Source organism: Electrona antarctica, assembly GCF_951216825.1.
Source record: "Electrona antarctica genome assembly, chromosome: 8".
Taxonomy (NCBI): Eukaryota; Metazoa; Chordata; class Actinopteri; order Myctophiformes; family Myctophidae; genus Electrona; species Electrona antarctica.
Window position 1 is genome coordinate 51,525,453 of NC_136789.1, and position 72,089 is coordinate 51,597,541.

At 43.8% G+C, this 72,089-nt stretch overlaps 1 protein-coding gene across 2 annotated transcripts; it reads right to left on the reverse strand.

Moving 5' to 3' along the window:
• Positions 1–4,948: 4,948 nt before the first annotated feature.
• On the reverse strand, positions 4,949–49,132 carry kif20a (kinesin family member 20A). Of its 2 annotated transcripts, none has more exons than XM_079507147.1 (19): positions 48,851–49,132; positions 46,489–46,650; positions 45,880–46,008; positions 44,863–44,982; positions 43,243–43,381; positions 42,523–42,698; positions 38,161–38,260; positions 35,013–35,219; positions 33,608–33,719; positions 32,607–32,681; positions 30,338–30,481; positions 27,427–27,595; positions 25,201–25,365; positions 23,416–23,555; positions 21,673–21,775; positions 20,024–20,291; positions 16,680–16,771; positions 16,028–16,165; positions 4,949–5,725 (listed from the first exon to the last, which is right to left on the reverse strand). In XM_079507147.1, exons 2-19 carry the CDS (start codon positions 46,639–46,641, stop codon positions 5,342–5,344), a joined length of 2,814 nt encoding a protein of 937 aa, XP_079363273.1. In that variant the 5' UTR covers positions 46,642–46,650; positions 48,851–49,132; the 3' UTR covers positions 4,949–5,341. The 2 variants fall into 2 exon arrangements, with proteins under 2 accessions (XP_079363273.1, XP_079363274.1); XM_079507148.1 differs by having other exon boundaries at positions 46,489–46,653.
• Positions 49,133–72,089: the final 22,957 nt, after the last annotated feature.

Below are 72,089 nucleotides of genomic sequence, written 5' to 3' on the forward strand. Positions count from 1 at the left end.
GGCTTAGCAGCCACTACTTATTGAAATGACCAGTTGACATCACACCATCATATATGGCCGTCAGTCCCTCATGCCTAGTGACACATCACGTCACCATATATGGCCATCAGTCCATCACGCCTTATGACACGATCCATATATAGACGAATTCAGAAACGGGTCTCATGGTCGCAGCTTACGTATTTCCTGTAGGCGGACTCAACATAGCTGCGGGGTTTAAACCCTCACCAGGCGCACCTCTTCTACTACAGTGAACGGTAGAGTGACTGATGTTAGTCTGCCTCAAGTCAAACGTTACTCTCTTACCTGCTTTTTACTAACACTAACATTACAAAGATGCAGAACATCGAGATGAACCTGTTTAGTTTATGGCTGGTCCAACAGTAGTGGCAACATTCCCCCAAAAAAACGTAATGTCAAAATATCCACCGCGGGGTCTGAGACCAGAGCCATCGAGTAATGGTTGAGACGAAGCAGTGAAAGGTCCTGAAAGATACATAACGTCAGTCTTACCCAATACCCAATCTTTCTGTTTTATGATCACATGGCTGCTGTACTTTATACCTCATACTAAGCATTTAAAGTAAAGAAAAAGAAGAGGTGCGCCTGGTGAGGGTTTAAACCCCGCAGCTATGTCGAGTCCGCCTACAGGAAATACGTAAGCTGCGACCATGAGACCCGTTTCTGAATTTGTCTATAGCCGTCTCCATATATGAAGATCAGGACACTGACCTCATCAAACCCTGGATAGCCATACATGGATAAGACTGGATCATCACCTATATCTGCATATATGGAGCTTCAAAACTGGAGCTGACCTGTTCTGACATTCCATATGTTGATCCTTCCCTACCCTTCCTCTTCGATGTCTCCCTTTTGACCGATACCTGTCCAAGTGTCCATTCAAACTCTAGACGGGCCTGCCGCAAAGTTATTGCCCAGCAGCCGGCAAAAACTAGAGTTCTCAACAGGCCTGAAAATTAAGGCGCTCCATATATGGCCAGTACAGAATTTATTCCATATGTTGATCTGACCCCCCATGCCCAGCAATCTGAAATTCATAGTAATTTGGGCTCCTAACTGATATGACATATGACATCTCTTATTCTTATAGCTATGCTGATTTTAGACTGGATGCGGGGGCCACCAGCACAAATGGCTGTGCTGGAACGTGTGTACGGACCTGCAAGCTTTCAGACTGCTCCTGCCTTGCCAACAAATTAAAGTGCACAGAAATGTGCAAGCTGCCTACAAACCTGTAGCAATCAGAAGGAAGAGGAGGAAGATTAAATTAAACTGATCGATTATGTGATGATAATGATGAAGATGATGAATACTGAATAATTGATCTTGATATGACAGTGATGGTTATGATGATGTTCATTGATTAAATTGAATGAAAGACAGATAATTCTTCATTTTTCCCTCTGTATGACGTGTTTTATTCAAAAAACAGTTAGGCGATTTTTCATTCTGTGAATCTATGGTTGGTGCCTTTGAAGGCTGATAACTGCAACTAAGCTACCACTTAGGAACTTCTATCATGTTGAAATATTATCTAGGGATATAGACCCTTTAAAAAAAAACATAGCATTTGCCACCTTGAATGTCCCTCATTAGTGAAGATTCTGGTCTGGGCCCATGGACTATTTGTGATGACGGCTACGGGCATTTTTAGGCAAACTTTATACCTAACTAATTTTGTAGATCTTATGTGCCTTATGACTGGCCCTATGGACGGTCCTACTGCTTAGTACAGTGGACACCACCCTGCCCACATTTTATTTTGTGGGGTCCTCAGATGATTAGCTTGATGTGCAACATTGTTTTCTCACTCAACAGTAAACAAACCAAAATACAGTATATAGTGTGTAAACTAAGGGGCTGCCTTCACGAGGACGTCGCGGGCTGTTCCCCGCCTAAGTTTTGTGAACGATATAAAACTTACTGCGTCTACATTGCGGTTATGTTAATTATGTACGACGTCCACTCGAGACCGGTAAACTGCTTCGTTTTCAAGATAAAGATGCAGTACACATGGCTGGCCTGCAGATGGCCACAAAAAAAAAGAAAAAGCTTATTCTAAAGGCTATATGAAAGCGTTGGTATTTCACACAGGTGTTGCCAAATAACTAATTATCTTGATCAGATGCGCATATGCGTCATATCAATTTAATGAGCAGAGCAGTGCTGCTTCTCTCTCTGAGTCTGCACACACTGACTGACCAGCTAAAGTGTATGCCATTGCCTACTAAACCATAATATATGACAAACCTTGGATTAATTCTTCTGAAAACAGCAGCAAGCACAAAGTAAGTGTGAGAGAGAGAGAGAGAGTGTGAGAGAGAGAGAGAGAGAGAGAGAGAGAGAGCGCGCGCCTTCTATTTTTTAACACGCAGCATCTCTCTCTCTCTCTCTCTCTCTGTGACTGTGACTGCGACGCGGTCAATAATATATATCATAAATAATAGGCCAAATATAACACTTTCCCTCTATCTGTGATCAGCTCCTCACACACAACTCCTCTCTCGTGCATGCCTGCTCAATCTCAACAACGGTTTGCATGCGTGCGGGCTGCATATCGGCTATTTTTGGAGAAGAGATTTATAGACATTATGTGCAAATATAAAATAGCTGTGATACTTATATGTAAGTGGTTATGGTGAAATAAACCATTAACACTGGTTAGTTTGGAGGGGCGAGGGGACTATGACATCACCGTTTCAGCAAATTAGGCGGCATTCGCTGTACACACGGAGACGTGAAAGTCGCGTCTCCAAACTTTCCCACTCTGGAAGGTAGTTTCAAAATTAGCCGTTAAAGTCCCCCAAAACGCCGTCTCCGTGTGACAAAAAGGGTAGATCGGCTAATTACTTGCCCCAGAAACACCGAATACGTCCTCGTCTGTACAGGCCCTAAGTATAAACTAAAATGTAATGCCCCAACTCATACAATTCCAAGTGCGTGTCAGGGTGGGGGTCTCCCCCAGTTCAAATTATTATTTTGGTGGCCATGGCCTGAAATGTTTGGGAACCTTTAGTAGTAGATACTAAACAATTGTAAATTGTAACAGTAAGGCTAAAAAAAAAATAGTATGTGGTACATTAAGGCACATTCAGTCTGGATTTTAGGTGGTGCAGGTGACCACCGAACTACAACATGACGTCACGGAGCTGCGGTGAAGAGCAAACCACCGCCACCGCCCCAACCCTTCTCTCCGTTTTTACTCACCACCGCTCAACGTTATTTCAGCTCCGGTGGTCACCTCACCACCGAAAATCCAGACTATGAACGAGCCTTTAGTACGAGGTTTGGGACACAACTGATCTTAAAGGGGAATACCACTCATTTTCAACATTTTACCATGTCATTAATATACCTTAGAGGTGTTGTGTGGAAACAATAAAAAAGTCCCCCCCATTCTGTGTTTCCTAGAAAAATCATTAACAAAAAAAATCATTAAAATGGTGAATCACATCTTGATGATGTCATCAAGATGTGATTCACCATGTTAATAATTTTTTTCAGACCTCCAGTTCTAGGAAACACAGAATAGGGGGACTTTTTCTTTTATTATTTCTACATAACAGCTGTAAGGTATATTAATGTAGTAAAATGTTGAAAATGAGTGGAATGCCCCTTTAAGCTCAGCCTCAACTCAGGACCAACCAGCAGAAGGCATCCCTGAAGAAGGCCTCTTCTGCCCAAACATTGGTCATTTTAAAATAAAGAATTTGCATCGTGACTACGAGTTGTGCGACCTCTCCTCGTTTATGATCAAAGAATCATGTCTTAACTAGAAAAAGTGCCCTTCTGGGCACAGGTCTCCACCAGGAGGATAGGACTGTGTGAGATGTTTGGCAAAATGTTTAGTAGTAATATAAACATGTTTGCCTTGTATGGCAATTGGATGATTTGAGGCATTTTGTTCCAATCAACCTGTTTTGCAAAAATCAACGTGTTGGTGGCGCTATAACAGGCCAATGTGAAAAGGGTGGGATATATTCCTCAGCCTAGTAAGAAAATGTGTGAAAGATTTCGCGTAAATTGCATGCTGTGTTCATGATTTGAGGCTTTTGTTCAAAACGGGGCAATCTTGCAAAGTGTGAAAGGCAATTATAGCCAATTAGGGTGGAATATGAAATATGGGACAGATCCGACTTGAGCACATGACCATAGAGATACTGTGTAACGATTTGTGAGATTTTTGGACAGAATCTGGAGGAGTAATATCAAAAAATGTGTTTTACAAAAGTCGGCCTCCTGGTGGCGCTATAAAAGGCAGATGCGGAAAATGCAGGTCAAAGGTTTGTCCTTGGCCTCTAGGGAGTGTGCATGCAACGTTTCACGCAGATCGGTGCAGTTTTAGGTAACAAATGTGAAAAGCTGCCTCATGGTGGCGCTATAACAGGCCGTTCTGGAAAATGCGGGGCAGAGGTTCATCGTTGGCATCTAGGGAGTGTGTGTGCAAAGTTTGGCATCGACCGGGTTAACGGTGCCGGAGATTAGCTGGTAACGGACGGACGGAAGGACACACGGACGGACACACACACACACGGACGGACACACACACGGACGGAGTGCAAAACATACTCTCTCACCATGCCTTCGGCCTGGTGGAGACAATAATAATAATCAGTTAAATGTTTACCAAAAATAATTGTAAAACATACACAACCAGTGCAGGGAGGGTGAGGGGGAAAAAATGGGCATTAATGTTCTCTTCTCATTACTTAAAAGGTGTCGCAGCAGCATCATTCTAGCCAGTATTATATTTATTAACTTTTATGCGGTTAGAGCTCAGGATATAATCTCAGTAGAAACTGAATTTAAAACAATCTTACATTATTTCCATTATGAATAGTCAATTAAAGGTAGGCTACCTCAAAATGAATCCTGAAGAAACTCTGCCATTAAGTGAGATGAACGACGAACAGGAAGTTCCGTATTTGAATCCCAATGTTTATTATGCAAAGAAATGATGCAATAACTACACGATTAACAACGGAACTAACCTTTAATCATGCATAGAAAATATAAAAGAGATAAAAAATTTTTTTTACAAAGTACAACACGTGCAAAAGCACCCAAGTTTCCCAATCAAATCAGAGCCGTTGGTTGGTAGTGGAGATTTGAACCAAACAATGCCTTAATCTCCACAGTTTAAAGCCTAGTATTGTTTTTGGTTTTTTTAAGCCATTTGTAGAATAACAGCAGAAACATTGTGCAATGATACTTGCACGTAACGTTACATACATGCAAATATATATATATGTATGTACATTCTCAGCAAAGGCAAGACACAACAAACAGTATGTGATCCAAGGCTGCATTAACAGAGTCAGTACTTGCGGCCGTGCGGGGTTGTGAAGGCAGGGCTGTTTACCATCGGGGACTGTTGGCGGGAACGCAAAATGCGCGAGGACGGCGTGTGGTTGGCGCAGTCGTCGTCGTCGGTGTGGCGAGCGTGCGCGGGGTTGCATTTGCGTGTGGGCGTGCGCAGACTCTGAGGCAGGAGGCCGTGGAGGAAAGGCTTCTTCTCCGCCCCCGGTGGCTGGTTCTCCGCGTTGGCGCCGCAGACCCTCTTCTTGCAGGAGCGGCCGCCTCCGGCCAGGTGGTCCGAGGAGGCGGCGGAGGACTGCATGTGGGCCAGGCTGTCGGCCTGGCGCCTCAGGTCAGCCTTCACCAGCTGCAGGCTGTTCTGGAGCTCCACGAGGATCTGGTCCTGGGAAGGAGGAGCCGGCCCACACGGTTAGTTAGCAAATCAGTGCTGGGAGAGGAGGGGACAGTGGGTAAGATGGAGGGGACAGGAGAGGAGGGGACAGTGGGTAAGATGGAGGGGACGGGAGGGAGGAGGGGACAGTGGGTAAGATGGAGGGGACGGGAGAGGAGGGGACAGTGGGTAAGATGGAGGGGACGGGAGGGAGGGAGGAGGGGACAGTGGGTAAGATGGAGGGGACGGGAGAGGAGGGGACAGTGGGTAATATGGAGGGGACGGGAGAGGAGGGGACAGTGGGTAAGATGGAGGGGACAGGAGAGGAGGGGACAGTGGGTAAGATGGAGGGGACGGGAGGGAGGAGGGGACAGTGGGTAAGATGGAGGGGACAGGAGAGGAGGGGACAGTGGATAAGATGGAGGGGACAGGGAGGGAGGGAGGAGGGGACAGTGGATAAGATGGACAGGACAGGGAGGGAGGAGGGGACAGTGGATAAGATGGAGGGGACGGGAGGGAGGAGGGGACAGTGGATAAGATGGAGGGGACGGGAAAGGAGGGGACAGTGGGTAAGATGGAGGGGACGGGAGGGAGGAGGGGACAGTGGATAAGATGGAGGGGACAGGGAGGGAGGGAGGAGGGGACAGTGGATAAGATGGACAGGACAGGGAGGGAGGGAGGAGGGGACAGTGGATAAGATGGACAGGACAGGGAGGGAGGGAGGAGGGGACAGTGGATAAGATGGACAGGACAGGGAGGGAGAGAGGAGGGGACAGTGGATAAGATGGACAGGACAGGGAGGGAGAGAGGAGGGGACAGTGGATAAGATGGACAGGACAGGGAGGGAGGGAGGAGGGGACAGTGGATAAGATGGACAGGACAGGGAGGGAGGGAGGAGGGGACAGTGGATAAGATGGACAGGACAGGGAGGGAGGGAGGAGGGGACAGTGGATAAGATGGACAGGACAGGGAGGGAGGGAGGAGGGGACAGTGGATAAGATGGACAGGACAGGGAGGGAGGGAGGAGGGGACAGTGGATAGGATGGACAGGACAGGGAGGGAGGGAGGAGGGGACAGTGGATAAGATGGACAGGACAGGGAGGGAGGGAGGAGGGGACAGTGGATAAGATGGACAGGACAGGGAGGGAGGGAGGAGGGGACAGTGGATAAGATGGACAGGACAGGGAGGGAGGGAGGAGGGGACAGTGGATAAGATGGACAGGACAGGGAGGAGGGGACAGTGGATAGGATGGACAGGACAGGGAGGGAGGGAGGAGGGGACAGTGGATAGGATGGACAGGACAGGGAGGGGTGAAGGTCTATTCATACTCCAGTTTTAGGTGATAAGGTGACCACCGAAAACTACAACTTGACGTCACGGTGGTAAGCGACTCACCGCTCACCCAAACACATCTGTTTTTTACTAATCACCGTTTCGGTGGTCACCTTATCACCTAAAACTGAAGTATGAATAGGTGGTGAATTAGAGCCCAGCTGATATTTTGAGTCCAATAATGCCGCCAAGTCCCGGACCTAGACTGAGTACCGATGTTCCAGCGATATATGGTCAGAAAGTGCAAAATGTTTGAATCAATTTGAAAAACAAAGATTTGATTCAATTTCTCTTTGTGAACATTTAACTTCTAAGCAAAAAATAAATTGAGATATAAAAAACTATTTACAACTTAAGTCCTATTAAAAAAAAAGGCACAGATAGACAGTATACAAGCACAAAATTGCAACCCATTATGAGCTTATTGATCTGCTGTTGAATTCTTTGAATATGTTCGCCTGACATCATGTCCGAAATTGAGACACCAGACTGAAAGTGGGTAGAAGAAATTCGGGACGTCGGCTGCCGATACGTAGAACTGATGTCGTCAACAAAGTCAAATAATGGCCGATATATCTCAAGTCTGGCTCTGGAGTGGAAGTCAGTGATTGGTTGAAAGGAGGAGTGAAATGGAAGTGCATGATTGGCTGAAAGGAGGAGTGAAATGGAAGTGAATGATTGGCTGAAAGGAGGAGTGAAATGGAAGCGAAGGATTGGTTGAAATGGAGGCAGAGCTATAGCGAGCTTGGGGGAGGAGGGGTTCAGATGCAGCTGGCCCCGTCCATCGACGCGGAAGCATCCGGATTCAGAGTTAAAACCCGACACAGAGCGGAGGAGATGAACAGAGAGGCAGACTGAGCCATGAGGGGGGGAGAGAGAGGGAGGGAGTTGGGGAGAGAGAGAGAAGGTCAAAAGCAATGGCTTGTTCACGGGTTCTATCAATGTACTGGAATATAACGTTGCATAGATATTGCTTCTAGAACACCCAGAGGGTGCCCAGTTAAATTTGTTAATATAGCATCACAATTATTTTACCAATGCATCCATATTTTATACATTGGCTATTTGCAAATGAGTAGATGTAACTGCTGCTATTAAAATGCTTACTTTAAAAGGACTAAAATACAACAATTCATGGTCATAAGTTCATAAAGCATAATTCATAATAATTTCATGATGCATACAATAAATATGTGGTTCATAATTGATTTCATATGAGGTTAAGAATGTAAACATGATGTGATGATAACTTTGAGGCAGAACCAAGTTCCCTGTCTGTCAGTAGCAACACTGGACCATGTTTGATTGACTGATTGATGCATGATTGCCTGGCATTGCAGGCAGGTGGTACAAACTTTGTCTCACTCACTCGGACACTGGTCTGCATGAAGGAAGCAGCAGCACACTTGCAGTTTAGTGTGTCACAAACTGTTAAAGTAAGAAAGACGTCTGAAGCCAAAGCAGACTGTCAAAGGACATTATAAGAACTTTAAGCAACTCAAGATTCAAGAACCTCTTTTCACAACAAGCGGCCAACGAGGTATTTTAGATTAGTCTTTGATGTTGTGTTGTATGTGACACGTTCACCTGCGCATCGCGCATTTCTACATGTTTGGTATTTTCATTTGTTTAATCAATATTATGTATTATGATGCACTTTGTTGATTGATTTATGTGTATTTTTGTGTGAACATAGTTCTCACGGCATGGATGGAACAACTGAGGGATGAGAAGAATGCCCGAAATAAATGCCCGTTTATAAAGAACCGACCTGTGTCGTCAATGTTGGGAGAAGAGCTACAGTGAGAACTCGACTGCTCAACGCGGGTAGGAGAGACGACAACTCGACTGCTCAACGCGGGTAGGAGAGACGACAACCTCCGCGGGTGACAACGCAAGAGGATCCAGACTTCAGATACGCAAAGCCCACAAAGTAGGTGTCGGCAACTCGGCATAGCCAGTGCAAAGCAACGGCGATAGACTGTGTTGAAAGAGCAACGTTTCGAGTGACAGCCAAGAAGTTCCCTACCACAATCCTCAAGTTAAAGGTGGTGTGGGAAGCGGTTAAACTTGGAAATTGCAACAAGGACTCAGATCTATTAACCTTGCATATTGAGCTTAGCCTACACGTTTTTGGGATCTTTCTAATGAGCTGGTATTTGCAGTTGTTACATTGCTGGATAGTATAAGAAGAATTTAAATAACTCACATAAGCAAGTGAACAGAGTTTAAAGGTTTATATAAAGGTGTTTGCATTAAGATTGCAATTTTGTGTTTTACCAAACTAAAGGGTTTAAAGGCATAATTAAGTCATTTTTGTATTTCATGATAAAGGGTTAAAATAATTAATTTTGTTTTCACAAAGGTTTAAGACGTTTAAAGGGTAACAAGCTCATTGTGTTTATTTAAGTAAATAGTTTAAAGGACAACTCATTTGGTTTTCAGCTAAACTAAGAAGGTTAAAGGAGAACTACATTGTTTTGTTTTTTATTTTTATTTTCTGTGAAAAAGATAACCAAGGTTAAAGGTTAACTCCACTGTTGAAAAATATTTTTGGTATTTAAAGAATAAGGGATTTAAAGTGTTTCTAAGCAGATTTCCTCTGCATTAAGGTTTATTTCTTATTTTTTGAAGTCAATTTGAAGTAGGTCTGTACATATACTTACACACACTAGACACAATTCAAACTCATTACTCTCACACCTTCTATAACACACACACATTTATTCAAAATGTCTGACCCAAGCACCACAACCGGCCAAGAAGATGCCAACCAACCTCCACAAACCCAAGTCACAGATACTGAAGATGCCAATGTATCTACTCTATCCGAGGCTACAGCCACTGAATCCGAAGAAGTGGAGAACCTACGGAAAGGTGCAAGAAAACGAACTTTGACCCCGAAGGGAAGAGAACTTCAAGAAGAGAGGCTGCTGATTGTGCAACGTCGGTACAATAGTACTTATGCGAAATGGAAATGCCAAGCAAGAATCAGCAGAGAAGCGTTGGATGAGAGCCCTGGAGTTTCCTCTGAAGACGAATTGAAAGAACTCATTAGGGACATTGAAAGAAACTGTTCCGATGTAAAGAACGCCTATGAAGAATTACGTCGACTTGAGACCCCTGAACAAGACCTACGGCGTAAGGTTGACACCTGTGTGTCTCTTTCAGAATTCATTGTTCAGAAGGCAACAAGGCAACTTCAAGGACATTCAGAAGAGGAAGAATGGCCTGATTTCGGATCTATCCTGGACTCAACAGGTTCTTTGTCAAAGCCACCGTCTCATCATTCAAAATATGGTTCTACCCACTCTAGCAGCAACACAATCAAAAGAAATGAGGCTGCAGCTGAAGCCGCTGCATCCCAAGAAGTTCTGTCAGTGTTGGACGAACAAGAGAGGGAAACAAGAGAAATTCTAAGGCTACAGGCTGAAGAAAGGCGAAGACTGGCACAATTTGAAGCTGAGAAGCTAGCACTTGACTCTGAGACGCTAGCCAGACAACAAGCGATGGAGGCTGAGACACTGGCCAGACAACAAGCGATAAAGGAAAGACAACGAAAGATTGAACGCCTAGAAGAAGTCAAGAAGTTGAATGCTGCACAAGCTCGAGTGAGGGTCTATGATGCAGCCGAAAACAATTCCGTTCATTCCTCAAACACCCCTAACATAACTCAATCCCAGCCAATAACACAAGCCCTCAACATTTCAAGTTCCCCATTTATTCCTCAATCCAAAACAGTTACAATACGAGCTCCCCAGGTCACAAGTTCCCCTTTCATTCCTCAATATCACCAAGTAACAAGTCAAGCCCCTAGTCCCCAAGGTCAACCTCAAGCAGCTCCAACGCCCTCGCCCCAAGGTAGCCTTGATTTGGTCAACATGCTAGCAGAAGCTATAAGTTCTAACCGTCTCCCAGCTCCAGAGCCCACAGTATTCACGGGAGATCCGTTGAAATTCAAAGATTGGCAACTATCTTTCAGAGTATTGATAGACAAGAAAAACATTTCGAAGGAAGAGAAACTGTACTATCTGAGAAAGTACGTGGGCGGCGCTGCAAAGAAAGCCGTTGAAGGTTTCTTCTTACCAGGCACCGAAGAAGCATACGACACAGCCTGGCAGCTGTTGGAAGAGCGGTTTGGAGACCTATTCCTAATTGGGAAGTCCTTCAGGGACAAACTGCATGCATGGCCAAAGATAGGTCCAAGAGATAGCCATGAGCTAAGAGACTTTGCAGATTTCCTCAAGGGCTGCGAAGCTGCAATGCCTTACATTGACACATTGAATATTCTCAACGACTGTAATGAGAATCAACAAATGCTGCTGAAGTTACCAGATTGGTTGGTGTCCAGTTGGAACCGCAAGGTAAATAATGTCAGAAAAGAAAGGGCTCAATACCCTTCTTTCAAAGAGTTTGTAGACTTTATGTCAGAAGAAGCAAGAATTGCTTGTCATCCCGTTTGCTCACTACAAGCACTCAGGGGTAACGAAAGAGAGAGACCAAGACAACCACGTAGCCAACCCATTCAAGCAAGGACAATGGCCACAAACGCAACGCAAAGTAATACCCTGTCATGCATCTTCTGCGAAAGAACAGGACACAACCTTGCTAAGTGCAGAAAGTTTGCAGAAAAGACAGTACAAGATCGTGTTAAGTTTGTGCAAATTGAGAAGCTTTGCTTTGGATGTTTGGAGACAGGTCACCGATCAAATACATGTGAAAACAAGTGCACATGTGAAAGATGTCAGAAGAAACACCCTACATGTTTACACGATGACAACTTCAAATGGTCAATGCCTACAAGAGGAGACAACTCTAATGATGAGGCAGGCGCTACAGAGGTGAATGCAACAGCATTAGCAACTGCCACCCGAATCATCCAAGAAGGTGTAAACACACGAACGTCCTCAATCGTACCAGTCTGGGTCTCATCCATGAAACAGCCAGATCAAGAAGTTCTTGTCTATGCGCTCTTAGACACACAGAGCGATACAACGTTCATACTTGGCGAAGTAGCACAAGAGTTAAACGCAAACAAGATGAATGTCAAGGTGCGAGTATCCACAATATGTACGAGGTCAACAGTCGTACCATGTCAGAAGTTGAAAAACCTACAAGTAAGAGGATACAACTTGGAGAAAAGGATTCCATTGCTACAAGTCTTCACGCAAGAGTTAATTCCAGCAGACAGGTTGCACGTTCCAACTTCGGAAACGGCTCTGCGGTGGCCTCATCTGGAACAATTGGCGGATAAGATTCCACCTCTATTGGACTGCAAAATAGGCCTACTGATTGGCTACAACTGTCAACAAGCCCTTCTACCAAGAGAAATCCTGTCAGGAGAAGATGATCATCCATATGCACAGCGGACCGATCTTGGCTGGAGCATCATCGGCGGCTCACATCCGGTGAACGACTGCAGCGAGGCAGTGAGTATCAGTCACAGAATCATAGTGCAACAAGTGACACCTGCTGTACAGACATCGGTTGAGTTCAAGACAGAAGTGCACAGAGCGTGCAAATATCAAGTTAAAGGGATCAAACCCACAGACAATAAACAACGAACAGTTCAGTCAAAGGAGTCTAACCAGCTGAAGGGACCTGACTGTCCTGTGCAACAGAATCTTCCACACAGAGAGAAAATGGTGGGAGAACTAGGAACAACCACTGACCTTTGCAAGGTTCCAGTCAACAAAGTCAAGACAGTGGAATTGAATTCAGTGAGGAACCACTTCACAAAGTCCTCTAACTGGTCCAAGGCATTAAGGCCTGTCGCAAGGCTGAAGAGACTTATCAAAGAGTTCACGGGACCTAAGTCCAGAATGAATGAAACGTCTAGACAGATGCAAGAAGTCTTCACTGAAGAAACTCCAAAAATCAAGCTCCAGACGGAAGGAACCCTGGACAAGAGTAATAGCCTCAAGGTGGGAGGACGGCTGTCCCTATCAACCTTTCACCACGACGTGAAATATCCCACAATACTACCACCAACTGGACAGTTCCACAAAGAAGACATCCAGCTGAATGAGAGGTGGAGAAGAGTACACTTCCTAGCCAGTGAATTCTGGCCCAGATGGAAAAATGAATACCCTGATGGAGATGGTGCTAAGGAGGAAGCCGCTGGTCAGTGACACTACACTTAGTACTAGCAAACCACACACAAGTCACACACTCATGCACAGGGTCACACTCACTGAAATTCAAACATTTTAATTTGTTCTTTGTTTTATTTGTTTACAAGAAAATCCCACATGTCAAATGATGAGTGATTTGGTGGGAGTGTAACTGCTGCTATTAAAATGCTTACTTTAAAAGGACTAAAATACAACAATTCATGGTCATAAGTTCATAAAGCATAATTCATAATAATTTCATGATGCATACAATAAATATGTGGTTCATAATTGATTTCATATGAGGTTAAGAATGTAAACATGATGTGATGATAACTTTGAGGCAGAACCAAGTTCCCTGTCTGTCAGTAGCAACACTGGACCATGTTTGATTGACTGATTGATGCATGATTGCCTGGCATTGCAGGCAGGTGGTACAAACTTTGTCTCACTCACTCGGACACTGGTCTGCATGAAGGAAGCAGCAGCACACTTGCAGTTTAGTGTGTCACAAACTGTTAAAGTAAGAAAGACGTCTGAAGCCAAAGCAGACTGTCAAAGGACATTATAAGAACTTTAAGCAACTCAAGATTCAAGAACCTCTTTTCACAACAAGCGGCCAACGAGGTATTTTAGATTAGTCTTTGATGTTGTGTTGTATGTGACACGTTCACCTGCGCATCGCGCATTTCTACATGTTTGGTATTTTCATTTGTTTAATCAATATTATGTATTATGATGCACTTTGTTGATTGATTTATGTGTATTTTTGTGTGAACATAGTTCTCACGGCATGGATGGAACAACTGAGGGATGAGAAGAATGCCCGAAATAAATGCCCGTTTATAAAGAACCGACCTGTGTCGTCAATGTTGGGAGAAGAGCTACAGTAGATGTACCAGCTCACACGCTGTGAGCTGGTACAAGCTGCTTTTTGTTTTGAAAGAAATAATAATGTGTAAAAAATAATTTCATGACATTAATTTATTTATTTTTCGTTTTTCTTTTAGGTTTTATGACCTCAATTACACGCCAAAAAAAAACGAACTTTGAACATTCAGTGGATTTTCTGTGGTCTGGAGTTTTCTCTGGGGTTTGGAAGCCTTTTGAGCTGCAACGAAAACAGGCAAAACAGTGAAAACAATCTACTGGCAAATCCCATTGACATGTATGGGATTTGCAGGCTGTGACATCAAAAACAGCAGGAAAATAAGCACTTGTTTAACTTTGAGCCAGAAAACCCCGGACCACAGAAAATCTACTCAATGTTAAAAGTTCAGTTTTTTTTTGGATGCAATTCACTCTTCGCTAAGTCCCACCCAAGCCCGTTCTTGGCCAATACCACATTAGCGACGGTTACTATGTTAGGATCCTGGTCACGCTTTCAATGCTGGTCAAAATGTTTCAGCAGTGTCAATAAATATATTTGCTGTACAGCATGTGTGGACCTCAGAAAGATGGTTTGTTTTCTTACCTTGTTATGAGCAAACTAGTCCATTCCATGAATCAGTTTATGACATCAGGAAAACTCGTTTTATTTTCGTCTTTTGATAGATTTATAAAGTAACTATTTTGGTGTGAAGCGGTTCTGGTGTTCCCAACTCTCGTTTGTAAACAAGTCGCCATGCTGTTTGAGATGCACCCAGCTGCAGTCCCAGACATTTCTCCTAAAGTGTCTCCCTCAAACACGTCCAAAATTGTGTATGGTGTTTGCGACAAGTGGACGAGATCAAATACATTTGTTTAATGTTTACATCCAACGGCCTGAGACCGAGGCTACTTCAGAAGTGGGTGTACAGATTTGGACCAATCAGATCGTTTTGTAGGCAAACCGGAACTTCTTACCACACAAACTTGTCAGGGTTGCCAGGTCTGCTTATTTCCCGCTACTTTTGGCTTAAGGCTAATAATTAGTGTATGTAATACATTACCAAAACATGAATTATCATAGACATATGCCTACATAGTATTTATAATGATAAATGCATACAATCTTTTTATTATGATTATATATGGTCATATTATTGTGTTCGTTTTGGCTTGTTTTTCTTGATTTGGCTTTAAGAGTTGGCTTGTTTTTGGAGGTGGGTTGGCTTATTTCTCTCACACAATGTGGCAACACTGAAGTCAAAACAAAAACAAGACAACCTTGACATTTTTTATTAAAAATATAACCGCATGAGTTTTCCTGATGTCATAAACGGTCAGAATCAGCTTAGTGTTCTAAAAGAGTGACTTTGAGAGCTGTTTCCCCGTTACAATGGAAGTCAATGAGAGCCTATTTTTATTTCTAATATGTACTATTAAACTGCACAACGGAGCGAAATAATTCATGGAATGGACTAGTTTGCTCACAACAAGGTAAGAAAACAAACCCTCTTTCTGAGGTCCACACATGCTGTACAGCAAATATATTTATTGACACTGCTTAAACATTTTGACCAGCATTGAAAGCGTGACCAGGATCCTAACATAGTAACCGTCGCTAACGTGGCATTGGCCAAGAACGGGCTTGGGTGGGACTTAGCGAAGAGCTAATTGAGCTCAGCGAACCTAAATTTAAAAAAAAATAATAATGATCATGATGGCAGCTCCTGTGTGCAGACAGACAGAGGTGTGTATACCTGTTTGGCCAGGGTCTCGTCTGCAGAAGTCATGTGTGCAGACAGACAGAGGTGTGTATACCTGTTTGGCCAGGGTCTCGTCTGCAGAAGTCATGTGTGCAGACAGACAGAGGTGTGTATACCTGTTTGGCCAGGGTCTCGTCTGCAGAAGTCATGTGTGCAGACAGACAGAGGTGTGTATACCTGTTTGGCCAGGGTCTCGTCTGCAGAAGTCATGTGTGCAGACAGACAGAGGTGTGTATACCTGTTTGGCCAGGGTCTCGTCTGCAGAAGTCAGGTTCCTACGGAGTCTCTCTCCTCCCGTGTTGCGGCAGCAGGCTCTCTCACTGGACTGCAGGGTGGTTCCCATCCTCTGCAGGTCCACTCGCAGCTGACGCAGGTTCTGGTGACAAGAGTTAGGAGGAGAAAGTTTAGGAAATGAGTCTGACCAACACTAAAATTGACCAAAACTTTAAAGGCTCATTCATAGTCTGGATTTTCGGTGGTGAGGTGACCACCGGAGCTGAAATAACGTTGAGCGGTGGTGAGTAAAAACAGAGAGAAGGGCAAAGCAAAGCAAAGCAAAGTTGCTATATTTACCCAGGGTAACTGGACTAAGCATCAGATACTTGTTTACAGCCAGGCCCTGCTCATAGAACATTTCATGGTAGTGGTTCAATGCCTTGCTCAAGGGCACTTCAGCGGTGGTAATTTTAACGTGCCGGTCCGGGGATACGAACTGGCGACCTTCCGGTATCAAGACCGATACGCAAACCGTTCGGCCACCGCTGCCGCTGGGGCGGTGGTTTGCTCTTCACCGCGGCTCGTGGCGTCGTTCGGTGGTCACCTAACCACCGAAAATCCAGACTATGTATGACCCTTTAGTCAACTGAGATTAGTTCATTCAACCGTCTCACCCGTTGGCAGGTCTTCAGCTTGCGGTCGGTGGTGTTGGTGAGGGTGCCGGTCGGGCCCGGTACCGTCAGCTGCACCTCCAGCTTCCTCATCTCTGTGGAGACATTCCAGTAAAACACTGTTCACCTCCCCGCAAGAGAACTGCAACACCGTTCTAGCCTGGCGTAGCCATACTAATATCACTGCGACGATATGAAGTCTGGTTCCCCTCTGTGTTTTTTTTCAAGGGCGGTTAGTGGTTACGAAAAGATTCAAACAGACCTACAAACAATCAGAGCATTGCAGCCCGGTACGCGACACACATACTGGGCCCTGGTTGGTTGTATAGCCTGGTAAGCCCACCCTATATTTGCATAAAGGGCCCTAGTTTGTCCTCCACTACTGCTGGTCCGTGAAACACGGCCACAATTGAGCGACACCAGACACTCAATCTATCTGGGGCAAGTCCTCACTCGCTCATCCCCGGGTTCACGGAAGTCATTTCTCTATGGAGAATAACATGGGGGTCATCTTAAAATCATCTCATATAAGCATTGTGGTCCAAAAATAAACTAAGTGTCTCGGCGGAATTGTCGGGGAGGTGGCTCCGTGTCGTTTACAACCGTCAGTCACTCATATTTGATACCGTCCGTTTCTAGCGAAAATGCAACTAATTCAGCAGCAGTAACATTAGCGTTCTCTCTCAGTCAGTTGATTCTTCATATCCATACGAGTGAAACGGCCAGGATGACATGTTTATTTTTCAAACACAGTCAGTTCTTATATGAGGCGATCTAAAATCCCCCTATGGAGATTACAATGCAAATAAAAAGTACATGAACCCGTGGACTTAGCGCCCTCTACCGATATTGACGTCAGACTTCGGTGCTCTATTGCAATGGCAGATTAAATGTTGGCTAGTGGCTACGCGAGTCTAACACCGTTCACCTCTCCGAAATACGACGTCTAGAGCAGGGGTCCTAAAACTCTTATGACTCGGGGCACTCCTGTAACCACCTTTTTCATCCACGGGGGCAGCCCTGAATGACATTGCACATCTTTAGACCCTTATGCCACATTATGGAACGCAAATATGTAAATCTTTCCCCTGAGCTACAGTACGTCAGGAGGAAAACTGGAGAGAATATCAGTTTCCATTGGGACGGATTGAAAAAGACTTTACACTCGCGCAGCACGTTGTGAGCACGGAGATCAGCCATTTTTGTCGAAGAGATTTGGTGTAGATCAAAAAAGGACTCGCCAAGTACAGGGAAAGAAAGTCAATGTCAAGCTCGTTAGACTGGCTGATTTCACCGTTTGTTGTAGGACTTACGAGTATTACCGTATATTCGTTTCAACAGAGCTTTATTGGCATGAGAAAACATACGTTTACATTGCCAAAGCAAAGTGTCAAGATATATAACAACAATAAATGAATGGGGAAGTATATACAGTTGAAGGGGGTAGAACTACAGCATTGTGTAAACTGATATTTCACATTGCAAGTTTGCAACGTTATATATTACATGTCGACAAGGGTATAAAGATTTTTGAGACAAATCGCAGCAATCTTTCATGATTTTTCACTTTTGGTACAATTAGCAGCATGTTTTTCCAAACGATATAAATGAGTGTACAAAAAGCCTCACATTTCAAATGTGTTTAAAAAAGGTAGTAGCTCTGTTTAACTGTACAGTAGTTCCACTGTACAGAGGGTTAGATTAGGGTGCAGGTGGTTGGTTGGTTAGTGGTCCTCAAGGTGGTTGTATTCCATTGGCCAACCTTCTTTTCTCACAGTGTATATACACACAACAGATTGGGGTCAAATTGTGAATTTAAAGGAGAAATCCATACTAAATGGATTTCTTACCTTTCTTTGTAGTTGTTACGTCCCCACCAAAGAGGTCCAGGTGTTATTTTGTGGAAAAGCTCCTTATTGGCTATTTCCCCTACCATTTTTGAGTGGTGTAAACCACTCCTACAACTGGCTTTTGTGTGCAGAAAAAAATGAGCATGGTTGCTATGTTCAAAATAATTTCTGACGTAATTAAATCACACCCGGGTGAACTGGATGACCTTAGCAACCATGGTCATTTTCTCTGCACAGAAAAAGCCAGTTGTGAAATCACATCCGGGTGTGATTACATTACGTCAGATCAGAGCTGATCAGGCTACATAATACCTTACCTTATTTCATTACGTCAGACATTACGTCAGACCACAGCTGATCATGCTATATAAAACCTTACACCACTCAGTTCACACGGGTGTGATTTTTTTGTATATATCCTCTCTTCATAATGTAAATAATATCCCAAGCGGCATACTTTACTACTTATTGGGATGGAAATAAGCGAATTAGCACAACACCCCATAGCCCCATTCAATTCAGTGCAATTCATTGATGGCTTATGGTAGGGGAAATAGCCAATAAGGAGTTTTTGCCCCAAAAAACACCTGGACCTCTTTGGTGGGGACGTAACGACTACAAAGAAAGGTAAGAGAGCCTTCTAGCATGGAATTCTCCTTTAAGGTTGGAACACAGTTCCATGGCATTAATATATGGTACGGACTAACCTCACGTCACCAGGCTTTCCACCTCGGGAGGATAAATATTTTTTATCCCACGATTTTGCAACCCATTCTTTCACCCAGTGTCAATTATCTAATGTAATCCTGGGCGCTACACTTCCTCTGCCAACCTGGGGGGGCAGCAGACTGACCTCATGCTTCCTTCTATGCCTGAGGAGTCCAAGCTGCTTCTTTTCACCTGACAGGGGGGAGTTTCCCCAGCCGGACGTAGTACGTGGAAGGAACACGTTATTGCGACCAGTTCCTTTCCCCCTCCACCAGGCGCCCCGGCTGGCCAGGGGGAGGCAGTTTATAGAGACCAGGATTACGGCATGTTTTTTTGTGAGGGTACCTACCCTAGGGCAGTGGTTCCCTAGGTGGGGTCCGGGGACCCCCTGGGGTACTTGAGGGAGTTCCAGGGGGGACCCAGCTAAATGATCATTTGGAACCGAATGGACCCTTATGGGTCTGTAACTCAGAGTGTACAAATGGAATTTCTACGCTCTTAAATTAGCATTAGTCCCAGAGATAGAAATGCTATTAAATGGGGGTCCGTAGACTAATGCATGTGAAACTGGGGGTCACTGCTAGAGCCATAAAATCTTCTCTTATGGGGGTCCCTGGCATATCTTTTCAAATGGGGGTCCGCAGGCTAATAAATGTCAATTTGGGGGTCCTTGACATGAAAAAGTTTGGGAACCACTGCCCTAGGGGACACATTGGGGAGAACACGCAAACTCCACACAGAAAGGGCCTAAAAAAAGGTTTAAAGTTTAAAAGTAGGCTCCTTGCCCACCTTGCGTTTTGAACGTCAACTCGGCGCGGCACTGGGTGAGCTCCGCCTGCAGGCTGGCCACTTCCACCGTGGTGTTGTTCCTGGCCACGCTGCGCTGAGAGCGCCTCAGGAGGGGTAGAACCTGAGGCGCTGCCAGAGGAGGCTGCATGGGAGGAGGCATGAGCACCGAGGCCTCTCTGTCCTCCGCTGTGGTCTCCTCCGCTCTCCTGTCCCATTCTCTCTTCTTCTCCAGCATGTCGGTCAGATCCTGGATCTCCTCGTCTCGTGCCTAGAAGGAGGAGGAGAGAGAGAACAGGAGAGGAGGAGAGAGTTCAACGACATGGAAGAAGAAAAAAAACAGCTCATGTCCGCACTAGTAATGGAGTAGCCTCGGAAACCCAGACGTTTTTATTTCCAGGGAGAAAAAAAGAAAGTCCACTTCAATTCGGCATAGAGTAGCGCAAACGTCGGTCACTCTCTGCTGATTTCTGATCGTCTGCACCTTTGTTGAATTGACGCACACACACACACTCCTCTCGCTCTCTGTCGCTCTAATTAATTAGTCTCATGTCGCGCAGCTGCGTCTAGATTCTCCCGGCGGGTCCTGCCGGGAGCTGCCCTATGCCATAGAAAGCATAGGTGGGTTATGGCGTAATAGTACAGGAAATCTATGGAAAATACAGGATCAACCTCTAACTAATTGCAAAAAAACCAAAAAAGGTAATATTTTCTAAATTTCCTCATGCTTTAAGTAGCATGTGACATATCAAACTAGGGGGTTTTCATGATGCTGAATCCATTCCAAGCATTAGTTTTGCATAAAAACACTCATTGGGCTAAATTTGGCCATAGCAACTTGCCCAAATGTGCTGACCTCATTACATTTTGGCAAGTTGCTATGGCCAAATTTAGCCCAATGAGTGTTTTTATGCAAAACGAATGCTTGGAATGGCTTCAGCATCATGACAACAACCTAGTTTGATATGTCACATGCTACTTAAAGCATAAGGAAATTTAGAAAATATTGCCTTATAATAGGATGTCAATGGTAGCCAAAACTGTACAGGCCATTTTCAACACTTTCCCCTCAGACAATTCCAGGCAACTTTCTTTCTGTTATTCAGGATATATTGAAGATGCAAAATCAGTTGAGTTTGGTTTTTTTGCAATTAGTTAGAGGTCAAATTACATTATTACTGGACTATAATGGAGTGACTGAAGCCAGAGAGATTCTCTCACAAGGCTCCATGGGGGTTTGCCGGGTTCCACCCAGCAAAATGAGGAAACTTATAAGCACTTTTCAACGTGCTGCCTGCCTGCACGGTGACCATGAGATAACGTGTGATCATCACGGGTCGTACGACGCCTCTGTCGGGGTGGCAACCTCACATGCCCAAAACTGATACTATTCAAATTAAAAGAAAATACCCAAAGTAACAGATCTACAAGCTCAGAACGTGTCGGTACGCGAATCGTCTTGAGCGTGTGGATCTGCTACTTTTGATGCTTTTTGTGTGTGACGCTGTAGTATGTATGATCAAGTAGTCAGTGGTGTGCGAGTGCTGTGAGCACTAGGCTGGGTAGGTGTGTGTATGTGTAGGTGCGTGTATGTGTATGTGTGTGTGTGTGTACACTGTGAGCACTAGGCTAGCAGTGGGTCTCACTCTCACCTCCAGCTGCTGACCGTAGTATTCCTTCAGGTTTTTCTTGAGGTTTTCGATCCTGGCCTCGTACCTCTCCTCCAGCATGTCTCTCTCCAGCTCCAGGCGTTCACTAGGGAGGCCAAACATCATGTCACCGTTAACTTCCCACAAGTTGTAAATAATAATGTCATGTATTAATAATAATAATAATGACTGTATAAAGTTAGGGCCGTTCTCACAAAGCACGACAATAAAGATATCGTTTCACTTTAGTGGATGACAGAGTCCACACCACAACTAGAACAAAGACAATGGAGGAGACAACGATAGACAGAGGTTATAATTATTGACCAGATGTTAGGGCTGACCCAAAAAATAAAATATGAGTATTCGAAGCTTCGTTCGATGGCACGAAATTTGAACAAAAAAAAAATCTAGTTTTTGAGGGGCACAAGCCCCTCCTATATACAGCTTTTGTCTCCACACGTCTCATATTTTGCCATTGACAATGAAAGGAGAAATTAGGTCAAATATGACGTACATTTGTGGGAAGACAAACATTAAAATGCCATTGTACAATGAAGGGATAATTTACATCATATGTAGACGAGCAAATCGGCTAACCAATCGATCACATAAATTCAGTTGTTCATGAGATGATGTATAATTTATCACATTTTGAGCGGGAACCCCTTTTGGTGTTACATACATTATGTTATAATTTAGCTATTGAAAAATAGCAGATCTACAAGCTCATAGCGCGGCACCGAGTGCCGCGCTATGAACTTGTAGGTCTGCTATTTTTTGAAAAATGTGCCTCAAATCTTTCAGAAAATTGTCATGATTTAGAAGACATTTTTTTTAAATGTCGACGTCAGGCCTGAATGGGATAATGATAAGAGCGCCCCTCACTTCACACAGGTGTGATTGATCTACAACACATTGCAGCATGACATGACATGACTTCAAGTTCAAAGCCTGCATGTGCTTGAGCTCCACGACTCGTGAATCACTGACTCGCCATTATTTGCTATCAGTTCATACCTGAACTAGGGCATTAAGCAACTAGTCGACTAGTTTACTAGTCGACTAGTAAATCCACTAGTCAACCTTGTTGGTACTAGTTGACTAGTTGATAAGAAAAAAGTTTAAAAAAAAGTTTATTTTTATTTTTTTTCCCCGATTTTTGTAGGCCTCAAGATCAGGTAGATTATAGTTATAGTCTCCATGTACACAGTTATTTTTGAGTGGTGTAAACCACTCCTACAACTGGCTTTTTTGTGCAGAAAAAATGAGCATGGTTGCTATGTTCAAAATAATTTCTGACGTAATTAAATCACACCCGGGTGAACTGGATGACCGTAGCAACCATGCTCATTTTTTCTGCACAAAAAAAGCCAGTTGTGAAATCACATCCGGGTGTGATTTCATTACGTCAGATCAGAGCTGATCAGGCTATATAATACCTTACCTTATATAATACCTCATATCGGACAAAAACTCCAGCTGAATCAACTTCATGGTCACAAATCATCACATCAGAAGACGACCCTACCAGAATCAGACCTAAAGGCCATTCAGTCTTGAAGCCAAAGATCTGTGGTCAGACATTACGTCAGACCACAGCTGATCATGCTATATAAAACCTTACACCACTCAGTTCACACGGGTGTGATTTTTATTTACATAATAGGTAGTTAAACAACTAGTCGACTAGTAAACTAGGCAACTAGTCAACTAGTAAAAATGACTAGAAGTGAATGCCCTAACCTGAACTGGTTCTGCAGGGTGTTGATGTGCTCCATCATCTCGTCCACCACCTCCTCCCTCACCCTGGCCTCCAGCAGGTCCTTTTCGGCGCGCTGGCGCCACACCTCTCGCTTCAGAACGTCGATGGCCTCCAGCAGCATCTGGAGAAGAAGAAGCAGCACGGTGCCAACACAGGACGCCGTTACGTTAGCGGGGATGATCAATGAACGAGGAACATGTTTGACTGGTACCGTTCTTGTAACCTGGCTCCGCCAGATGGGAGAGACGCTTGCTTCACAACGTTTTTATTTTTATTTTTTGCTATTCTTTGCTTGGAAAAGCAAAACATGGAAACCCATGATGTTTTCATATACCCAGTTGCTTGGAAAGCACGATTCTGGCAACCTGTGCAATGTTTATGTATACCAAGTTGCTTGGAAGCCGCAAATGTGGCAACCTAGTGGGAATGTTTTTTTTTGTTTTTTTGTTATGTTTTAGTACTGTACTCCGGACTGTACTGTATTGTACTCTGGATTGTACTGTAGTGTACTGTACTGTGCTGTAGTGCACTGTGCTACTCCGTATTGTACTGTACTTATGTTGTCATTGTAGCACGTTGAGAATGCAACGAATGAAAGTGTGTTCTAAAGGAAATCCATTAGCATTGGTGTTATTATTGTTGGTATTATTATTTTTATTGGCGTTGTTGTTGTTATAATAATAAGGGTTATAATAATATTAATTATTAATACTAATAATAATAATTATTATTAATAGTGTTATTGGTATTATTATTAGTAGTAGTAGTGTTATTGTTGCTTGTGGTGAGACGGCAAATGATAGCAGTAATTACTGAGTAACGCCACCAGGGGGAGATCGTGTAAGGTGAGCAGTTAAGTGCGAGTATGCCTCTAGGTGAAGTGAATGAAATTAAACATGGCAGAGAAGTTTGGTGCATTTGTAGCAATGTCAATATGACAGCGCAACGCATCTGAGCAATTATGTACGTTGTGGCTACTGTTATATTGTAGTATTGGACGCGACGGGCGAGAACATAGCAATACAAATTGAGTTTGCACTTGTAAAGGTAGGATAAGGGTTTTAATGAAAATGCTTCTTAACACCTTCTATTGCTCTTTAAATCTTAAAATAGTCGATCTAGTGTACAATCTCACAAAGTGGCGCAGCCGTGTTGTTTTTGGCAGCAAATTTTGATTTTAGTTTTAGTCATAGTCTCTTCGATAGTTTTCCATTTAGTTTCAGTCACATTTTAGTCACCTGGGAATGTTTTAGTGCTGAGGTCACACACCGAGCGCGTTTTTCGGATTTCTAGCGGCGTTTCTCCGTCGGTTTTCCGAAAAACGCGCCCAGTGTGCAACCACCTTTAGTCTAGTTTTAGTCGACTAAATATCATAAGATTTTAGTCGACTAAATCTACAGTTGATTTAGTCGACAAAAATGTGTTTTGGCGGGCCTTGATGCCGTCGTAATGACTGTTTTTACACTTGCTGAAAATAGCCGATCTACAAGCTCGGAGCACGACGCGTTGTGAGCTTGTAGATCGGTTATTTTCAGCATGCAACCAATTACTTATACTGGATCTCTTGTCCACTAGTCCCTTCCTAACATTTTAGTCTAGTTTTTATTTGTTGACAAAATTGTCAATATATTTAGTCTTAGTTTTAGTCATCCTAGCTTAGTTTTCATTTAGTTTCCATTTAGTTTTCATCAGTGAAAAAAAGGTAGTTGCCGAACATTTTTCCATCTTGTTTTAGTCGACGAAATCAACACTGACGAGCAACATACCCGAGTATTCAACATGGTGACGTCTTCCTCCTCTTCGTCAGCGCTCTCCTCTTCCTCCTCCTCGTCCTCCTCCTCCAGGGCAGAGGCGTTGAGGGTGGAGGCGGGTTCGTTGAGGAGGGACAGGATGTACGCCACCCTGCTCTTGGTGGACGGCCCGTGGACCAGCTGGAATGAAACACACAAGACTAAACGAGTCAGTTTGAACTCACTCGTAGGGGTGGGCCATATGGACATTTTTCAAGCGGTATCACGACACACAATATTATCACGATTCTATTTCATGTCGGTTTTTTCTGAGGGGTTTTTTCACGTTACTTAACACATTGAGAGCCCACGCAAAACTGCCCAAAATCACTTTCACCTAGAAAATCCATTCACATTTTTTATAATTCAGCTGACTGTGGAGACAACACATGCTGGAACTTTTTACTTTGAAATGTTTTATAGTTTCTGAGTTATTTAATTTAAACGCCAAATGCATTATCAATGGCGAAAACACAAACTTTGGCACCACGTGTTAAAAAAAAAGAAAAAAATATATATATATATATATATATATTTGTTTTTTCCAAAGACGTCCACAGACGTCTTGGGCTATGCACGTGCGGTAATACCCAGGACGTCCACAGACGTTTTGGGCACAAAATGTGTTAACAGTTCAACCACCTACAAGGAAACAAAAACTAAAAGAAAAAAAAGGGGGTTGAGGCCATTTAGACAAAAATACGTAAGTATAAATTAAATTAAGCTATTGAACTGAAAAATCATATGTGCATTCACTGTATCGCGATATCGCTGAAAAGGCATATCGTGGAGACATTGTATGGTCTCGAAGATATTCATCACGATATCGCCCCACCCCTACTCACTCGTACGAGATCTTTCATCATAATAATCACGCTGGTTCAATATCATGCATCATTATCAGATATTGAGATAATAGTACTGCCGTAGCAGACAACCCGCAGCACTCAAACAAAATCCTTATAGGTGCAAGGCTCGAAGATATTCCTTCATCTCTCATTATCAGATATCACATTCTTATTATCACATAGTAAGTAAGTAGCCTTGCCGAGCCATGAGGCCCTTAGGGGCAAGAGCCTATCTCCTGTTTCTGTAGCGTGAGGCAGCTTGATGTACAAGTACACCCCCTGGACATGACGCTAGTATGTCGCAGGGACTTACCCCCAATCCAACCCTTGATGCTGAGTGTCAAGCAGGGAGGCACTGGGTCCCATTTTTTAGAGTCTTTGGTATGACCCGGCCGGGGATTGAACCCCAACCTCCCAGTCACAGGGCGGACACTCTAACCACAAGACCACTGAGCTGGTATATATTATCACATAGACAGACATGTTTTTCCTTGGAGCTTTCATTTCCTTACATCGCTGGTTCTCAAAGTGGGGTCCGAGCTTATGCATCATTTTTTTAACATTTTTGAAAAGTAAATACTAAATTCATTTTGAATTTTTCAATACAAAATCTCCCCTTCACTTGAAAAAAATAAAATGTTTTTTTTTGGGCGAATGAATTTGCACACAGAAAAAAGCTCCCGTCGGCGTTATGGAACATTTGGTTTCAACACCCTCAGTTCAATTCATGCTGAGGATTTTACATTGTAAATTTTACTTTTTTTTTTATCAAACGGGGATCCACACTGCCCTAAAATGCATAGTTAATAATGCAGAGGTTGTTGAAATTAACCCATTTTGGGCGGGAACCCCTTTTGGTGTTTTAAACATGTTATAATTTAGCTATTGAAAAATAGCAGATCTACAAGCTCATAGCGCGCCATCGAGTGGCGCGCTACGAGCTTGTAGGTCTGCAATTTTTGAAAAATCGTGAAAATATTTATTTCAGAAAACTGGAGGATCTAGAAGATTTGTTTTTTAAATTTTGAGGCCAGGCCTAAATGGTAGGTAAGGTAAGGTAATTGTATTTATAAAGCACCTTTCAAAACAAATGTCACAAGGTGGTGCTGTACAATAAATAAAATGAAATAAAACAAGAGCAACACACAGATCAACAATAAAACGACAACACAATGACAGAGTAGTGATAAAATATATAAACATGCAGTACCATATAGACAGTATTACAAACAAAAGTGCTTACGAAACAAATGGGTTTTTAGCAGCTTTTTGAACGTATAAATGGGTTGAAACTGGTTTGAGAACCGTGGTCCTACAGAACCAAGAGGATGTGTGTGCGTGTGTGTGTGTGTACCTGGGTGGCGATGGCGGAGAACTTGAGCGCCTGCAGCGTCTCGTCGTAGATGGCGGAGCAGGGGTTGATGTTGACCACCATGCAGGAGGTGCCGCGGCCGCAGAAGAAGCCCTGCAGGACGCGCGTCAGCTTGCTGTCCCTGAAGGGAACCAGCTGAGGAGGTCTGGACCTGATGATCCAGGTGTGCAGGGGAGAGAGAGAGAGAGAGAGACAATGATGATCCATAGGCAGGAGAGAGAGAGAGACAACGTTAACGCACTGAGGGAACCAGCTGAGGAGGTCTGGACCTGATGATCCAGGTGTGCAGGGGAGAGAGAGAGAGACAATGATGATCCATAGGCAGGAGAGAGAGAGAGAGACAACGTTAACGCACTGAGGGAACCAGCTGAGGAGGTCTGGACCTGATGATCCAGGTGTGCAGGGGAGAGAGAGAGAGAGAGACAATGATGATCCATAGGCAGGAGAGAGAGAGAGAGACAACGTTAACGCACTGAGGGAACCAGCTGAGGAGGTCTGGACCTGATGATCCAGGTGTGCAGGAGAGAGAGAGAGACAATGATGATCCATAGGCAGGGGAGAGAGAGAGACAACGTTAACACACTGAGGGAACCAGCTGAGGAGGGCTGGACCTGATGATCCAGGTGTGCAGGGGAGAGAGAGAGACAATGATGATCCATAGGCAGGAGAGAGAGAGAGACAACGTTAACGCACTGAGGGAACCAGCTGAGGAGGTCTGGACCTGATGATCCATGTGTGCAGGGGAGAGAGAGAGAGAGAGAGACAATGATGATCCATAGGCAGGAGAGAGAGAGAGACAACGTTAACACACTGAGGGAACCAGCTGAGGAGGTCTGGACCTGATGATCCAGGTGTGCAGGGGAGAGAGAGAGAGAGAGAGACAATGATGATCCATAGGCAGGAGAGAGAGAGAGACAACGTTAACGCACTGAGGGAACCAGCTGAGGAGGTCTGGACCTGATGATCCAGGTGTGCAGGGGAGAGAGAGAGAGAGAGAGACAATGATGATCCATAGGCAGGAGAGAGAGAGAGAGACAACGTTAACGCACTGAGGGAACCAGCTGAGGAGGTCTGGACCTGATGATCCAGGTGTGCAGGGGAGAGAGAGAGAGACAACGTTAACGCACTGAGGGAACCAGCTGAGGAGGGCTGGACCTGATGATCCAGGTGTGCAGGGGAGAGAGAGAGAGAGAGAGAGACAATGATGATCCATAGGCAGGGGAGAGAGAGAGACAACGTTAACACACTGAGGGAACCAGCTGAGGAGGTCTGGACCTGATGATCCAGGTGTGCAGGGGAGAGAGAGAGAGACAATGATGATCCATAGGCAGGAGAGAGAGAGAGACAACGTTAACGCACTGAGGGAACCAGCTGAGGAGGTCTGGACCTGATGATCCAGGTGTGCAGGGGAGAGAGAGAGAGAGAGAGACAATGATGATCCATAGGCAGGGGAGAGAGAGAGACAACGTTAACACACTGAGGGAACCAGCTGAGGAGGTCTGGACCTGATGATCCAGGTGTGCAGGGGAGAGAGAGAGAGAGACAATGATGATCCATAGGCAGGAGAGAGAGAGACAACGTTAACGCACTGAGGGAACCAGCTGAGGAGGGCTGGACCTGATGATCCAGGTGTGCAGGGGAGAGAGAGAGAGAGACAATGATGATCCATAGGCAGGGGAGAGAGAGAGACAACGTTAACACACTGAGGGAACCAGCTGAGGAGGGCTGGACCTGATTATCCAGGTGTGCAGGGGAGAGAGAGAGAGACAATGATGATCCATAGGCAGGAGAGAGAGAGAGAGACAACGTTAACGCACTGAGGGAACCAGCTGAGGAGGGCTGGACCTGATGATCCAGGTGTGCAGGGGAGAGAGAGAGAGAGAGAGACAATGATGATCCATAGGCAGGGGAGAGAGAGAGACAACGTTAACGCACTGAGGGAACCAGCTGAGGAGGTCTGGACCTGATTATCCATGTGTGCAGGGGAGAGAGAGAGAGAGACAATGATGATCCATAGGCAGGAGAGAGAGAGAGAGAGAGAGAGAGAGAGAGAGAGAGAGAGAGAGAGAGAGAGAGAGACAATGATGATCCATAGGCAGGAGAGAGAGAGAGAGAGAGAGACACAATGTTAACGCACCGAGACCACATTCTACAAATGTCTTCTAAATCATGACAGTTAAAACCTATGTTTCTATATCAGTGGTTCTCAATATTTCATGTCAAGGACCCCTAGAATTATCTGTATTTGGCCGCCGCGTGTCTCAGCGCTGCGATGCAGCGGCCCAGCGTGTGGAGGGAGGTGAAAGTGGTTACCTGTTGTTCTGGTTGTGTCTCAGCGCTGCGATGCAGCGGCCCAGCGTGTGGAGGGATGAGGTGAAAGTGGTTACCTGTTGTTCTGGTTGTGTCTCAGCGCTGCGATGCAGCGGCCCAGCGTGTGGAGGGATGAGGTGAAAGTGGTTACCTGTTGTTCTGGTTGTGTCTCAGCGCTGCGATGCAGCGGCCCAGCGTGTGGAGGGATGAGGTGAAAGTGGTTACCTGTTGTTCTGGTTGTGTCTCAGCGCTGCGATGCAGCGGCCCAGCGTGTGGAGGGATGAGGTGAAAGTGGTTACCTGTTGTTCTGGTTGTGTCTCAGCGCTGCGATGCAGCGGCCCAGCGTGTGGAGGGAGGTGAAAGTGGTTACCTGTTGTTCTGGTTGTGTCTCAGCGCTGCGATGCAGCGGCCCAGCGTGTGGAGGGAGGTGAAAGTGGTTACCTGTTGTTCTGGTTGTGTCTCAGCGCTGCGATGCAGCGGCCCAGCGTGTGGAGGGAGGTGAAAGTGGTTACCTGTTGTTCTGGTTGTGTCTCAGCGCTGCGATGCAGCGGCCCAGCGTGTGGAGGGAGGTGAAAGTGCTTACCTGTTGTTCTGGTTGTGTCTCAGCGCTGCGATGCAGCGGCCCAGCGTGTGGAGGGAGGTGTTGATGTTGGAGGCTTCCTTCATCCTCTCGCCACTGCGCTGGTCTTTACAGCGCTCCGAACCGGCCAGGTCCACCACGCTCAGTCTGCAACGTGACAGGCAGGAGAAGGGTTGGTACGGGGACGCACGCAGTTTAGACGGACCGTCGGACCGACGTGCGGAAACGACGGTCGGACATGCGCTGCTCTCCGTGCTTGCGGTTAACCCATTTTGACCCGAGATCAGATTCTAAAAATGTCTTCTACATCCTGACAGTTTTTCTGAAAAATGTTTATATGTCAGTGGTTCTTCGATTTTTCAAAAATAGCAGATCTACAAGCTCGTAGCGCGCCACCGAGTGGCGCGCTACGAGCTTGTAGATCTGCTATTTTTCAATAGCTAAAGCATAACATAATGCTAACACCAAAAGGGATTCCCGCCCAAAATGGGTTAAGTTAGGGTTTGAGGTAGGTTGTCGGTCTAATGACGGTCTAATAACCCTTTTTTTTTTGGGTCCCAGATATAAATGGCATTAAATGGGGGTCAGTAGCCTATGCATGTCAAACTGGGCATCCTTCAAATTAAAATGATGAGAATCACTGCTAGAGCCCTGCCATCATATTCAAGGGCTTTTGGCACTCAAGAGTGTACAAATGGAACCAAATAGACCATAACAGGTCCATTTGTACTCTCTCAGAGTTAAGTTGACATTGATTTTCATAAATAAAAGTTATAATAAATTGAGGTCAACACATATAAATGGCATTAAATGGGGGTGAAACTGGGCATCCTTCAAATTAAAAGATGAGAATGCCTGCCATTATGTTTTCAAATGGGGGTTTGCCCAGAAAATGAGTTCAGTTTACACTCTCAAGAGTTAAAGACCTATAAGGGTCCATTTGGTTACCAACTCTCTGTCATTTAGCTTGAGACCACCATGAACCCCCTCAAGGAAGGACCACTGGCTGAGAACAACTGTTCTACGATCTATTCTAAGCTTAATTAATGAAAAAATAAAACCCCCAATTTTTCGCAGGTGCAGACTCGGCCCCCAGCCTGGTAACCTAGTCAAAATATGGCCCTTGAGGAAAATGAATTGGGGAACCCACCCGTTCGGTACACTACACACATTTATCAACCACACTCGGTCTGCAAGGTGACGGACAGGAAAGGGTTGGTACACACGGTCATTTGTTAATAATCAACTATCAAACTTCAGTTGGAGGCCATCGATATTGTCCTTTTCTTTTTGCTGAGGTTTGCGTGATCTGCGCAAAAGGACAGTTAACCCATTTTGGGCGGGAACCCCTTTTGGTGTTTTAAACATTATGTTATAATTTAGCTATTGAAAAATAGCAGATCTACAAGCTCATAGCGCGCCACCGAGTGGCGCGCTACGAGCTTGTAGGTCTGCTATTTTTGAAAAATCGTGAAAATATTTATTTCAGAAAACTGGAGGATTTAGAAGGATTTTTGAAAATGTTGAGGTCAGGCCTAAATGGGTCAAATGATAAGGGACAATATCGGTGGCACCCAACTGCAGGTCTCTTCATTTATCCTGTGCTCTCTTGACGACATGCAGTGAAGGTTACAAAAAAAAGGGCTCAAGACAAGGAGACTACGGCAAAATGGGACAGATGTGGCTTGTTTGAAAAACAACTTCAAACAATCCTAGATGGAGTCATCAAGGCAAGCACACCGCATTTGAATATTGTGATCAATATAATCTTATGTAACATGGGCTTGTTTCTGTTCTGCAAACCCTTTGACACACTTTTGGAAATCACAAAATACTTCAGCGCTTTGCCAGTCTGTGAGGAGAGCACGGTAGTTCCACTGACAGCAGAGCAAAAGCATTTACAGATGCGCGCTCGGTTTAATTAGAGGACATTGCGAACACATAATGCCAAACAATGGAATTAAGCTGGAGAAAGTCAAGTCAGACACTGTCGAAGTGACAGTGTCAGTCGCGCATCAGCGTTCCAACTTAAGTTTAAATGCACTGAGCTGGATATGCTACTCAATTTTGTTGTTTGGCACAATGACAATAAAGATATTCTGCTTCAGATTAAGCCCACGAAATACAATGTATAATGTATGAGCGAGTAAGTATATAATGAAAACGTACTCGCTGAATGATGCGTGTGGCCTGTCCCTGCTCGGCCTCTGGACGAACATATAAAGATAAAGACAATGTATAATGTGTATAAGAGTATAATATGAAAACGTACTCGCTGATGCGTGTGGCCTGTCCCTGCTCGTCCTCTGGATGGACGTGGAGCACGCGGAGGGAGAAGATGCTGTGACTGAAGAGCACAAGAACACAATTAATTAAAAAAAACAACCGGCACTCATACAATGGCCTCAGTGGTAGGTAAGGTAAATAAACAGTCAATATACTACTATACACCATTATGTTGTGTTAGAGAACAGTGCTAATCGACCCACGGCACCTGCTTACAACTCATTCACCGCCACCAGGGGGCGCCAAAAGGCCCAGACCGCCACCATATATATTTTATTTTATTTTATATATATATATTTTTTTTTTACCATGTTAAAAAACATGAAAAACACGTCCTTGGCGCTCCAGGACATCATGAAAAAGAAGTTAAATAAGTCCTTGGCGACAAAAAGATATAATAATTTATTTTCATTGTTTTGAACCAGATTGTAGGTATTGTATTGTTTGTTCCAAGAGAAAGTGATATGGCCTGATGTCAGCTGAGTATTAACCACGTATTTATTCCCCTGTGATAATCTGTTCATTATAATGTTCTCTTCACATTTTGTGAATGAAGACTCATTTTGCAACTTCATCATTAATCACCATGTTTTTGTTCTTTGAGGTTTGGCCTTATAGATGGAAATGTGGCATTTTCCTAAATTTTAGGACTATAGTCGGTTACGAAATAATTTTGTAAACATTTCAAATTTGGACTTTTGCTGTGGCCCCTGATCCATCTTAAGTTGAGTACCCCCGTGTTAGAACATTCATAACCACTCTCCAGGCAGAATAAGTACTAATGGAGATGATCCATATAACAAAGTAAAGTAAAAAATAAAAAACATTTGTGGGTCGAAGCGGTAGCTATAGTCACATTGATTCCAGCATGTCAACTCTTGTTTTAACCTGCCACAGACTACTTTGTGCACACAACAGCAGGGCTTCCTAGTGCAAGTCATGTGCAAGCTCTACTTTTCTTTAGTCAAGGCTGTGGTTGTAACTAACCTGCGGCTGGAGTTGCTGTTGAGGTGAGTGCTGGCGAAGCTCTGGTTGTGTCGTCCAGCCTTCAGAACCTTCCAGGCCTCCTCGGCACTGCGCACCTGGACCCAGGTCAGATCTACAGGGGGGGGGGGGGGGGGGGGGGGGGGAGTGTAACATGAAGCATGGTCTCATCTCTTACACTCTCAAGAGTTGAATTATTGTTAAACATCTGCATTATTTTAATTTACAAGTCTAGACAATTAGAGAATGTAGAAGAATTGTTATTATGATCAACATGTTGCGGCCTGTTGTCTCTCCTAATGGTACGGACGTCAAATCTCTCTTGTAGCAAAAACACGAGAGTAACTAAAATGAATTGGACAGCCTACTAGTGCCGCACCATTCTTGGCTGCTCAAATTTAGAAATGAGATTGCATAGGTGTCTGAATCTAGACCACCACACAATCTTTTATTTCGATTAATTTTATTAGCATGGAATTGTGGACGAAATCTTATCCAACAAAAACAAAATAAATATTTAGTTTTGGATCCGAGAGGCTTGGGGCCGTATCCAATGCACCTTAAACTTAAAAAAGTATTTTACAATAGTTCAGGTAGCCAATCTACAAGCTCACAACGTGTCCATGTTGATTGGCTAGTTGGAGCATTTAAAAATGTTTTTTTTTAAATAGTAAAATATGGCTAATAGGTTTAGATATAAAGGGTAAAGACAGGGGCCTAAATATGGCTAATAGGTTTAGAGATAAAGGGTAAAGACAGGGGCCCTAAATATGGCTAATAGGTTTAGAGATAAAGGGTAAAGACAGGGGCCCTAAATCAAATCATCAAATGGTCCGTGGGCTCAAACGCCAAATAACTAATGAACCTCAACATGAAAAGGCTTAAAAACACTGTTGATTTCGTCGACTAAAACCAAGACGAAAAATGTCCGTCGACTACCTTTTTTCACTGACGAAAAATAAAAAAATAAGCTATGATGACTAATTCTAAGACTAAATATACTGACAATTTCGTCAACAAATAAAAACTAGACTAAAATGTTAGGAAGGGACTAGTGGACAAGAGATCCAGTATAAGTCATTTTATAATTAGTTGCTGAAAATAGACAATCTACAAGCTTTTTGTCGTAGGCTTGTAGATTGGCTAGTTTCAGCAAGTGAAAAAAAATCAGTCATTGCGACGGCATCAAGGCCCGTCAAAATACATTTTGTTCGACTAAATCAACTGTAGATTTAGTCACCTAAAACACTTAAAACATCCCAGGTGACTAAAACTAAATGAAATCTATTCAAGAGACTACGACTCAAAACAAAAAATCGAAAAATGTGCTGCCAAAAAACAACACTGGTTGAAATAAAAGCACCGAGCTGGAACAACGAGCGGTAGGTATAGGGCGTGTGTGTTATACCCTTCACGTAGGGGTTCCCCTGCTTGTCCTCGCTCAGCCGCAGCGTGGCTCGCTTCTTGGCGGGCGGGGTCTCCAGCAGGTCGTACAGGAACTCGTTGTAGATCTCGTAGAACGCCACCCAGATGGAGAACTGCACGCCGGCCTCCAGGTCGCTGCCCCCGCCGCTCTGGGTCAGACTGTCAGAGTCCAGACACACGCTGTCACATTCTGGAGAGAGAGTACAAGGGAGACAGAGAGACAACGTATTCAGTATTCTGCCCATTTAGACGTGAAACCACATTCTACAAATGTCTTCTAAATCCAGTTCTTTAAAAAAAAACATGTTTCTATGTCAGTTGTTCTCAAACGTTTTCATGTCAAGGACCCCAAGAATTATCTGTAATAACATGATGCCCGGCCACAAAACGGCCTGGCCAATCAGCAGCAGCTAGAGGCGGGATAGCTGCTGCTGATTGGCCAGGCCGTTTTGTGGCCGGGCATCAAGTCTGCCTGAGAGTTCCCAGATGAGGAGCAGGAGGGGGGAACCCAGTGTACTCTCTGCTGCCCCATCTGGCGGAGTCAGGTTACCACAGACACCCTCCAGAAGCAAAGATTTGAGTTCAAAACGTTCGCTCTGAAAGAATCAAAGATTTGCGGCACATTTTTCACGATTTTTCAAAAATAGCAGATATACAAGCTCGTAGCGCGGCACTCTGTGCCGCGCTATGAGCTTGTAGATCTGCTATTTTTCAATAGCTAAAGTATAACATGATGCTTAAGACATTCATTGTCATTTATTTTTAGGTGTTATGACCTCAATTACACCCAAAAGAAACCTGAGCTTTGAACATTCAGTGGATTTTCTGTGGTCTGAAGTTTTCTCTGGGGTTTGGAAGCCTTTTGAGCTGCAATGAAAACAGGCAAAACAGTGAAAACATTGACATATATGGGATTTGCAGGCTCTTACATCACAAACGGCAGGAATATCAGAGCACTTGTTTGAGCCAGAAAACCCACAGAAAAATCTACTGAATGTTAAAGGTTTTTTGGGTGAAATTTAACTCAGAAAACCTACAAAAAAAATAAGAAAAATTACAAAATGTCCCATGTCACAATCCTTTTAAGTATAAAGTTACAGTACAGAACAAAGCAAAATGTTCGATGTGCAGTTTCCTCCACAAGAATTGATATCATGATTCTCAAACGATTCTCTTTTTTTTTTTCTATGAAAATATGTATTGTCTTTAGTCAGTAGTTGCTGAACCTGTAGCCAATTACTGTGGCTTTAAACAGACAACATCATCAAGTGTTTGACTTAAAGGACCACTTCACCACTTTTCAACATGTCTTCATATAATTGGTCCTCACTAATGTTCATGATAAAACACCACCATTTTTTCCTACTCAGTCTGTGTCTCATAGGAGGGCTTTGGGCAGTTCGGACACCCGTCCACCAGTGACATCATCATTAGGCAGATTTCTTTTTAAACAAGATTTGTTTTTAAAATATATTTAGATTTGTATTATCGTGAGAACGATGGCTTGCCTTCAACTTTTGCATTGCAACTTTTCATAAAAAGAAAGCCTGCCGTTTCTATTAGCTTGGATTCACCATCGATGATGAGACACAGACTGAGTAGGAAAGAATTGTGGTATTTTATCATGAACATTAGTTAGGACCAATTATAGGAAGAGAAGTTGAAAAGTGGTCCTTTAAACGTCTCTTAAAGTCTCTCTCGTAGCAAAAACACGAGAGTAACTAAAATGAATTGGACAGCCTACTAGTGCCGCACCATTCTTGGCTGCTCAAATTTAGAAATGAGATTGCATAGGTGTCTGAATCTAGACCACCACACAATCTTTTATTTCGATGAATTTGTGTAGCACTACCCCATTCCAATACCCGCCTCTAAATGATCCAATGAAACGAGTTCAGTGTTCAGTTCGCTTCAGATGTGGAGAAACCAGTTCTGTGGCTAGAAGAGATTAGGAGGGAAACGGGTTTCAACTGACTCATCACGCAGGCAGGGTGTGTGTGTGTGATGTGAACGAGTGGTTGAGTGCGGGCGACATAAGATGAATGAGCGTCGTTAAGTGTATCAACGTGTGTGTGTGTGCGTGCGTGTGAGAGAGAGAGACAGAGTCAGTGAAAGTAGGGGTGGGGCAGGCCCAGCCCAAGGAAGGTGTTTAACCCATTTTGGGGGTTGGAACCCCTTTTGGTGTTAGCATTACGTTATGCTTTAGCTATTGAAAAACAGCAGATCTACAAGCTCATAGCACGCCACCGAGTGGCGCGCTACGAGCTTGTAGGTCTGCTATTTTTGAAAAATCGATGTAGAAGACATTTATAGAATCTGATCTCAGGTCAAAATGTGATACATTTGCTCTGTAAGAACTTTGTCCCGTGTCCAATACACATTTTGATGACTAAAACTATGACAAAAAAATGTTCGTCGACTACCTTTTTTTCACAGACGAAAACTACATGGAAACTAAATGAAAACTAGGCTACGGTGACTAAAACCAAGACTAAATATAGTGACAATTTTGTCAACAAATACAAACTAGACTAAAATGTAAGGAGGGGACTAGTGGACAAGAGATCCAATATAAGTCATTTTACACTTGGTTGCATGCTGAAAATAGCAGATCTACAAGCTCGTAGATCTGCTATTTTCAGCAAGTGTAAAATCAGCCATTATGACGGCATCAAGGCCCGCCAAAAATACATTTTTGTCGACCAAATCAAACTGTAGATTTCGTCGACTAAAATCTTATGATATTTAGTCGACCAAAACTAGACTTAAACACCAATACATTCCAGGTGACTAAAATGTGACTAAAACCAAATGAAAGCTATTCAAGAGACTATGACTAACACAAAATGGGCGGGAACCCCTTTTGGTGTTTTAAACATGATGTTATAATTTAGCTATTGAAAAATAGCAGATCTACAAGCTCATAGCGCGCCACCGAGTGGCGCGCTACGAGCTTTGTAGGTCTGCTATTTTTGAAAAAAATCGTGAAAATATTTATTTCAGAAAACTGGAGGATTTAGAAGGATTTTTTTTAAATGTTGAGGTCAGGCCTCAAATGGGTCAAATGATAAAAGGACAAAATGTGCCGCCCCAAAAACAACACCACCGATGCCGTGTCAGGTGGTCATTACCCTCCAGCTGGGTGGCGATGTGACTCGTGAAGGTGGACATCCCGGCGACGCCACTGTCCCAGGTGCTGGTACCGCCGTGCCGAGAGCTCTGGCTCACCTCCTGTGACACAGGGATTAAAGCAATGTCAAATATCACGTGTGAAAGTTATTTGCAGTGTTGTTTTCGTCGACTAAAACTAAACAAAAAATGTTCGTCGACTACCTTTTTTCATTGACAAAAAATAAATAGAAACGAAATAAAAACTAATCTATGATGACTAAAACTAAGACTAAATATATCGACAATTTCGTCAACAAATAAAAACTAGACTAAAATGTTAGGAAGGGACTAGTGGACAAGAGATCCAGTATAAGTCATTTTACACTTGGTTGCATGCTGAAAATAGCCGCTCTACAAGCCCACAACGCGTCGCAGCGCGACGCGTTGTGAGCTTGTAGATCGGCTATTTTCAGCAAGTGTAAAAACAGTCATTACGACAGCATCAAGCCGCGGCAAAATAAATTTTAGTCGACTAAATCAACCGTAGATTTAGTCGACTAAAATCTCATGACATTTAGTCGACTAAAACTAGACTAACACTAAAACATTCCAGGTGACTAAAATGTGACTAAAACTAAGTGAAAACTATTCAAAAGACTATGACTAAAATCAAATTTCGCTGCCAAAAACACTGGTTATTTGCGTCCGTTTTTTCCAACCCTTTTCATATCATCAAGGCCCATTATTTATTCGCCTTTTACACCAGCATTACGTTATGCTTTAGCTATTGGAAAAACAGCAGATCTACAAGCTCATAGCGCGCCACCGAGTGCGCGCTATGAGCTTGTAGGTCTGCTATTTTTTGAAAAATCGAAGAACGACTGACATAGAAACATAGCTTTTTCAGAAAACGGTCAGGATGTAGAAGAATTTTTTAGAATCTGATCTCAGGTCAAAATGGGATAAATTTGCTCTGTCCACCACGGACCACCGTTAGGTGACATTTAGCCTCTCAGACCCAAAACGTAGAATATTTTGTTATCGTTGGATAGGATTCTGTCCACAGTTCCATTGATGTGGTACCGTATTAGGAGAGATAACAGGAAAACGTTGTTCAAAATAATTCTACATGCTCTTATTGTGTAGTATTCTTGTGATCGTTTAACAATAACTTTAACTCTTGAGAGCGTAAAATGAAACCAACTGGAACCAACTCTCCGTCGTTTTGCTGGGGGACCACGTGGAACCCCCACAAGGACCACTGGTTGAAAAACCACTGTCCTACGGTAATCTGCGATTTGTGGAACAGTGAAAAGTAGCGCACGCACACACACACACACACACACACACACACACACACACACACACACACACACACACACACACACACACACACACACACACACACACACACACACACACACACACACACACACACACACACACACACACACACACACACACACACACACACACACACACACACACACACAGCGCTGTGTTTCATAAACTATTTGCACAATATGTACAGTACGGTAGAATTAGGATGTTTTTAAGTAGCCATGATACAGTTATGATGCTAAAGTTGGCCATACCAGCCCTGACACAAATAAATAAATAAAGGGCCAAACAAAATGCCAGATGACAACAGAAATTATCTGAGATCAGTAGGGTTCTTTGGAAGATTGAACTTGTATTTTATTGCTAGTTTAACCACTTCAAATACCATTTAGACCCGAGGACGATTTTACTTAAACTATTTCATGTCAAGGAGTCGGACCCCAAAAAATATATGTATTTGGCCGCAGACCCCCATCTGAAAATATGTTGTTCCAGGGACCCTCCCAGACGCAAAGATTTGAGTTAAAAACGTTCACTCTGAAAGAATATATATTCAAAGATTTGCACCACATTTTCATGATTTTTCTAAAAAATAGCAGATCTACAAGCTCATAGCGCGGCACCGAGTGCCGCGCTATGAGCTTGTAGATCTGCTATTTTTCAATAGCTAAAGTGTTTACATAATGCGCAAAACACCAAAAGGGGTTCCCATACAGAATGGGTTAAAACCACAAATAATAGGACAAGTTCAAGCTTGTATTGACTATATGGCCTATTTTGGGTGCATGCCATCGTGCTTCCATAGAAGTCATGCTGACTTCCATATGGAATCCTAATGACTGAAATCCGTCAGAGAACTTGAATCCACACAGACAGGCAACCAAAAAATAAAGCATCGCAGTGGAACATAGAAACCACACATTAACAAAAAAAATCACACCCGTGTGACCTGAGTGGTGCAACTCCCCCCCTTCCACCCCCCCCCCTCCTCTCTCTCTCTGTCTCTCTCTCATTAGCAGGCAACAGTGCAATACTATCTCTCTGTCTCTGGCACGACAGCGCCCCTACTGGTACTCATGAGTCACACATGAGTCACACACAAACGTAGTCACAAACATAGGTTAAAGGAGCATTCAGTGATTTGGGTGATTTGGAAAACCACCCAGTCCGCCCCGGTAACAAAATGTGCACATGCACGCTCTACAGTGGGGGGAAGTGCAACAGGCCAACAGCATGTGCACCAAGGCCCGCCCCCACTCGATCATGATTGGAGGAAGGCCCCAATAATCCTGATTGGATGAAGGTTTTGCCACCCGCCACCAAAACTGAAACTAGGGTGTTTTGACCCCAGGGGCTCACTGGGGACAGGGAGGAACTCCTTATATGGTCAGCACTAGGCATGCCACGGTATACCGAATTTCGGTAATACCGCGACAGGAAAAGCCACGGTGTTGATACCGTGAGATTTCCGAGCTGACGGTATTTTAATACAGCGTCGGTGGGCGGCGCATGCTGCGCATATGCAGTGCAACTCCACTTGCAGACTAAGGCAAAACATTTATTTTCACCACACAGCTGCAGTAGATTGAAAAGTTGCTTCCTACCTTTGAGTTAGTGTTGCTGAAAGACACCCAGATCCAATTGTATATTCCATATTTCCATATGTAGCCTACTATGTGTGAAGTTGTGAACTGACAAAACACGGCACACAGAGTTGTGATCATGCAGTTGAGATTACGCACTAGCTCTGCTGCAGCGTGCAGGGTACAAAACGGCCATTAGGGGGAGCCATAGTACAGTGAAATACAGTGGGGAATAGCTATTGATTAAATACTTTATTGGCAGAAATGTAATCAGTATAGGGTACAGTCAAACACATGTCCAAAGGGATCACTGAAAAAAGTCCTTGCAGTCTTGTTTCCATTCAGGTCCTGGGTAATCAATTCATAATCATGACAAGTCACATGACAAATAACAAAATTGAAATTATCATAAAAGGTAGAAATACAAAATAATATGTAGGCCTACAGGTTGGGGAACAAAGAAGGGCTTATAAGGAGGTAGGGGTAGTCACTATACATAGATGGGGGGGGCAATCTTTTTTTTTATTTTTATATATAAATACCGTGGAATACCGAGGTATAGGTTATCAATACCGGCACCGTACCGTACTGTAAAATATCATACCGTGGCATGCCTAGTCAGCACACTCTATAGTAGGGAGGATTATCCAGAAAAAAAGAAAAAATAAGTGATATTTGAATTAAGTCAAATCACTGAATATACCTTTAACGTCACAAACATAGGTGAACAACACGGACATTGCTGTTCCTTGGGAGTGGTTGCAACACTCAAAAAAAGAAAAAAAGGAAAGCATCGGTTCTTCAGCTCACCTCTTTGAGCAGGGCAGCGCCCCTACTGGTACTCATGAGTCACACACAAACATAGTCACAAACATAGGTTAACGTCACAAACATAGGTGAACAACACGGACATTGCTGTTCCTTGGAGTGGTTGCACCACTAAAAAAAAGAAAGCAACTGTTCTTCAGCTCACCTCTTTGAGCAGGGCAGCGCCCCTACTGGTACTCATGAGTCACACACAAACATAGGTTAACGTCACAAACATAGGTGAACAACACGGACATTGCTGTTCCTTGGGAGTGGTTGCAACACTCAAAAAAAGAAAAAAAGGAAAGCATCGGTTCTTCAGCTCACCTCTTTGAGCAGGGCAGCGCCCCTACTGGTACTCATGAGTCACACACAAACATAGTCACAAACATAGGTTAACGCCACAAACATAGGTGAACAACACGGACATTGCTGTTCCTTGGAGTGGTTGCACCACTAAAAAAAAGAAAGCATCTGTTCTTCAGCTCACCTCTTTGAGCAGGGCAGCGCCCCTACTGGTACTCATGAGTCACACACAAACATAGGTTAACGTCACAAACATAGGTGAAAAACACGGACATTGCTGTTCCTTGGGAGTGGTTGCACCACTCAATAAAAGAAAAAAAGGAAAGAATCTGTTCCTCAGCTCACCTCTTTGAGCAGGGCGTCCCGCCGGCTCTCCTCGGCGCGGACCTCGTCCGGGTTCAGCTGCCTCACGTCCTGGTGCATGGCGGGCTTCAGGTCCACGGCGCCGTACAGACGACCCTGGACCTTCCTGAACACGGAGACCAGCGCCCTGGGGAGGAGACCCGCCTCTCGGCCGCTGCCTGCACAGCACAGCAAAGAGAGTCGATGTGTTCAGCTGCTGTGTGTGTGACTGTGTGTCCATATATAAAGACCCAGGGACGAATTCTTTTCATAATCCTCAGGGGGCCCGTCTTGGAGCTTGAATATATATTCGCTGGTGCGCAACACCTCTGAATGTCAGATAATTGCTCGTTTAGATTGATTCCACCTGCTTAAGCACCCAGATTAGCATTTCAATGCCTGATCTTCATGTGTACAAGGGGACAGGCAACGCGAGAAAACAGACGTGTTAAGGTGTCAGACTTGGATGGTTAGAGCAGCGCGATTACATACAAAGTCAATGCAAGCGAGAATTGCGCGAACGGGCGCGACCTGATGCGGCACAAACGGGACGAACCGAGGCGAATATATATTTCAGGTCCAATTCCTCATGGGGGCCGAGATCCCTGGTCCAATTCCTCATGGGGGCCCTGGCCCCCCGGCCCCCACAGACTCTACGTCGTTGTAAAGACCGACGTACACTCTGGACGGTGTGACAACAAGCAGCTATAAATAATAACTCACCCTGGATGGTGTAGGTCTTCCCAGAGTTGGTGACGCCGTACGTGTAGAGCAGACGGCTCTGCCCCTGCAGGACGTCTCTCACCATGCTCTTCATGGTGGCTTCGTACAGGTCCTGTTGGCTGGTCTCTGGAGCAAAGATCTACACGGAGGAGGAGAGATAACTTAACACATTGAGAGCCCACGCAAAACTGCCCAAAATCACTTTCACCTAGAAAATCCATTCACATTTTTTTATAATTCAGCTGACTGTGGAGACACATGCTGGAACTTTTTACTTTGAAATGTTTTATAGTTTCCTGAGTTATTTAATTTAAACGCCAAATGCATTCTCAATGGCGAAAACAAACTTTGGCACCACGTATTTACATTTTTTTTTGATTTTTTTTAATAAAAAAAAAAATATATATATATATATATATATATATATATATATATATATATATATATATATATATATATATATATATATATATATTTTTTTTTAAGACGTCCACAGACGTCTTGGGCTATGCACGTGCGGTAATACCAAGGACGTCCACAGACGTCTTGGGCACAAAATGTGTTAAGGTATTTTCAGACGGGCGTCGATTAACGCGGCGGGCGTTGTCAGGACCTGCATCAACGACAGGTCTGCTCAAGAGGGGAGCGACAACTCAAGCGTAAAAAATAAAAATCACACCCGTGTGAACTGAGTGGTGTAAGGTCTTATATAGCCTGATCAGCTGTGGTCTGGCGTAATGTCTGACGTAATGAAATCACACCCGGGTGAACCGAGTGGTGTAAGGTCTTATATAGCCTGATCAGCTGTGGTCTGACGTAATGTCTGACGTAATGAAATCACACCCGGGTGAACTGAGTGGTGTAAGGTCTTATATAGCCTGATCAGCTGTGGTCTGACGTAATGTCTGACGTAATGAAATCACACCCGGGTGAACTGGGTGACCGTAGCAACCATTTTTTAAGCACAGACAGACAGACACGTAAACTAACAAAGCCAGTCGTAGGAGTGGTTTACACCACTCAAAAAAAGCTAAACAGAATCCCGGTCTCGTCAGACGCGGGTGTGTGTAACTGTGCACGACACTTTCACGGGACCGCGCCCACGTAAATACACTTGCGTTGTCGCCACACTTCTCCGCACGTACAAAAAAAAACCCCACAGGTCTCATTGAAAATGAATTACTAGGTGTGTGTGTGTGTGTGTGCTATAGTGTGATAATGCTTAAAGGGGCATTCCACTCATTTTCAACATTTAATATACCTTAGAGCTGTTGTGTGGAAATAATAAAAAAGTCTCCCCCATGCTGTGTTTCCTAGTATGAAAAAAATCATTAACATGGTGAAACACATCTTGATGACATCATCAAGATGTGTTTCACCATGTTAATGATTTTTTTTCAGACCTCCAGTTCTAGGAAACACAACATGGGGGGGCTTTTTTATTATTTCCACACAACAGCTCTAAGGTATATTAAATGTTGAAAATGAGTGCAATGCCCCTTTAAATGGAAACTAACATACTGATTGAAAAGATCTAAATGCAAGACAGATACTGGTTAAAAAGATTCAAACATTGCACACACTGGTTAAGTTGAAGTCGTTTTGTCATGTGAGCGGTACCTTTGAGAAGCTGAAGCGGTGGATGCTCTGGACGATGCCCCGCTCCGCATTCTTCATGTTCTGAGAGTCTTTGGGAGCTTTGAGCAGCAGAGTCTCGTTGTCCTGGATGCTGACGCAGCGCTGGGGAGAGGAATGGAGAGAAGGACACAACACTTCTTAGCACATAGTTTTCACCAGCAGCTTGAATATGTTTCACATGTACGTTCCAGACAGTTTAGGTCAGGGGTGGGCAACTTTGACGATGGAGAGGGCCACTATATTTCCACACTCACTCCCTAGGGCCATATATTACTGTCGTAGCAAAAATAGACGATCTACAAGCTCAAAACGCGTCGCGCTGCGACACGTTTTGAGCTTGTAGATCGGCTATTTTTGCTATATTCGAAATAAAATCTTACGTTTTTGCTATTTTTGAATTGGAATCCTGAAAATGAACATTTTTATGTAATTTCAAATGCCTTTAATTATACTTGTGTTGAGCAATGAGCTACTAATTTAGACTGAAGTAATTAAAGCGGGTCATGTTTGCATGTTGTGGAATTGTAAACAGCTGAAACCAATATTATATCAGTATTCTGACATTAACCTGAGGGCCACATTAAGTGAAGGTGGGGGCCGCATGTGTAGCCGAATCAGCCGTTGGCAAAAACAAATTTGCCTGCCAGCGGATTAGGGTCTGGCGAGGCTCAGTAGCACGCCTCTTTCCTACAACCGAGAACAGGTCGGGCCAATCGGGACACGGTATGCAATATGGGCGGGCTTTGGTACAGTGACGTTCAATGCTTGAGACCTTTGACTGACAGTAGCTCTGACCAATTGCGTCAAAGAGAAAATGTTTGAACCCGCCCCCCGGGAAATGAAATCCAAGTGGAGCCAGCCCAGACTAATATACCGCGACAGTGTTGTGTGATATTAGTCTGGCTTATTAGCCAGGCTACCGCATGTGGCCCCCGGGCCGCCAGTTGCCCACCCCTGGTTTAGGTCATCTCTCTCTCTCTCTCTCTCTCTCTCGCTCACCTCTTCTCCTCCTCTCTCCTTCTCTCCGTCAGTGAGAGGTCTGATTCGAAGGAACACTTTCACTTTCTCCCCAGCACCCGCCGCATCGCCGCTTCCCCGTTTGGTGGGCTCAGGTTTGGACAGAGTCTTCTAAAGATTGGGAAGAAATGAAGAGAGTGTAAAAACAGACAGTCGCAGCATTCAAAACAAAACAAAATAATTGATAACTGTCGAGTGACAGATTATCATGTGATAAATTATGTGGTGTCGGAATGGCAGAAGACAGTGAGAGACTGACTTAATTTTAGGCAGTATATCAGTCAGTATTACAAATTGTCACACAAATAAATGTTATGGTGTTTTGGGGCATTGAACATTGGAACATTATGGATAGAGAATACATTTGTGTTGACAAATATCTGGAATATACTGACATATACATTTTTCTACTATAAAATAATAATAAAATGCGGAAATAGCCGATTAAACGTAACCTCAAATACTTTTGTATTTTAAATTGTGACATAACAGGTCTTTTAGCAGCAGCTTTTCCAATACGGGAACAACTCCAGAGGCAATGCTGCTGTGGAGAAGAAGAGAGCAAAAGGTCCCTAACACTAAACTCCTCACCGACTCTTTGCCTGCGCAGATGATGGAGAAGTCGGGGACGGGGAGCATCCGGGGACGGGACGGCGCCCCGAACTCTGCCGCCGTGGACTCGAACACGTTCATGGGCTCCTCCTCGTCGAACGGATAGGTGGGAGACGTCACGAACATGGACATGATGTCTACCTGCTGGGGGAGAGGGGGGGGGGGGGGGTGGGGGCGCTGTTAGTGATAACCAGAACTCTCACATTGAATTGAGCAATCGCTGATAGATTGATTGGATTTGCCTGACCTCAAAATCTTCTAAATCCTCCAGTTTTCTGAAATAAATATTTTCACGATTTTTCAAAAATAGCAGACCTACAAGCTCGTAGCGCGCCACTCAGTGGCGCACTATGAGCTTGTAGATCTGCTATTTTTCAATAGCTAAATTATAACATAATGTTTAAAACACCAAAAGGGGTTCCCGCACAAAATGGGTTAACAGATTGGAGAATTACAGTACATTTCAAGCACAACTCAATAATTGCAGCCGTCCGTAGTAGCCCCATATGTGCCCTCTCTACGCTCATTCTGTAGCTCCGAGATGAGGTCACACACAGGGCCCTCCCACCCCGTTCAGAAACGGCGCATGTTTCCACAATTCCACGATTCTTACCTTTTCTAAACAATTAATCAAAAACGTGAAGTGGTGTGAAGGGTTTACACTAATTCAACGTCAACAACGGCAAAGAAAATCCAACTTTAAACGGTTACACGAGCGTCTAGCGGTTGTTTAGCATGTTTTTCAAGGAAGTTGAAAAGCTTTAGCGCCTCCCCGGCTCGAAAATTTCCAACTGACGTCAGTTCACTCTACATGCACGCGCACACGCACAAATTCCTTGATAAACATGGAAGCGGCTTACTAAACCAACCGCTGTAACGCTCGTAACCGTTTAAAGTTGGATTTTCTTTGCCGTTGTTGTCGTTGAATTAGTGTAAACCCTTCACACCACTTCACGTTTTTGATTCATTGTTTAGAAAAGGTAAGAATCGTGGAATTGTGGAAACATGCCGTTTCTGAACGGGGTGGGAGGGGCCCTGTGTGTGACCTCATCTCGGAGCTACAGAATGAGCGTAGGGAGAGGGCACATATGGGGCTACCGTCCGTAGGTGCCCTTTGAGAGCGGTTCTGAAGGAGTCAAGGGATCCACATGTCATAATGACTGTAAGGTAGGGCGTTCCACATTTTGGTGGCATAGGAGCGAAATTAATTTAGACCCTTGTTTGTGCCGAATCTGGGTTGTACATGGTTTGTTGGTGCTGTGGGTGTGGACTTTGTTGACATTAAGGTATTTATTTAGACAGGTACATGGGTATCTCGGTTGAGTAGAGAATTGTGTGGACCATTTTAGTAAGTGTGATGTCGTCTTGGTGCAACATTGTTTTCCCACTTAAAAGTAAACAAACCAACATGCAGTGTAATGTTCATATACAGGGTATCTGAACATTAACTTGTAGACTTGACTTGATCTTGTAGATCGGCTATTTTCAGCGAGTGTAAAAACAGTCATTACGATGGCATCAAGGCCCTCCAAAATACATTTTAGTCGACTAAAATCACCTGTAGATTTAGTCGACTAAAACTAGATTAACACTAAAACATTCCAGGTCGGTGACTAAAATGTGACTGAAACTAAATTAATCTATTGAAGACAATATGACAAACTACAATCAAAACTGGCCTGAAGTGAGGCATTGTAGTATCCCAAGGACACAGGTACAGTCAGCGTGAGAGACTTAACTTCAAGAGCATTCTTCAGGCACATTTTTGGAGTGCTTACATTCAAAACAGAAATGTTGTACTTTTTTTTAACTCCACTACATTTCTAGAAAGGGACTCTTGGGACCAAAACTTACAAATACATATTTAACCATTAACCACCCATTTCAAATAGAATGAAAACAGGCAATCTATACAAGCAAAACAGCAATGCATTGACATTTAAACATACACTGCATTTCGTAAATGTGTACTTTTGAATATTCCCCCGTTTACTTTTCCACCACACAGAGAGAGAGAGAGAGATTACACGGGACACACGAACAAGTTAAATTGGAAGTGATTAAACTGGTCCTGAATTAAATCAACCGTCATGAAAACTGTTACAGCCGAGTTTAGCACCCAAATACAGAAAAGGTAACCAAGGGTCCCGAAGGGGCTAGTAAAGAAAAGTCAACAAAATAGCTCAAATAGTCAGAGAGGGAACAGAGTAGTGCATCGAGGCTCGAAACAATAAAACTAGGAGGAGGATACCAAGAATTGAAGAAAACGACGGACGACGACAACAACAACAACAACGGTCTGAAATATCACATGCTAAACATTAAGGTCGACACAACTCACCTCTGAAAAGAAGGACCGTTGAAATGAAGACGTTACAAGAACGGGAAGGAAAGTACGCCAGGAACGACAACGACCCAAACAAGACGAGATAATTTAACTATTATCTAAACTACTTCGATAAAATAACTAACTACTACTAAATAACCGTGTAGAACGGTCTGTGTCGACGCACACACTGACTGCAGTTAGTAGTTGTCTTGTCTGTTGTTGTCTGACTGACTGTAGTGTAAGCTACTAAAGCTAGCTACTAGCATCGATTCAAAATAACTAATCTACTGGCTAGGTCCTCCTCCTCATCTCTGCTTTTCGAATATCGCGGTTCCTGTCCAGCGGCGATCTGATTGGCCACGCCGGTCGCGCTCACGTGGGCGCCGTCTTCTCATTGGCCACGCTCGCGTAGCCGTCGTGCACAGCTGTACTCTCATTGGCTATACGCTCAAGGCACCGTTCATCGTCACCGGTTGGCTGGGAGGCGCGTTGCACCGTTTAAGAAGCGCCCCCGTTAAACAACAGCGAGCTGGATTTTAGTTCCCAACTTCCCACCCACCCCATGTTACTATAAATGTCTACACTTATTTTTGAGTGAGTTACACAGACCTGCAAGGGTCCATTTGGTTCCTTTTGTACACTCAGAGTTTTACAGACCTGGTCCCAGTGGTCCATTTGGTTCCATAATTCAATTTAAATTACAATTTACAATTTACAATTTAGGCATTTAGCAGACGCTCTTAATCCAGAGCGATTTACATTAAGCAATAACAAAAACAAATAACAAAAGCATGGCATACATCACATATATAAAAAGTAGTTATCATGACTCAAGCGTAAACTAAGAACGTAACAGTGGAGTATCTATGTGAACTATACATACTATACTATATTATATATTATGTGTACTATAAAGTGCTATGACTACATAAAAATGCAATTCTAGTGCTGTCTACGTAACAAGCTATAAGTCTGTTTAAAAATACTACCTAAGTCTACATAAAGTGCTATCTAATTGTAGACTAATCTAATTGTACACACTCTCAGAGTTATAGACGTGCAATTGTCCATTTGGTTCCATGTGTACATTCAGAGGTATAAACATGCACAGGTCCATTCTGAACCCGATCAAGGAACCCTGCTTGTGAATGCTCATGAAAAAAATATGCATTTTTGGCGATGTGATATATTTTTTGAATGTTTTGAAATAATTATAATGAAAGACTAAATGTAGGAGACCCACAAATGGGTCCCGACCCACTGTTTGGGAAATATTGATCTATAGGCTATACACATTCATTAGTCTCACCCCATGAATAACTTTCAGATAGTCGTTAAATGCATACAAAATGCATAGTTTCTATGTAGTTTCTGTTCATTGTAGCAGCATAGATCTAGGCCTACTGTATAATTTGCCTAGTAGGGATTAGAGAAACAGGTTTCAACTGACTCATTGTTAAGGCAGGATGTGTGATGTGAACAAGTGGTTGTGTGTGTGTGTGTGTGTGTGTGTGTGTGTGTGTGTGTGTGTGTGTGTGTGTGTGTGTACAAAGCACATGCCAAGATGCAATCATTTAGATGCATGATGTCCATAACTCGGTGACCATTGTTGGTGACCATTGCCGTAAAATTATATCAGGGAGTGATAATGATAACGACTAACACAAAATGATCAGTGTCGTTGGTGGGCATCCTCTCCGCTCCAACACGTGTCCATAAGTCTGCTTCTCCCCCTGGATAGCACACTGTACACACTGCATCTGTATATTAGCTGTGAGGAGATAAGAGGAAACAACCACAGAGTTCCCAGGACCCAAAACACCAGCATCCCCACCATTACCAGCCATCAACTACATAAAGATAAAATGCATTATTATTACACCACCACCCGGTGACAAATACGCAAAAACAGGATAACTGTCAAAGACATCAACTATATTACCTGCACTCTCGCCTGTTTCCAGGAAACATCTTGCCCTATGTGAGCTTTATGCCTTATGTGAGACTCCCCCATTACCCTGATGGGTAATGGGGGACGATTATAATTACAATTGCCAGGTAGGTACATGGTAATATCATGGAAATAGAGCACGCTTCCTTTTACAGTACAGTTCCTTCTTCCTTACTGTTAAATTACATGGTAGTTGTCAGGAAATTACCTATAGTAACAACTGATAATTTCCTGGTAGGCTACTACCCACGTGTTTCATGGGTAGTACACATGTAAGGCATTATTGCACAAGTTTATTTGTGAAAAAAAGAAAATCTGACATATTTCTTCATGTTTATCTAATTTAATTCCATTTTGTGTGTGGTAGAAAACACAACAGTCAGTGTGCCCCCATTGTGCCCCCTGCTGGCCTTTAGAAGAACAGGTTGTTTGTCAGGTCTGGCACCTGGAACATTACCAGTACAGTCTATAAACACACCCAACTAGAGAATGATGTAATCTCTCAGTTTGCATTGCTAAAAGTGGGTGGAAACAATTAGAGAGTAAAAAATTGAAAATAAAATAAAAACAACCAATTAAATTATCCAAATGCTTTGGGGTGGTCTCATACTTGGGTGCGATGATATGATTGGTCAGATCTCTGATTGTATGGCAACACCAGGTGCCCAGGTGGGCAGAAATTAAACGCTGGGTGTTTTGGCAAAGACAGGTGAGTGTGTCCCAGCCAGGGATGGCATCTGGCCCAGGGGTGATGAAACAGTAGCTCTCTACGTTAATGTTGGAAAATAATTAATTTCCTCCAAGGTCGACGAGATGAGTCACCAGAGATTGTTTCAAAACACGCTTAACATTAATTAAAAGGGACACAGGGTTGCTCCTGTAAATACGTCTGTTGTACAGTGTCCATAATACCGAGAGGGATGGGCGACAATAACACATCTTGATACAAAACACCCCAAATGTAGATATATCAAAATAAACTACAGCATTTGCAATGACCAGTGGGTTTAATGTTGGATTCATCATGGTGATGATTTTCTATACAGACACATTTATTTGTCAGGAAAAATGGGCGCTCTTATCAGGCTCTATAGCAAGAAGTCTTGAATTGGATTGCAATACTTTTCAAATCAATTTCAAATCATTAAAAAAAAATACAGCCCACCCTAGCCCAACGCTAAGTCCGCCTTTGCCTGTGAGATGGATTGCTGAGGTGGAGCGCCACACCTACCATCAGCTCCCAGTATGTCCCACACGACTTGCCGCACCCAAGCCGTGCTACTCATACGCTGAGTTGGCGGTGCCCGGGATCAAACCCATGAACTTGTGGTCCAAAGGCCAGAGCTCTACATTACTGAGCTACCCGGACATCGGCCCACAAGGTACCCGGAAGCTGGGAGAATCAGGTAAATGACCGGGCCAATCACTGACTGCGTTTCAAATGCTGTTCCGTACAAGAGTGAAAAGCAGTCTCTGATTGGTACACAACATACATGCTGCGGTACTTAGAAAACAACAATGGTTGCCCTCGGCAATAAGTTTAAAAGTTTCCACAGAAATGATAAGCTCTAAGTTCAGTTATTTCAGATACGTAGAAAGTAGAAACAGTCCAGACCTTGTTTTTAGCGCGGTAACGAGACACAGTACAGAGAGGATCGGTGGAGAAACGTTTCATGTGGTGCAACAACAACAACTTATTAAACTAGAAACCTTCACTTCACTTAATGTGGCCCTCAGGTTAATCAGTATTATATCAGTCAGAATACTGATATAATATTGGTTTCAGCTGTTACAATTCCACAACATGCAAACATGACCCGCTTGAATTACTTCAGTCTAAATTAGTAGCTCATTGCTTCAACACAAGTATAATTAAAGGCATTTGAAATTACATAAAAATGTAAATTTTCAGGATTCCAATTCAAAAATAGCAAAAATGTAAGATTTCAAAACGCGTCGCGCTGCGACGCGTTTTGAGCGTGTAGATCGGCTATCTTTGCTACGACAGTAATATATGGCCCTGAGTGTGGAACTATGGTGGCCCTCTCCATTGCCAAGTTGCCCACCCCTGAACTATAGCACTAAGGGCTCCATTTTCGTCACCGCTACACCCCTTATCCCTAAACTTCTTTGCATTTTTTTTTACTATTTTGAAAAACATTTTTGAATAGTTCAACTAGCCAATCTACGTTGACACGTTGTGAGCTTGTAGACTGGCCATTTGAACTATTCAAAAATGTTTAGCAAAATAGTAAAAAAAGGCAAAGAAGTTTAGGGATTAAGGGGTTTAGCGCTGACGGAAATGGAGCCCTTAGTTCCTGCTGATGACCTCAAGTGGCCCATTAACACCTCAGCTACGAAAGCCTCAAAACGCTTACACTTCCTGCAGAGAAGAGACAATAAAAAACGATTCTGATCCAATGTAACCCTGGCAAGATATGGTGTCATTGATTAATTACAGCACGCACGCACACATGCACACCCGTTACTTTTGACGGGAAAGCATTGGTAATTCATGTATGTTAAGCCCTGCCTCGGCCCGGATTGGGGGGGTTGTGAAAAAGATTACGTAGTGGCACAGGTTGGCACAGCTATAGGGGGATGGCACTGCAGCACTGTGTATAAAACAACTGGATTTTAGAGAAGGAGGGTTAGGGTGTTACCGTGTTAGACAGAGGAGGATATAGTCATGATACCTTCTCTAGACACACACCTGCCTTCATGCTTGATATGGTTCTGTTCTTTATTCTCTCCGTTTTCTTCCTCGCCTTCCTCTTCTTGTGAGTTACAGGCACAGTTCCGTCTCAACAGATTGCACAAGGCTGGAGACTTGGTTCTGGGTGGTTTGATTCCCATCCACTACGCCTCCGCGTTCCCCGAGCTGTCTTTCACCTCCGAGGGACAGGATCCCACTTGCTATGGGTGAGTATCACGTCACGAATAGCAAAGCAAGAGAACATGCAGGGACCTGGTTTTGATATTATAGTACCAGGATTATAGTTGCTGCATGCTGTATATTTTTATACAAAGATTATTGTCACTGTCAGGTCGAAACAACGTACTTATATGTCCAAAACTGTTACTTTTCAACAAATGGAAAGAAGAATGTGTTTTGATGGGTCCAATGCACATATAATTTAGTCATATACGCTTTAGCTAATACTTCTCATTAGTTCAATATAACCCACAGACACACTTAAGCATGCGGTGGCTCAGGGGTAGAGTGGCCGAACCCGGGCTCCCCCAGAGTTAGTGTTGAAGTGTCCTTGAGCAAGACTCTGAAAACCCCTAATGGCTCCCGATGGGCAGGTTGGTGCCGTGGTTTCCTCCGCCATCGGTGTGTGAATGTGTGGATGTAATGCACAATCTATGTAAAGCCCCCTTGGATAAGGTGTCGCATCGCAATGCTTCGTGAGCTTGTAGATCGGCTATTTTTGCTGCTTTTGTGTGACACTGTATTGTGACAAAGTAAGGCATTGATTTATCAAACAAATAAATAAACACTTTGAACTTTATTCAGAGGATGGCCCCTTGAGATGCAGCATCTCGTTTTAGAGGGGTCCTATACATACATCTACAACATTACAGCAGTGCAAGTACACAGTACTAAACACACATAAGGTACAACATAACATACAGTACAAATACACAGGACATACACATACAGGTACAGTTAGCTTGCTCCCCTTCTCCCAACAACAAGTTGAAATGAGATGTGATGTTTCTGCCAGACAGCAATGACATTCACAGCTTACAGTGTAATTGTGTGTGTGTGTGTGCGCGTGTGTGTGTGTGTGTGTGTGTGTGTGTGTGTGTGTGTTAGTTTCCACCTCGAAGGGTTCAGAATGGCCCAGACCATGGCCTTTACCATTGAGGAGATCAACAGAAACCCCAGCCTGCTACCCAATGTGACTCTGGGGTACAGTATCTACGATACCTGCCACACCAGTGCAATTGCAGTCCGCGGAATACTGTCACTGATCAGTGGGAGAGAGGGGACGTTTACGCCGGATAAGAGCTGTGTTGGGTCTTCCCCTGCAGTGCTCGGAATCGTGGGTCCCGATACCTCGAAAAGTTCTGTTGCCATCTCTAGAATATTAGGTTTGTACAGTGTGCCCGTGGTAAGTTTCCTACATGAGTCCTCTTTTACCATACATGCACGGACAGACCAAAATGTTAACTGTTCAGGAAATGAATGGAAAAAAAGAAAAATGAACAACACAATACATACAGTGCATGTTGGTGTGGTGACTTTATACATTGTCAGATGGAGAATGGAGGAGTACCAGGTGGTGATTTATATAGGATTCATTGTTATTGCCCATCGTGTAGCCTATAATTCACTAGGGGTACAAACTCAATATGTTGCGACAGTGTTGCTTAGGGATGCATAGTAGGGGTGGGACGGCGTTGCTGTCGGGAGGAAACCTCATAACTCCATTTTTGAGGTTTTTGATTTTGTTTTGGCATAAATCAGTGCTATTGAACACCCTTTGTTGTTTCGAAAATATTGAACCAATGGAAAGTAGTAAAAAGTGCTTTGGACAAAACCTCGTAACTCCATTGGACCCTCAAACTGTCTGCTAAAGCAACTAACTCCACCACCTCTCCCCCTCTCATGGAAGTAATTGACAATATATAAAGTCACAACACCAACTTTGATGAGGCTGTATTGCTTTCTTTTAAAAATATAAGGTTTTCTTAATTTCCTGAAAAGTGTATATTTTTCATTTCCTGAAAAATGAACATTTCGGAGTTATGAGGTTTCCTCCCAACAGCAGAGATATACAATATATTGCTGCGATATATACAGTATATTGTCCTCCCAATATTGTGATATTGATGTTTGATACTAGTACTAGTAGTTGTGGACAAGTTGCAGTCAGTGTTTTACTGTTTGGAGAAGACAAGATTCATGTACTTATTGGCCAGTTTGTGACACAAAAAAAACCCTTTTTTTTCCATTTTCAGTTACAGATATGGTGATATATCGTTGATTAAATCTCTTGCAATATATTGGATATAGCAATATATCGAATGTCGTGATATTATCATTATCGAGGGCCTAATATCGCCACAGATATCGTCCCACCACTAAGGCGTATTATTTGTGATTTATAGGGTAGGGTAGAATGTTTGTTTTAAAAGAGAACTTTGTGCCATTTGAATTCCAAATTATTCTGATAATAATTATAACACCACTACTACTATACTAGTACTACTACTACTACTACTACTATCTACTACTACTACTATCTACTACTACTACTACTACTACTATCTACTACTACTACTACTACTACTACTACTACTATCTACTACTACTACTACTACTACTACTATCTACTACTACTACTACTACTACTATCTACTACTACTACTACTACTACTACTACTATCTACTACTACTACTATCTACTACTACTACTACTACTACTATCTACTACTACTACTACTACTACTAATAATAATAATAATAATAATAATAATAATAATGTATAACACAGAACAGATGTGTTGTGTACTTGTGTTACAGAACCTTTGTTTTATTCTTCAGGTAAGTTACTATTCCGCCTGCTCCTGTCTGAGTGACCTGAATCAGTTCCCGTCCTTCTTTAGAACAATGCCAAGTTTTGCCTTCCAGGTGAACTATAGTTCTACACACACAAATCTTCTGTATTACCACATTCGTTTTCATTGTGATACAGTTAAACGTATATGCAACGTAAATTAGATTAATTACATCATTAACGATGCTCTGAAAATGCGCGCACCCCTATCTGACCACGTCGTAACACAGTCAAAGGTGACTGAAATGAGCTGCTATTTTCGCTATTTTGGGCCAAAAGTGCCCTCTTATGGGATTTCAGCCCCAGGCAGGGGCTGACCAGATGTCCCTCTTTGCGTGGGACAGTCCCTCATTTCCAAGACTTTTCAGGCGTCCCACAAATTGAGACCCTGTCCCACATTGTGACTGGCAGGCAATTGCATCAGTGTTCAAATGCCCGAATAGTTGGTCCACTAATAGTTGGCCTTCTGTTGTAAAGCTCTCTCATTGTCTCTTCTTGCAAGATGTTTCTAAGCCTGTTAAAATAGCATAAAAATAAAAATAAAGCATGATTTTAAAACAAAATGTGAGACACCAGAGGAGTTTATATGATAGCCAATAGGCCTATGGTCGAATATGACATCAAGGCATTAATTTGCTAACCCGGTACTCCAGTATCGCTTGTGTGGGACAAGTTGGATGGGGGGACGGGGTCCCCCCATCCCACGTGTCCCACACAAGCGATACTTAATTCTGTCCCTCAAATGAACAGTTTGGATCTGGTCACCCTACCTGCCTCTCTCTAACACTCTCTGCACGTGCCTGTGTTGAATGCATGAAAAGACAACAATTATAGCTCCATTTACGCTGGCAGATCTGTGCAACATCCAGTCTGAATCAGATCTGTGCAACATCCAGTCTGAATCAGATCTGTGCAACATCCAGTCTGAATCAGATCTGTGCAACATCCAGATTGAAATCAGATTTGTTTAAATGAGTCTAAATGCAGACAGGTCAAATACAAGTCACATGGAATCAGATTTTTTTCTGGTGGTTTCAACATCTGTTTCAAACCTGATTTGAGGAGATCCGTCTCAGTCTGAATGCAACAACCTGATCTAAAATCAGATTCCATGTGACTTGTTTGTGTTTAGACTTATTTAACCCATTCAGGGCGGGAACCCCTTTTGGTGTTTTAAGCATTATGTTATACTTTAGCTATTGAAAAATAGCAGATGTACGAGCTTGCAGATCTGCTATTTTTGAAGAATCGTGAAAATGTGGCGCAAATCTTTGAATATATATTCTTTCAGAGCGAACGTTTTTAATTAAAATCTTATTTTCAGATGGGGGTCGCTGGCCAAATACATATAATTCTGGGGGTCCTTCACATGAAAATGTTTGAGTACCGTACCACTGACATATAGAAACATAGGGTTTTCAGAAAACTGTCATGATTTAGAAGACATTTTGTAGAATCGAGCTCAGTTCTAAATGGGTTAATGAAATCAGATTCTAATCTGGACGTGGCACAGATCTGATTCCGGCTAGATTTGGCTGCCAGTCTGAACACGCAGATCGGATCTGGTCACTTGCAAACGGCAGTGTGAAAGGTTGGGCCCAACTGGATTTGACTGGATGTGACTGTATATGTATAGTCTAAATGGGGCCCGGGATCATCCACTCAGAAACTCCCTTCAGTTCCCCAAACCAACCTCATCGTTAGTGATGACTGGCCCTTCTCCGTAGCCGCACCCAATAGGAATAATCTCCCATTCCACATTAAGTAAATAAACCCCACCATTGAGAATGATCAAATCCAATCTAAAGACCCACCCTTTTCTCTTTCTTTTGTTGTTGTTGTGTTTATAGTTATTTTTTGGATTAGGCCTATATATGTTTTCTGATTTTGTTATATGCTTTTATTGCATTGTGACTAAATTATGGTCTATGTTGGGAAAGCACTTTGGGTGGTGCAACCACTCCTATAGACAGCTATGTGTGTGGCTGTGTCCCTGGTAGTCCAGTGGCTTAGTGCACTTTTTTAGGAGAATAGTGCACTTGCTGATAAAAGCGCCAAATTTTGTATGAGGCTTCTTTACATCATGCTAAAGGATTTTAGCCTAGGAGCCCTTGTCAAATATCTATTTTAAATATCAAATTGCAAGACTATCAATATCAATGAAATATGTGAAAATCCGCCTAGTATTTTTCAGACTATATACACATCATAAAATGATCAGATTACTTCCAAATGTGATAAAGTTGACTTATTTTTACATTATTAAAGTCACAGAACATGAAATATCATCAATAACACCTTTATTGCAATGAAGCATACAAATTAATATGCATCATAGTGCGAAACATGTTATAGAGCTGTGCACATTCTGCCAAGCTGTCACAGTTGCATTTGCAAAGTGGGTAACAGTCCAAATTTGCATTGCTGCATTTGCAGGTATACATCACCTTTACAGGTGCATCTGATCAACTCTCTGCAAGCTCTGGAAACCTTTGGAATGGTCAGTCAAACTAGCACCCATGACCCTTCTTCCTTGGCCCACCCATAGTTTTGTGGAGAAGGAATCATTTGATGGCTTTGTGTGCTGGTGGCCCAGATGCCTGCTTGGTAGACTGCCCGTTTCACATGTGAGTGCACCCTGGGTGGGAGGTAATTTCTCTATCGTTCGATTTTGTTCACAGAAGAGTTATTTTCTTTTTTCGTTGATGGAGCTCAAAGGACTGGATTTGTCGTACAAAATTACTGTCAGTCTTTCAAGCTCCCGGAAGTGCTGGCAGTCAACATCTAGTTGCTGGAAGGGATGCTTTGCCAGATTGACGAATGTTTCTGTCGCAGCATCATAGGCTTGCCAGGTCCGCCAAGCTTACCCTTTCCATTAATAGCCAGGGAGCGGGAATAGAGATTAACCTGTGATGTCATGACATACTTTTTATTTGTGTTTTTTCTATTCACTTGGTCATTAAGGAACACATAATGAGAGGTCTGCTCTGACCAAATGAATAGAAAAAAAACTAAAAAGTATGTTATGACATTACAGGTCCTCTCAAATTTTGGGTGACTGGCTCCCCGGCTATTAAGGCATATGTTGTGTCACAACCGGAATATGCGTGAAACATAGGCAGGGCTCGAGATTTGTGTTCCCCTATGCTATTGCAGTCTACCAAGCGGGCATCTGGGCCACCAGCACACGAAGCCACCAAGTGATTCCTTCTCCCCAGAACTATGGGTGGGTTAAGGAAGAAGGGTCATGGGTGCCAGTTTGGCTGACCATTCCAGAGGTTTCCAGAGCTTGCAGAGAGCTGATCAGATGCACCTGTAAAGGTGACTGTAGTGTAGTACCTGAAAATGCAGTAATGCAAATTTGGACTGTTCCCCACTTTGCAAATGCAATTGTGACAGCTAGGCAGAAAGCACAGCTCTATAACATGTTTCACACTATGATGCATATCCTTGTACTATAATGGAAAGGGGGAGCAAACCAATATGTTTATCCGTCCGGCTTCTCCTACGAAACCTGGCAATTCTGCTCAGCAAGCCATCCTGGGAAGCAGTATAGGGCAAGGCCTCTCGGAGGACATGAACACCCTTTCTTCATACCTGAAGGACTGCCGCCTCAAGCTCAGTGTTGAGAAGACTGTAGCAACAATGTTCCACCTCTACAAAAGGGAAGCAACTCGCCAAATCAACATCATGGTCGACGATGCCCGGCTACAGTCCCAGTCCTCACCGACATACCTTGGAGTGAAGCTCGACAGAACACTGTCCTTTAAACAACACCTGGACAGTGTTAAGGGAAAGACCACCGCCCGTGCCGCACTGATACGGCATCTAGCTGGCACCACGTGGGGAGTCACCACAAAGACATTGCGCATCTCCACCGAGGCCCTAGCCGCTCCCCAGCCTCTGAATACTGTGCCTCAGCCTGGAGCCGTAGCCCCCATGTCCAAAAGCTGGACATGGTCTCTGGATGCCTACGAGCCACGCCAACCAACCAACTGCCAGTCCTTGCTGGAATCGCCCCAGCAGAGGTCAGGCGAGAAGCAGCCACACTGGCCCTCACTCGGAAGGCACAGTTGAGCAAATCTCACCTCCTCCAACAGGGTCGTCACGGAGACACCACAGCGTACACGTCTCAAGTCCCGGCGGCCCTTTGCCACACAGGCCCAGGAACTGCTCGGCACCACACCAGCCGACACCTCCAAGGCTTCCTGGGTGAAGGCAAGATGGAGGGACCAGTGGAAGGCAGCAGATCCTTCCAGGCTTCACTACTACATCGAGGATCTCACAGATGTTCGTGGCCAGCACCTCCCCCGCAGGGAGTGGAAAACCCTCAACCGCCTGAGGACGGGTGTGGGACGCTTTGGTGCATCCATGCAGAAGTTGGGTGTCACAGAAAGTGCCCACTGCGAATGTGGGGATCCATTACAGAGTACGTGCTGACCAGCTGCCCCACATACCGGCCACCAAATGGTGATCAAGGCTTAATTGACCTAGACAATGACACACTGGACTGGCTTGATGCAATGGAGCTGAAGGTCTAATTAGGAGCTGTTAGGACATATACGACAGAAGAAGCACAAAAAAATTCTACATGCCACAGGAATCCATCATTGCCTCCGCTCACCTGTCATATGTATTGTACAAATATTGCTTTTGTGTGCCATACTGTTATTGTGCAACATTTTGCTGTGACGCAAATTATATCACAATTTCCACATTCACGACCCCTCCCTTTTTCACTTCGCACACGCACATGCACACACACAGCAGCACGGTATGGTACAGTACAGTATGGTACGGTAACGTACAGTCTGGTACAGTACGGTACAGTAACATACAGTATGGTACAGTAACATAGTATGGTACATTGCAGTACAGTATGGTACGGTACAGTAAAGTACGGTATGATACGGTACGGTACGGTACGGTACGGTACAGTACAGTACAGTACAGTACAGTACAGTATGGTACAGTACAGTATGGTACAGTGCGGTACAGTCTGGTACAGTACAGTGCAGTATGGTACAGTACAGTGCAGTATTGTACATTACGGTACAGTACGGTACAGTATCGCACCCAAAATGTAGTCTGACTGAAGTGGCCATCCGGACAACTGGCCACCTGGATGGTGTGGCGCGAGACCGTCCGATGGCCGGTCGAGTTCTAGTTCATTTATGTATTCTTCATTGCAATAAAGGTGTTATTGATGATATTTCATGTTCTGTGACTTTAATAATGTAAAAATAAGTCAACTTTATCACATTTGGAAATAATCTGATCATTTTATGATGTATATAGTCTGAAACATACTAGGCGGATTTTCACATATTTCACATATTTCATTGATAATAATAGTCTTGCAATTTGATATTTAAAATAGATATTTGACAAGGGCTCCTAGGCTAAAATTAAATAACTGACCCTAACGAACCATCATGCAAAGAATTACGCTTTTATCCGCAATTGCACTATCCTTTCACTAAGCCTCCGGACTATGGGTCTGTCCCTGTGTCCCTGGCTGTGTCCGAGCACGGAAATAGCGTTATAGCATTTGTTCACCACCAAGTGTCACTGTTGCACAGCCTAACAGACAGACACACACAGGCCAGGGAGGAGGGCTTGTACAGTACAGTACAGTACAGTACAGTACAGTACAGTACAGTACAGTACAGTACAGTACAGTACAGTACAGTACAGTACAGTACAGTACCACTCACTTCAGACGGGTCTGATTTTTATTTTATTTTGCTATTTAAATAACCATGACTTGACTTTGGGAAATATGTGTAGGAGATTCACAGATTTGCCACTTATGTGAATAATCGAACCTACTTAAATCCCTCCATTCTTTTATCCAAATCAGGTGCAAGCCATGCTCCAGATCATAGGGCGGTTTGAGTGGACATGGATAGGTCTGCTGTTTGGCGACGATGAGGCCGGCCGCGACGCTGCCCGATTGCTCCAGTCTGAGCTGGAGCGGTCTGGTCTGGGATGCGTGGCTTACGCCGAGGCACTGCCCTTCGACAATGACCTGGCGAGGCTTCAGAGGATCGTCACTGTGATGAAGACGTCCACAGCTCGCGTGGTCGTCGCGTTTGCATATGGGAGCTATTTGCACAATGCCATGGAGGAGGTTTGTGTTATGAATGAATGACACACATGTTCATTTAGGGCAGGGCTATTCAACTGGCGGCCCGCGGGCCAAAAGAAAAAAGAAAAAAAAATGTTTTTTTTTTTTTTTTTTTTAAGAGAGAAAGTTACAGGTATGATGTGTGCGATATATAAAGTGCTAGATTATGCTTTTTTGTTATTGCTTAATGTAAATCGCTCTGGATTAAGAGCGTCTGCTGAATGCCTAAAATGTAAATTGTAGTCTCTTGAGTAGTTTTCATTTAGTTTTAGTCTAGTCTAGTTTTAGTTTTAGTCAGCTGGAATGTTTTAAAGATTTTAGTCGGCTAAATATACAGTTGACTTAGTCGACAAAAATGTACGGTATTTTGGCGGTGCCTTGGTGCCGTCGAAATGAATGATTTTACACTTGCTGAAAATAGCCGATCTACTAGCTTCGCAGCGTGACGTGTCGTGAGATCGGCTATTTTCAGCGTGCAAACCAAGTGTAAAATGACTTATACTGGATCTCTTCATGTCCACTAGTCCCTTCCTAACATTTTAGTCTAATTGTCAATATATTTTCCATATGAGTTCCAACCGCGCCTCTAGCCTATAGCAGGCCAGTCTGGTGCATCTCAGAAGCAGGACAGATAACAGGCACTGGAGCAGCTCAGACAAATAAACCAAGGGCCTACCTTGGTTTATTTGCACCCTGTTATAATAAACCAAGGGCCTAAATCGTCTGAGCTGCTCCAGTGCCTTCTTGTTCGCATGTCAATATATAGTCTTAGTTTTCATTTAGTTTCCATTTAGTTTTCGTCAGTGAAAAAAGGTATACAGTCGACGAACATTTTTCGTCCTTTAGTATTAGTCGACGGAATCACCACTGCATTGCATTGCACACACTCAACAGGTGGTGAAGCAGAATGCGAGCGGTCTGCAGTGGGTGCTACCTGCCACGTCAGGGTGGTGGGGAGACCCTCGCCTCCAGTCTCCTCACTACCTGCCGTACCTGAAAGGCACCCTGGGTTTCGCCATTCGTCGCGGGGACGTACCAAGCCTCAAGGACTTCATGTTAAAAATACACCCCGACAATGACCCAGACCACAGCCAAGAAGATAACATAGTGAGCTTTTTGTTTGCTTTTTGTATTTCAGATGCAATTTCTTAACCCATTTAGACCCTATATTAGACACTATATTATACAAAATGTCAGTTTTCTGAAAAACCTATGTTTCTATGTCACTGGTTCTCAAACTATTTCATGTCAAGGACCCCCAAAAATATATGTAATTTGCCGCGGAGCGAAGCAAAGATTTGGGTTAAAAATGTTCGCTCAGAATATATATATTCAAAGGTTTGCGCCACATTTTCACGATTTTTCAAAAAATAGCAGATCTACAAGCTCGTAGCGCGGCGCTATGAGCTTGTAGATCTGCTATTTTTCAAGAGCTAAAGAATAACATATATTGCTTAAAACACCCAAAGGGGTTCCCGCCCAGAATGGGGATAGAAATACACCCAGACCACAGCCAAGAAGATAACATATAGTGAGCATTTTGTTTGCTTTCTGTATTTCAGATGCAATTTCCTAAAATGACACCTTGTTATTTTAATTCATGCTTTAAATCTTAACGTTTGGTTTTCTCTATAGATAAGGCAGTTTTGGGAGCTCACGTTTGGGTGTAAATTTGCACCCGTTCCGTCGGAATGGGTAGATGCTGGTGGAGGGGTGTGTACTGGACGAGAGGACCTACAAACGGCACATTCTGAACTGTTTGATGTGTCTAACCTCCGGGCAGAGTACAACGTGTACAAGGCGGTGTACACCGTGGCGCACGCCCTCCATGCCATCATGAAATGCGTGCCAGGGAGAGGGCCTTTCACTACAGGGCACAGCTGTGCCAGTTTGCAGACGGTGCAGCCATGGCAGGTCGGATATACCAATAAAAACAGTTTTCCTCTTTAATGTTTCTAGTTTGATTCAAATTTTTGAATAATAGTGGAAAATGTAACATGATGTCACGATGAGTGACACCACCCATTGGTTAAACCATTGGTTTCTATAGCGTTCTACAGACCCGTTTTTGAAGCAACCTTTTCAGCAAATTCTTGGAACTTTCAATCCCGAAAAGCAACCAGCTTGGCAAAGTAGGCTATATCTTTTGTTGTTTTTCTTGTTTTTTCGCCCCCCTCTCTTCAAAGTTAGACTGGGCCAGCTCTACACTGACTGCATGGGCCACGGCCCGTGTGGCCCAATGGACCCTATACGCCGGTGCTGCCTTGCCCTAGCAGACCCGCTCGAGTGACTTCCTGGCGCTCAAGGGTTCCTTTTGCCCAGACAGAGCTATAGGCAGGGTTCCATCTGCTTGACATGAGCTCCAGACGTCCTTAAAACTCACTTTTGTTGAAGATCGTAACTTCTTTATTACATTTTTTTGTTTATCTGTTTTAGTTTTTTGGAGTATTTTCTGTCTTCTGATTCATGCATTTTAATATTGCTGTATGAAAATCTCCTGTTGATTATTGTATTGTATCTCGGCTACATTGAAAATGAGGGCCTGCCCCTCAACTGTACTCCGAGGTGAAGCAATGTTGTTGATGATGATGATGATGATGACACAATCGTAATGTTTCCAATTATTTGGAGGACTCCTGGGTCCTGGCCCACGCGTTGGGAATCGCTGCACTAGAGGATTGTTGTGCTATAAATACTGCAAGGGTACAAAACAGTACCTGTCTATGTAACTATAGTGTATAATGTCTCATGTTCTTCATTATTCTGCTCATCATCGCCATGTTCTATAGCTTTTGTATTACCTGGAAAAGGTCAACTTCACCACAGCATCCGGTCATCATGTATCGTTTGATGAGAAAGGAGATCCTGACGGGCCAGCCTTCGATATCATGAACTGGGAAACGGATGGAAGCGCAACGTTTCACTATGTAGGCGTGGCCAAGAAGTCAGCCTCCGGAGATGAAGAGCACCTCCTCGATGAAGACAGGATCGTCTGGAACTCTGGAACCCCAAATGTAATTTCAAGCGTCCTAAAATAACGTTAAAATAACGCTGAGCTCAGGGACAGTGTTGATTTCGTCGACTAAAACTATGAAGAAAAATGTTCGTCGACTACCTTTTTTTCACTGAGGAAAACTAAATGGAAACTAAATGAAAACTAAGCTACGATGACTAAAACTAAGACTAAATATACTGACAATTTCGTCAACAAATAAAAACTAGACTAAAATGTGAGGAAGGGACTAGTGGACAAGAGATCCAGTATTATATATATAAGTAATTTTACACTTGGTTGCATGCTGCAAATAGCTGATCTACAATACAGATCTACTACGTTGTGAGCTTGTAGATCGGCTATTTTCAGCAAGTGTAAAAACAGTCATTACGACGGCATCGAGGCCAGCCAAAATACATTTTAGTCGACTAATTCAACTGTAGATTTAGTCGACTACAACCTTATGATATTTAGTCAACTAAAACTAGACTAAAACAATTCCAGGTGACTAAAATGTGACTGAAACTAAATGAAAACTATAGGACTAAAATCAAAACTTTCTGCAAAAAACAACACTGGCTCAGGATGTGAATGAGGTTTAGTTTGGACTGAAATTGATCATCGTTACTTTCCTCCGTATAGCCTCCTCGGTCCGTGTGCAGTGAGAGCTGCTCCCCTGGAACCCGCCTGGCCAGAAGGAAAGGAGAACCTGTCTGCTGCTTTGACTGCATCGCTTGTTCTGAGGGAGAGGTCAGCAATGAGACAGGTTGGTTTACATCAGTAGTTTTGAGCAAGAAAGTACTGCCGAAGCAGACAACCCGCAACACTCCAGGTTAGAATAAAGTTCTTACGGTGCAAGGCTCGAATATACAAGTTGAAATGAAGAAAATGCCAGCACTCATTAGTGAGTATTAATGAGTGCTGGCATTTTCTTCATTTCAACTTACATCAGTAGTAAACCTTTTCGTGTCAAGAACCCCCAAATTGACACTAATTAGCCCGCGGACCCCCATTTGAAAATATATGCCAGGGACCCCCATAAGAGAAGATCTTTACAGCTCTAGCAGTGATTCTCAACCCATTTAATTTCAAGGACCCCCAGTTTGACATGCATTATTAGTCTACGGACCCCCCCATTTAATGGCATTTCTATCTCTGGGACCCCAATTTATATTGTAAAGATTAGATTAACTCTGAGAGATTAGATTAGATTAACTATGTGAGTGTACAAATGGAACCAAATGGACCCATTAGGGTCCATTTGGTTCCATTTGTACACTCTCAGAGTTAAAGACCCATAAGGGTCCATTTGGTTCCAAACTATCATTTAGCTGCGGACCCCCTGGTACTCCCTCAAGGACCCCACTTTGGGAACCACTGGTTTACATCACTAGTCCATGCCCAGGGTTGTTCACAAATCCCAAACTAATTTACGTGCAGACTAGAGACTTGAGACTGCAACTGCCTGTACAGATCCACAGACCGTTGGTATTTTCTTTTGGTAGACAGTGATTTTTTTTTGGTCTACCAAAACAGTGAAAATATCAAAATACAGTGAGAGGCTTATGTCTTTATGCAGGTAAACGCCACCACACTACTCCAGTGGCTGAAGACTTCATGTTCAAGTTCAGATCGATTAAGCATGAGGCCAGAAAGATATCAGACAGACATTCTACATTCATAGTAGGATGTAGTATAGAGGGTATGCGCATGCTTAAAGTGAATGGCAAAGCAACATGCAAAGTGAGTTTAACATTGTTTAATGCAATCAGATAGGACTTTTCTGTTTGGATGTAGGGGCTGTCAAGGCCAGAAAGTAGTGTTTTGCCACTCAGTAGGCATTCCTGCATAACTTCCTGGTTTGATGCAAGGACTGTCTAAAGAGGACGAGTCGCGAAGACCGTACGGGCGACGCCATGTTGCTTATGGTGCTCCATGGAAGGAAAGAAACATGCGCAGTTGAGACCAAGGAAGCTGAACGCGGAAGTGTTGGTTGCATATAGCCCATTTGCGCATGTTTCTTTCCTTCCATGGAGCACCATAAGCGTCTCGTCCTCTTTAGACTGTCCTTGGTTTGATGATGATGTCACGCGCATACTCTCTATAGGATGAAGCAATAGAGCGTCGCAGTCCCGCCCCCTTTCATGACGACGCCAGGCCCAGGAAATAATTCCCAATGCATTTTCCCCATAGACATTTCAAAAAGTATTTATTTAAAGACCTTTTAAGTGTTGTACGAAGCCAACTCTTGTCGTGACAAATCATGACAACAAACTATATATAATATATATATATATACATATAATATTTTGGACCAAACAAATAATTACAACAACAAAAAAAGTGTTGTATCCTGCCGTTGTTTTCTTCTTTCTAATTATTTATTCAGCCCAAAACATTGTGTTTATTGTCATGATTTGTCACGACAAGAGTTGGCTTTGTCCGCGGCGTAAACGTCTTTTTGAAAAGTCTATGAGAAAAATGAACAGGGAATTATTTTCCGGGTCTCTCGAGGGGGGGCGGGACTGCGACGCTCTATACAGGTCATCTTTAGTAGGATTTATAGGATGATATTTTACTTATCCGTGGCTGTTTTTGGTTAGATTCTACGGAGTGCACCAGTTGTCCAGAGGACTTCTGGTCCAGTCCGCTGCAGCGAGACCACTGCGTCCCCAAGAGCGTGGAGTTCCTCTCCTACCACGAGGCCCTGGGTATCGCCTTGACAAGCATCTCACTGCTGGGCACACTCGTCTGTGCCGTTGTCCTGGGGATATTCGTCTATCATCGGGACACCCCCATGGTGCGCGCCAACAACTCGGAACTCAGCTTCCAGCTTTTGCTCTCACTCATGCTATGTTTCTTGTGCTCGCTTCTGTTCATTGGACGTCCCCGGCTCTGGACCTGTCAGCTGAGGCACGCAGCGTTCGGGATCAGCTTTGTGCTGTGCGTCTCGTGTATCCTGGTAAAGACTATGGTGGTCTTGGCCGTGTTCAAGGCCTCCAAGCCCGGGGCTGCAGACATCATGAAGTGGTTCGGTGCGATGCAGCAGAGAGGAATAGTTCTGGCTCTTACTTCCATCCAGGCAATAATCTGCATAGTCTGGCTCGTGTCTGCCTCACCGACTCCTCATAAAAACACACAGTACCACCGTGATAAGATAGTCTATGAGTGTGCGGTGGGATCAACAGTTGGTTTTGCGGTCTTACTGGGTTATATTGGTTTACTGGCACTCCTCAGCTTCGTCCTGGCATTCATGGCAAGGAATCTTCCAGACAACTTCAATGAAGCAAAGTTAATCACTTTCAGCATGCTGATCTTCTGTGCCGTGTGGATAGCCTTCATCCCCGCATATATCAGCTCCCCAGGCAAATATGCCGATGTAGTGGAGGTGTTTGCTATTCTAGCGTCTAGTTTTGGCCTTTTGGTGCCGCTGTTTGGACCAAAGTGTTACATAATGCTTTTGAAACCTGAGAGAAACACTAGGAAGTCCATCATGGGTCGCGGTCCCACCAATACATAGAAATTCAATGGTAAATATAGCTGCAAGCAGCGATAAGACGGGACCAAGCAATAAGCCCTTTTAGGCTACTCAACATAGTTCCACTTTAGGTCATCCAGCGGTATTGCAGCTGTTCGTACGACAGACAGACAGGCAGGCGGGCAGGCAGGCAGGCAGGCAGGCAGGCAGGCAGACAGGCAGACAGACAGACAGACAGACAGACAGACAGTGGCCTCCAAAAATAGCAGACCTACAAGCTCGTTGCGCGACACCGAGTGCCGCGCTACGAGCTTGTAGGTCTGCTATTTTAGACAGACAGACAGATTGTTAGACAGACAGACAAGACAGATTGTCAGACAGACAGACAGACAGACAGACAGAAGCCCCCCAAAAATAGCAGACCTACAAGCTCGTAGCGCTGCACCGAGTGCCGTGCTACGAGCTTGTAGGTCTGCTATTTTAGACAGACAGACAGAGACAGACAGACAGACAGAGGCCCCCAAAAATAGCAGACCTACAAGCTCGTTGCGCGGCACCGAGTGCCGCGCTACGAGCTTGTAGGTCTGCTATTTTAGACAGACAGACAGAAAAGACAGATTGTTAGACAGACAGACAAGACAGATTGTCAGACAGACAGACAGACAGACAGACAGAAGCCCCCCAAAAATAGCAGACCTACAAGCTCGTAGCGCGGCACTCGGTGCCGCAATACGAGCTTGTAGGTCTGCTATTTTAGACAGACAGACAGACAGACAGACAGTGGCCCCCAAAATAGCAGACCTACAAGCTCGTTGCGCGGCACCGAGTGCCGCGCTACGAGCTTGTAGGTCTGCTATTTTAGACAGACAGACAGACAAGACAGATTGTTAGACAGACAGACAAGACAGATTGTCAGACAGACAGACAGACAGACAGAAGCCCCCCAAAAATAGCAGACCTACAAGCTCGTAGCGCGGCACTCGGGGCCGCGCTACGAGCTTGTAGGTCTGCTATTTTAGACAGACGGACAGACGGAGGCCCCCAAAAATAGCAGACCTACAAGCTCGTAGCGCTACGAGCTTGTAGGTCTGCTATTTTAGACAGACAAGACAGACAGACAGACAGACAGACAGACAGTGGCCCCCAAAAATAGAAGACCTACAAGCTCGTAGCGCGGCACTTGGTGCCGCGCTATGAGCTTGTAGGTCTGCTATTTTAGACAGACAGACAGACAGACAGACAGATTGTTAGACAGACAGACAGATGCCCCCAAAATAGCAGACCTACAAGCTCGTAGCGCGGCACCGAGTGCTGCGCTACGAGCTTGTAGGTCTGCTATTTTAGACAGACAGACAGACAGACAGACAGACAGAGGCCCCCTGTCAGACCCCCCGGTCTGTCAGACCTAGGGGGAACAACATATTTATAAAAGCTGACTGAATACAATTGTTTAGAATCTATACCAGTGCTTCTCAATTCGGGTTCCGGTGACCCCCTGGGGCCCTTGGGGGATTTCCAGGGGGTCCCCAGTAAACGTAGGTAATGCAACATCACAATGGTTTGCACATGACTAGACAGCAGCGCAGTCTTTTTTCACGTTTAAAATGTCATTTATAAAAGCAGACTCAATACAAATGTTTAGAATGTATACCAGTGCTTCTCAATTCGGGGTCCGTGGACCCCCCGGGGCCCTTGGGGGATTTCCAGGGGGTCCCCAGTAAACGTAGGTAATGCAACATCACAATGGTTTGCACATGACTAGACAGCAGCGCAGTCTGTTTTCACGTTTAAAATGACATTTATAAAAGCTAACTGAGCATAAATGCTTAGAATGCATGCCAGTGCTTCTCAATTCGGGGTCCGTGGACCCCCCGGGGCCCTTGGGGGATTTCCAGGGGGTCCCCAGTAAACGTAGGTAATGCAACATCACAATGGTTTGAACACGACTAGACAGCAGCGCAGTCTGTTTTCACGTTTAAAGTGACATTTATAAAAGCTAACTGAGCATAAATGCTTAGATTGTATGCCAGTGCTTCTCAATTCGGGGTCCGGTGACCCCCAGGGGCCCTTGGGGGATTTCCAGGGGGTCCCCAGTAAACGTAGGTAATGCAACATCACAATGGTTTGCACATGACTAGACAGTAGCGCAGTCTGTTTTCACGTTTAAAATGTCATTTATAAAAGCAGACTGAATACAAATGTTTAGAATGTATGCCAGTGCTTCTCAATTCGGGGTCCGGTGACCCCCAGGGGCCCTTGGGGGATTTCCAGGGGGTCTCCAGTAAACATAGGTAATGCAACATCACAATGGTTTGCACATGACTAGACAGCAGCGCAGTCTGTTTTCACGTTTAAAGTAACATTTATAAAAGCTAACTGAGCATAAATGCTTAGAATGTATGCCAGTGCTTCTCAATTCGGGGTCCGGTGACCCCCAGGGGCCCTTGGGGGTTGTCCAGGGGGTCCCCAGTTAAAGTAGTTTAATGCGGCATCACAGTGGTTTGAAGCACACGACCAGACAGCAGCACGCAACAGTCTGTTTTCACGTTTAAAATTACATTTATAAAAGCTGACTGAATACAAATGTTTAGAATGTATACCAGTGCTTCTCAATTCAGGGTCCGTGGACCACCAGGGGCCCTTGTGGGATTTCCAGGGGGTCCCCAGTAAACGTTTAAAACACCAAAAGGGGACCTTGCAACAGGTGTGTGTAGTTGCTAATAAAATGTCTTGACACACTGGTGCTGTCATATTATATGTGTAACTCCCTCCGAGCACAGACAGACACAAGTGGTTTCCTTGAAACTGATTTATTTGATTCCTCCAAATTCACCGTGAAAACTATAAACAATACAATAAAACAAGCACGTTACAATTAACATAAATACGACATGACATGCACAGCACATGTAGATGCAAACATTTTACCAAAGTAAAATACAGACATAAAACAAGCAACAAATACCTCGTTGGCTGCATGCAAATAACAAAGAAGGGAATCTCTTCAGTCTTAGGTCCTTATAACCTTTCTTATGACAGTCTCTTGTAACTTAGTCTCTTTGTGTGACCAGTGCAAACGGAGCTGCTGCACCCTGCTGCTGCTAGCTGCTTGTGGCTTGATTGCTTA

What these genes read in the sequence shown, in the direction of transcription:
- kif20a (XM_079507147.1), bottom strand. Translation starts at nt 46,641, where the DNA reads ATGTCCATGTTCGTGACGTCTCCCACCTATCCGTTCGACGAGGAGGAG. An exon ending in GGGGAACCCCTACGTGAAGG is followed by an intron (nt 33,720 to 35,012) that starts GTATAACACACA and finishes CCCCCCCTGTAG; the next exon opens with ATCTGACCTGGGTCCAGGTG. An exon ending in ACCCTGCAGAACCAGTTCAG is followed by an intron (nt 21,776 to 23,415) that starts GTTAGGGCATTC and finishes TGGCCTCCCTAG; the next exon opens with TGAACGCCTGGAGCTGGAGA.